Here is a 72,089-nt window from a genome sequence, read left to right as displayed (position 1 = left end):
TTGCTTTATTTTTAGGTCTCTGCCAATGTTTTCATAATTTGACATTTTCATCATTAAGAAATTTCTTTTTTCTTTCTGTTATTATTCCCTGTCCTGAGTCTACTTTGACTGGTTTTTATATAGCCACTCCAGCTATCCCTACACTTCATGTTTTCATGCTACATTTTTTTCCATTCTTTTTTTCACCTATCTGTGTCTTTACATAATACAAACTAACCCTAGAACTAACCCTAGAATAAATACTACTCTAATCTGCCCTAATATATCTTAACAGCAAGCCTCAAAAAAAAAAAAAAAAAAAAAAAAAAAAAAAAAAAAAAAAAAAAAAATCAAGCTAATCCCCAAGTAGCCTGTCAAAATAAAATTCAAATATTTTTTAGAGGAAGACAACAACCAGGAAGTCAAGCACTTAAAATGCCAACTAAAAATTACTAGACATGCTAAGCATCAAGAAATGTGATCTCTAATTGGGAGAAAAGTCAGTCAATAAAAATAGACCCAGGAAATGATGGTAATAATAAAATTAATGTATAAGGACAAGTTCAGGTAGTGATGCTGCCTGTATAGGCTGTGCTAGCCTGATCAGCCACATTGTTTTATTCTTATCTCAGTATGGACTCTTCCCAAAAGTATTCATATGGATTATATAAATGCCCCATCTGGCTGTAGCAATGCCTTTCCAGAGCCCAGAGCCTCACAGAGATATGTCTTTAACATACCAATCAGTCATCACCCAGGTATTCAACCAAATAGTTATGCTGTTAGTCACAGCCCAAGAGTGAGTAAAAATAAAACATACATGGCCTTTAGGAATATTGTCTATAGTAACAACAGTGGCTTTGAATTTAGGCCATTGTGTTGCTACCCTATTATAGCCAATCTTCCAAATTTCCTTGGGTCTAGACAGCTGCTGACATCCAGTAGATAACATTAGCTTTAACTTTGGCTCAGCACTCAGGAAACCTCTCACTCTTTGCCAAAGGCTTTAATGAGCATAGTTATTATCAATAGAGATCTGTAGTTCAAAGAGATCCTAGAGTCTTTGTGCCTCCCAGATTAGGGCTGCTGAAACAGCCAGTTGCACTGCCTCTATCTCTGCTCGCTGCTGAGATCCCCAGCTAAAAATTTAGCATATTTTCTCGTCACTTTATATATTGGTATCAATAAAATGCCTAAATGAGGTGTGCTATAGATTGAATGTTTACATCCCCCCAAAATTTATATGTTTAAATTGAATCCCCTGTGATGGTATTTGGAGATTGGGCCTTTGGGAGATAATTAAGTCATGAGGGAAGATTCCCTCATGAGTGGGATTAATGTCCTTATAAAAGACGCCAGAGAAGTCCCTTGCCCCTTTTACCATATGAGGACACAGCAAGAAGACAGTCATCTATGAACCAGGAAGAGCCCTCACCAGACATTGTATCTGCAAGTGTCTTATTTTGGGACTTCCCAGCCCCCAGAACTGTGAGAAATAAATGTTTATTGTTTACAAGCCACCCAGTCTATGGTATTCTGTTATAGCAGTCTTAATAAACTAAGACAAGATGATGCTGTCTCCAATATTCAAATAATCAAATGGATTGCTGAGCTCCCTTTTTGGTAGTGAGGGCCAGAAGGTAACTCTTCCTTTACTGTCCCAGTGGCCAGGCTTTGAGCCTCATGCCACATTGTTTCCAAGAAATTGGCTGTTCCCTGAATCTTATCAAAATTAACAAGACATCCTGGATTGTCGTGTGAGTTAAGGTATACTCTAAATAAGTCATTGTCACTTATTTTTTTATTGGGGTATGTAGGGGTGTATTAGGGTTTACTAGAGGGATGGAACTCATAGGATATATGTATATATGAAAGAGAGTTTATTAAGGAGAATTGACTCGCAGTCACAAAGTGAAGGCCCACAACAGGCTGTCTGCAAGTTGAGGAGCAAGGAAGCCAGTGGTGGATCAGTTCCAGTCCCCAAGCCTCAAAAATAGAGAGGCTGATAGTGCAACTTTCAGCCTGTGGCCGAAGGCCGAAGAACGCCTGGCAAACCTCTGGTGTAAGTCCAAGAGCCCAAAAGCTGAAGAACTTGAAGTCTGATGTTCAAGGGCAGGAAGCATCTTGCATGGGAGAAAGACGAAGGCTGGAAGACTCAGCAAGTCTAGTCCTTCCAAGTTCTTCAGCCTGCTTTATCCTAGCCATGCTGGAAGCTGATTAGATGGTGCCCACCCAGACTGAGGGTAGGTCTGCCTCTCCGAGTCCCCTGACTCAAATGTTAATCTCCTTTGGCAGCACCCTCACAGACACACCCAGGAACAATACTTTGCATTGTTCAATCCAATCAAGTTGACAATTAATATTAACCATCCCAGGTGGAGAGACTCTAAGATAGTCTCCAATAATCACCATCTCCTGGTATTCCTAACCTTTTATGATCCTGCCCTTGGTTAGAACTTGCTTCTAACCAGTAGAATACCTCACATTCAGAAGTTGTCAATTCATCATTAGATTATATACGAGTGTGATTTCTATCTTGCTAGCAACCTCTCTCCCTTGCTGGCTTCAAGAAGCAAGCAGCTCTGTGGAGAGGCCCACATGGCAAGGAACTGAGGATGGGACCTTCAGCAAAAACTAGCAAGGAACTGAGGTCCTCAGTTCAAGAATCCCTGAGGAACAAAACCCTACCAACAATCATGTAAGCTTAGAAGCAGACCCTTCCCCAGACTTTTACTGAAGGCACCAGCCTTGGTGGACGCCTTGATTGCAGTCTCATGAGAGACCCACCTAAGCCATGCCAGATTCCTGACACAGGAAAACCGTGAGGTAGTCAATGTGCTATTCTAAGCTTTTAAGTTTGTAGTAATTTGTTACTCAGAAGTAGATAACTAATATAGGGCCTCTCTCTGCATAATTACACCATGCGGTGGAACTAAACTCCCTGAGGGAGAGAAATTTGTTTCATGTTTCCGTCCACCTATTGGTGGGTATGAGAATTCTCATACTCCTGTTGCAGTACCATAAATATGCACTGAAGCCCCAACCAGGTAAATGCTACTGATCTTAATCTCTTTGTGCATAAAGGATTTAAAAAAAAAGGCATTTGCAATGTCCAAGATGACATTCCAGGTGCCAACAGTTTTGATACACAATGTCTGAAATAGCAGGAATATAACAACTGAATTCAATAGTAATAATTTACCATAATGGAAACCTCTAACCCCTATCAGCCTGTCTAATGGGCACACTGAACTACTGTAATAAATCGCATCTGTCAATACCACTGCTGTCTTGAAGTCCTTAATTATGGTTTTGTGTTCCTTTTCTCCTCCTGTAATCATATGGTGTTTTTGTTGCCTAACATGGATGGAATTGGAGGCTTAGTAAGTGTGTTTGTCCCACTATCACGAGCAATTCTTCTCAAATGAAATTTATGAGCACTTACAAGTATGCAAAATATCAATACCAACTGTGCATTCAGCAATAAGAGCAATAATGGCAGTGCCTATGTATGCTTCAAGCAGCCCAACACAGATGATTACAGTTACTTCCCTTACATATTTCACTCCCTTTTCAAATCCGGCCAATTGAAGCTGTGGTCCTCACCCTTCAAAAGAACCTGCTAAGATAATCATGTGAACACTAATACCCAAAAGAGCCATAAAAATTTGTATGCCAGCTGGGCACAGTGGCTCATGCCTGCAATCCCAGCACTTTGGGAAGCCGAGGCCAGTGGATCACGAGGTCAGGAGTTTGAGACCAACCTGGCCAACATGGTGAAACCCCATCTCTACTAAAAACACAAACATTAGCTGGGTATCATGGCGGGTGCCTACAATCCCAGCTACTCAGGAGGCTAAGGCAGAAGAATCATTTGAACCCAGGAGGCAAAGGTTGCAGTGAGCTGAGATCGTGCCATTGTACTAAAGCCTGGGTGACAGAGTGAGACTACATCTGAAAAAAAGAAAGAAATATTGTATGCCAAATCCCTCCATCCTATTCCATTGTATCCTCAATTGAATGCAAGGTCTTCAGTAACTTCTAGGATCAGGGACCTTGGTCCAACCCTTAGTCTATCTTCCTCTTATAGGCTGTCAAATCAGGATATGAGCAAGGGTCAGGCAGCCTCTTGACTTCTTTTCTCCAGTAGTTGGAGGTTGATCATTTTGGAAGAATCTGATTCTAAAGAAGCACTTTGTTTCAAGTGGGTGGAAAACTGCCTGCTGAAGTCCCACTCTGTCGCCCAGGCTGGAGTGCAGTGGCCAGATCTCAGCTCACTGCAAGTTCCGCCTCCCGGGTTTACGCCATTCTCCTGCCTCAGCCTCCCAAGTAACTAGGACTACAGGCACCAGCCACATCGCCCGGCTAGTTTTTTTTTTTTTTTTTTTGTATTTTTTTAGTAGAGATGGGGTTTCACCGTGTTAGCCAGGATGGTCTCAATCTCCTGACCTCATGATCCACCCGTCTCGGCCTCCCAAAGTGCTGGGATTACAGGCTTGAGCCACTGCGCCTGGCCCCTAGTTAATATCTTGACCCAATTACTCCAGTGCCAAACACATCAGTCTCTTCCTTGGGATCCATATCACCTTATCACCAGGTTCCTTTGAAGAGGGTTTGTTTTTATTCCTATCCTTCGTTTTGCCTCATTTTGCAGAAATATTGCTTTGTTTGCAGGGTGTGTCCATCTTTAGCCTGGGTAATCAATCATTCACGATTCTTGCACAGTGACTCCAGCTACCAACAACAAAGTTAATGTTCCCAACATTTAGGGGTAGATTTTGGTACAGAGGTCATTTTTGGAGTTGCCACTTTGTCCATTGTACCGTCAGTCTGGAGAAGCTATAGCTCTTGTGCTGTGATACCATATTCCGTAGTATTTTCTGGGATTTTATGGCCCTGAAAAAGTCTCCATGAGTTAGCCATAAGTACCTCAGTACAATCAGAGGGCCATGGAAACAGAGATCCAAAGCCTTTCTTTGAAGCCTGATTCCACTCCAATTGAATAGTCTATGTAATGGCTTGAGGCATGGAATCACATATGAGAAGGCCTAGTTGCTGCCTTTCACATCCAACACAACCTTCCTCACTTTCTTGTCATACAGACACACCAACCAAGTCTCTAACAGCTTCCAGCTTAGAAATGTTTCCTTCCGGTTCTGCTCAAAAACTAAACTGTTTCTTCTTTAGTTCATCTCTATTTTTTCATGTGCAGCCAAAAGAAATCCATTCGTGCTTTTTGTTTCGCCTGAAAAATCCCTTTAGCCAAACTGTGTTAAAAGTATCTCTCTGCAACTTACCAGGTATGATACTGGACAGACATTTAGCTTCCTTTAGTTGAGATTTCCTCATTTCGCTAATATTGTTCTCATTCTTAACAGGTTGTTCAGAGGAGTATAGTGGATATATGCAAAGAGCTAGGACCATAAGTGTATTAGGTGTATTTTCTATTTTCCATGTTTTCAACTTTCTACCAAGCTTTCTACCATAAGTAACATGAGTCACCTTTTCTCCTAATGACAAATTCCTTCCTGTCCTAACAGGCTCCCCCAAAAATGTCCTCGAGTCCCTTCCAGCTTCCACCTATCCCAAAGTCAAACCCTCATGTAATAGTTTTTCATTAAGCTGCACTCCACTTCCAAGAAACAATTTCGGTTTTGGTTTCTACTGCGATGTAACAAACCACAACAAAACTGTAGGCACTTAAGAAAACAATAGTTTTATTATCTCTCACACTTGTATAGTTTGAGCTCAGTAGGGAAATTCTGCTGGTTTCTCACTTGGTTGTAGTCAGGAGGGGATGAGACTAAAGTCATTCAGGGCCTTTCCTTGGACAACAGGATAGATCAACATTGACCTCCGTGTAATGTCATGTGGTCTCTCCAACAGGAAGCTAGATTTTTTACATGGTCACTCAGGTTTCCCAAAACTGCAAAACTAAAAGTTGCCAGACATATTAAAGCTTTGAGCCACTGAGGCAAATGTCACTTCCATTGCATTCTGTTGGTTAAATGGTCACAGGGCAGGCAGATTCAAGGGGAATATAAGCTATACTTTCGTAATGCAGGGCATGACAAGGAAACCCTGAACAGTCTTATTGGAGATGTACTTTAGAAGTACTTTAGAAAGTACTTGCTACCAGGCTTAGAATTGGCATATTGACTTGATGGGCAAAGATTTTGGTAGGGGTAATATGGGAGAATCGTCTGACCTCTTGCTAGAACAATGCATCTCATTAAGAATAGATTTTGCTATTGTCATTTTATGCAAACATATTTTCACTGACTCATTTCCTGGGATAACAATCTTAGATATTAACAAAAATAGACCTTTAATTCATTCTGAGGAAGGAAAAGGGGATTAAGGTTTAAAACAGATGTTTAAAACAAAAGATAAAACAACACATCTCCTATTGCTGATAAAAAGCAGTGTCAAAATAAACAGAAAAGCTAAAACCAAGCATACTGTGGCTTAAAGGAACTAAAGGAGACAGGCAGCACTGAATTTTTATAGGATCTATTTCTGACATGTATTTCACTCACCTGGATGCATCACCTTATCACACTGTTGCAGTATCAGATGCCAGAAGCATTTTCTAGATAAATGAACTCTGCCAGTGGTGTTTATATGTTTGTGGAACAATCAAGTCAATCAGCAATTCTTACCATCTGAATGCTTCTCAAGAAGCAAAACAGTTTGATGATATCTCACTAAACAAATGACATACAATTAGTTGATTGGAAGGACTATCAAACTCTGGGAAAATTCATGGATTGATTGATTCATTCAAATATTTGTGTTCACAAAACTCTGATACAGGGCAACTGCTGCTTACAATTTCCAAATAAAAGCATAATAAAAGGTAGTCTGGTAGAGTGCCTTTAAAAAGAGGTAATTCATAAGAGAGGGTGATACTTAAAATTAGAAGAACATCCACTATCTCTAATGCAGGTAGGTGATACTCTCAGTAGCACCACCAATTTGACTGCTCCTCTCTGCTTCATACTGCACAGATAAAATTCAAACCATGGGTAGATAATACAACTAGAGACTACCCATATAGTTGGCTTAAAAATGCCAAAGCTCCACTCTGCATTTTCTATAACTATGCTCTTCCTAATATGATGCCTGGATACCACCATTGCATTCACCTTCAGGTAAGCCATTAGTGGGTTCTTAGAAACATGTCAGCAGGCTTTAGTATTAAGCCATAATCAGAATTGTTCATCCAAACAACTAGCTGAGAGCTGGCTTGGAGTGAATGAGACCATAATGCAGGTACAATTTGATACAGAAGTCTAGAGAATGAAGTCATGTCACAAGAAAAACTCAGAATAAAAAGCATTACTGTGCTTACTCAATAAAGAACCATGGCTTTAAGAATGGAGTAAACAATCTCCATTCTCAATAATAGTACCTGTTACTGTTAGAAGTGTTTGAACTAGAGCAACTCCACTGTGAATAGGGGCTGGGTAACATAAGGCTGAGACCTACTGGGCTGCATTCCAAGGAGGTTAAGGCATTCTTAGTCACAGGATGAGATAGGAGGTCGGCACAGGATACAGGTCATAAAGACCTTGCTGATAAAACAGGTTGTAGTAAAGACACTGGCTAAAACCCACCAAAACCAACAGGTCAATGAGTGACCTCTGGCCATCTCACTACTACACTCCCACCAGCACCATGACAGTTTACAACTGCCATGGCAATGTCAGGAAGTTACCCTATATAATCAAAAAGGGGAAGCATGAATGATCCACCCCTTGTTTAGCATATAATCAAGAAATAACCATAAAAATGGGCAACTAGCAGCTGCTCTGTCTATGGAGTAGTCATTCTTTTATTCCTTCATTTTCCTAATAAACTTGCTTTCACTTTACTCTATGGACTTTCCCTGAATTCTTTCTTGTGCAAGATCCAAGAACCCTCTCTTGGGGTCTGGATGTGGACCCCTTTCCAGTAACATTACCTCTTATTGAACACTTACATATGCCTGTTGTCTTGCAATGACACTTTGCATAAATTCACTCTGCTCCTAAACAATTGTGCAAGATTAACATTTTTTCTCACTCTTGAAGTAAAGAAACTGAGGCCAAAGGAGATTAAATTTCTTGTCTAATATCACACAGCGGATAAAGGCTGAGTCATACTTTAACTCAGTTTTATCTGACATCAAAGTCCCTACTGGTTCTACTACATTAAGCTGGCTCCAGTAGAGGATTATAAGTCAGTGGCAAGAAAGGGAGTCCACCTAAACCAGACCCATGGGACCATGAAAGGCTTCAGGGAGACACTGATGCTGGAACCAAATCTTGGAATACTAGTATATTTAAATTTACATTTATTTATAAATTATAAGGTCTTGATAGACAGTTCAAACAAAAGATTTAAGGCAAAAAGTAAAACCTCTTCTCTGTCCTCCCCCACAGCCAGCAAGTCTAGCATCATACTTCAGAGGTAACCATTGTTAGGAATATTTTGTACCTACTTCCATTTTCTCTACATACAAGATCCTTCCAAAATCTGATTTAAATTTAAATTATGTATTAAAATCAAATGCAAAATATTTCAATTGTGTATTATACTTTAAAACTCATGGTACAGACCATTTTTTTTTTTTTAAGAAAATGCATTAACATCTTCCCACAATGGCTTCCCATCAATGGCTATATAGTGTTTCATTGCACTGAAGTTTCACAATTTAATTTTTAGGTGAACAGATTCATTCCCATTTTTTAAATCTGCAATTACAAATAATACCACAAGTAGTATCCCTGTGAACCCACACATTTTCTGTGCACCTATAAACAAAAGAACAAATTCCAGGAAAAGGAATTCAGAGTTGTCTTTAATAAATGACGACTATGGCTAACGTGTGGAGGATGGACTTGGAGTGAGTAGAATTCTGAGGCTGAAGGACAAGTTAGTAAGCATAGGAACTGTGGGTAGGACAAGGAGAGACAAAAATATCAACAGCAGAAGTGGGTTGTACACATGAAATGTGGCATCAGGATTGTGGAGAAAGGCCTGAAACAAACCTTTCACTTCCCTCTCCCTAACCACCACCACCTGTACATTACACACACACCCCTAGCCTAAGTACAATCCTCCTCTTCTAATGAGTACTCTTCATAAAATTCTATGTATTTTAACCCTTTTAGGTCTCATAATCCACCCCTTATAATGGACAACAGGGTAGAAGACTTTAGAAGCCCAGGAGAGGTCTTCAGGGAGCCTATAAAAACACAATTAGAGACAATGCCCTGTAAAGCAGTTGATTTTGCATGATCCAGATTTACACTAATGAAATAAACACATTTCTAAAATTACTATGGAAAATTATCATTATTTTTCTTATACCAGCTACATTTATAGGAGCGATGGGGGTGATTAACAGAATTTGAGTGGGGGCAGACAGAAAAAAAAAAGCCTCTTCTTATGCCACCCCCACATTCCATACACATTATCCAATATGATAAAACTTTCCCTGCATATTGATAAGTGAGATGAGAAAGACTAAGTCAAAATATTATAGTTTTTTCTTTTTTTTAAAAAAAAAAAAGCAAAACCCAACACAAAATATGAAATCTCAATAGCTCCCTCTGCTGTCCTTTTGTGTAATTTTTTGTTTTGTTTTATTTATCTTTTTGTAATTACTCAACCAGGAGCCACATTAAGCTGGGTAGTATAGAAGAGTATTTGATTAAATGCTTACCATTCTTATCTAAAAGTGGAGGCATCACTCTTGTATTATGACTAATGACCATTTTCTGGTGAAACTTTTTTTTCCTATATGGTAGGTATAGAGGTAGATTTAGAGTGATTAGATTTCTGAAAAGTTCTATATATACTTTAATAAGAAGGAAACATCATCAACCTCTAAAAACCAAACTAATTTTTAAAAATAAAACTTGTAAGTTTCACCTGTCTAGACAATCTTGGACACGTGAAAGCCGAAAAGCCAATGGCTTTGAGAAGGATCTAGAGGGTCTACAGTTGAATGCAGAAAAAGCACTAGCAAATTTAGGGAAAAAAGCAAGTTCTTCTGCATGAGGACAGCCAGGACTCCTAGAAAAAGAGGGGCAGGAGCCAAAGCTAACACAATGAAGGCTTCAACACGGACTGGGCCAGCCAGGCACAGTGGCTCACGCGCGTAATCCCAGCACTTTGGGAGGCCTAGGTGGGTAGATCCCCTGAGGTCAGGAGTTCAAGAGAAGCCTGGCCAACATGGTGAAATCCCATCTCTACTAAAAATACAAAATTGGCCTAGCGTGGTGGTGCACACCTATAATCCCAGGTACTTGGAAGGCTGTGGCAGGGAAATTGCTTAAATCTGAGAGGTGGAGGTTTGCAGAGAGCCGAGATCACGCCACTGCACTCCAGTCTGGGCAACAGGAGTGAAAGGAACTCCGTCTCAAAAAACGGAGGGGAGGGGAAGGGGGAGGAGGAGAGGGGAAGGGAGAGGAGAATGATGGGCTGGGCACAGTGGCTCATGGCTGTAATCCCAGCACTTTGGGAGGTGGGCGTTATCACTTGAGGTCATGAGTTTAAGACCAGCCTGGCTACAGGCTGAAACTCTGTCTCTACCAAAACTACAAAAATTAGCTGGGCATGGTGGTACACGCTCAGCTACTAGGGAGGCTGAGGCAGGGGAATTGCTTGAGTCTGGGAGGTGGAGGCTGCAGTGAGCTGAGACAGCGCCACTGCAGTCCAGTGTGGGTGACAGAACAAGACTCTGTCTGAAAAAAAAAAAAAAAAAAGATGTCATGCATTATGCATTTTTAATTCTCTGAACAATTCTGAGTAAGGATGTTTCTCATTTTACAAATAAGAAAAATGACAGAGGCACTTAATTGTTGGGTCAGTCAACAAGTAAATATGAGTTGAGTATTCCTTATTTGAAATTCTAAACACCAGAATGTTTCAGATACCCATTTTTGTTGGACTTTGGAAGATTTGCATTATATTTACCAGGTGAACATCCCTAATCCGAAAACCCAAAATCTGAAGGGCACAGATTTAGATGAGCTTGACATTGAAGTAGGAACTAGAAAATCAGGGCTTTTATAAAGTCCTGATTCTCTCACTCACTTGGGAAAGTTACAGCCTTCCAGGCTGTTTCTTCATCTATAAACAGGAAGATGAGATTAAATGACCCGCATAGGTCCTTTCCAGCACTCTATGATCTCAGGGTAAATCACACTGTATTCCTCCCCCTTATCTGACCCAGAAAAAAAAAAGTCTGGTTTAAATGAGAGTCAAAGGTAATTTTGGAAAGAAGAAAACAAGGAATGAAGGGGGCAGGGGGAGAGAAGGCAGCTTCACAAGAGCAGCCAAATCGAGTATTAAAGTGGAAATGGGGATATTATCAAGTAGTCAACGTTCCCTTTGGTAGGAAAAATGTAAGTCACATGGCTTTCTTTCAAGCAGTTACTAGTATCACCAGTTTCACAGACTGACTTCTGGCTCCCTAGCAAAGCTGTCATTGCAGCATCAACAGTAATGATCCATTTGTCACAACTTAAGAATGAGCTTGGAGGATGGTCAATGACTCATTCAATCAGTAGCTGTTAAGGATGCTATGTGCCAGGCAGTGTTTACAGCAATAAAGAAGACAAAGTCCCTTCCCTCATGAATCTCGGTTTATAAAGATAAAGCCATGCACAAATTAACTTTAGATAATTTCTATGAAGTAAATAGAGGATAAGAAAATAGAGGACAGAGTTATTATTTTAGACAGTGATCAAGGACATACTCACTAATAAAGTGTGATTTTAGCAGACTCGTGCAGAAGAGAAGAAACATCTGACACAAGCAGAGAGGATAGAAAAACCTTGAGGTAGAAATGCATGTGAAAGTTTGAGGGAAGACAAGGAAGCCAGTGTGGCTGGAGCACAGTGACAAGGCAGAAGATGGGGTGAGTTGACACGTGAGAGGAAGTCCGGGGTGGTTAAAAACAGAAGAGTGCTGCGTTGGACAGAGGAAACACAGTGAGGTGGAGAAGAGGAAGCAATGACGACAACTTCCTCTGCTTTTGTTACCTCTACCTTTGCTTGGAGTTTGATGAGTTAATAAATTAGTAGTACTGAAAGTAGAGCAGAGGGAAAAAAAGGAAGCTTTTTTTCCCTGGGAGAGTTGGGGTTAGGATAGACAAGGAAGATTAAGGTTAAACAAACATTTCCCTTCAGATACTAAGTATCTTCACAAAAATCCCTTAAAAATATAAATCCATACAAATTTATGACACGTTTGTAAACACAATTCAAAGCTAATTTTGATTATAAAACTACTCGTTATTTTTATAGGCAATGAATCACCAGATAAGGTAAGAAAATGGTATGAAGCAGAAGCAAAAAAATTCACTGATAACTAAAAGCTGACTCTATAGATTCCAAGTAGTAGATACATTCCTTGAGATGAGAATGTGATTTTATGTTAATAAGGTCAAGGAAAGAGGCTGGTGTGCGTCTGTAGGAGGGTGGGCAGGCCTGTACATGGCAGAGTTGCCCCAAGGCAGGGCTGCTTAAGTGATCCAACAGAACCTCTTGGGAATATCCATTCACGTAGAGGAACTCAAACTGCAAACAGTCCATCACCGACGTGTATCACCAAAGAGCAGTTCTCAAAGGACATCTGCAATGCCAAATTTATATTAATGATAATACTAAGACTTTTTCACTCGTATTCTTTCATATGTATAGTGTTTTCCAGAGGTTTCCATGACAAGAGATACCACAATTTAATGCAGAAGCACAGATGAAAATCCAGCTGCTTTCCATTAAGTGAAACAATGCTTTACAACTTTTCAGCTTTAATTTCCAATATGGGAAATATCAACCAACACAATCACATAAGCAAAAAGTTCTTTGGGTTCCTCAACAATTTGCATTTAAAGGAGTCCTGAGAATAAGAAGTTTTGCTGCCCAACCTGTTAATAAATGTAAAATTATTATGTATCATCTATCATGAAAATATTACAAATTTGACATTAATAATTTTACTATTAATTATCAGGAGCATACATTAACACCAGATACCTGGGAAAGTGGATCTGAGTATCAAAATCACTCAAGAACCACTTAGGTGGTAGATGCTCATTTGTGTCTATGGTGGGTCTGTGTGACACTCCTGAATTGCGTTTTGAAAAAAAGATAAAAAATGATGAAACTCCTGAGGTTTTCCTTGAAAACGGAAAAAACTATGACTTCTTTGTGGAGCAGTTTCCTCACCAAACTATAAGAATGAACTAAAAGTGAAAGAGTGGCTGTGGTCTCTATGTGAATAAAACTTTACATTAATTTCTTTTTCAAATGTGAGCCTTTGTTGAAAAGCTGTTCAAAATATCTTCTGTAAAATCTTTTTTATCTGCATTCCTATGAAAATCAACACTGACTGATGTGATTTATTTCTACATGTATATGCTATTGACATACTTTCTTTTTTTAATGCATGACCTTTCAAATACTGCCTGGCAAGTAACAGGAAATTAAAACAAATTCCAAGATAGGTATTTAATGGTTAACTTCCGTTTCCTCAGGCATTTTTTTTTTCCTCATTAAAAGGGAGTATTATGGAGGAAAAAAAGTTAATACAAGCTCTGAGAAACAAAACGTGCCCTTCTAAAAGAAATGATTATTTCTGAGGACTCTGTTCTGTTCCATTGGTCTATATCTCTGTTTTGGTACCAGTACCATGCTGTTTTGGTTACTGTAGCCTTGTAGTATAGTTTGAAGTCAGGTAGCGTGATGCCTCCAGCTTTGTTCTTTTGACTTAGGATTGTCTTGGAGATGCGGGCTCTTTTTTGGTTCCATATGAACTTTAAAGCAGTTTTTTCCAATTCTGTGAAGAAACTCATTGGTAGCTTGATGGGGATGGCATTGAATCTATAAATTACCTTGGGCAGTATGGCCATTTTCACGATATTGATTCTTCCTATCCATGAGCATGGTATGTTCTTCCATTTGTTTGTGTCCTCTTTGATTTCACTGAGCAGTGGTTTGTAGTTCTCCTTGAAGAGGTCCTTTACATCCCTTGTAAGTTGGATTCCTAGGTATTTGATTCTCTTTGAAGCAATTGTGAATGGAAGTTCATTCATGATTTGGCTCTGTGTTTGTCTGTTATTGGTGTATAAGAATGCTTGTGATTTTTGCACATTAATTTTGTATCCTGAGACTTTGCTGAAGTTGCTTATCAGCTTAAGGAGATTTTGGGCTGAGACAATGGGGTTTTCTAAATATACAATCATGTCATCTGCAAACAGGGACAATTTGACTTCTTCTTTTCCTAACTGAATACCCCTGATTTCTTTCTCTTGCCTAATTGCCCTAGCCAGAACTTCCAACACTATGTTGAATAGGAGTGGTGAGAGAGGGCATCCCTGTCTTGTGCCAGTTTTCAAAGGGAATGTTTCCAGTTTTTGCCCATTCAGTATGATATTGGCTGTGGGACATCTACAGCCATCTGATCTTTGACAAACCTGAGAGAAACAAGAAATGGGGAAAGGATTCCCTATTTAATAAATGGTACTGGGAAAATTGGCTAGCCATAAGTAGAAAGCTGAAACTGGATCCTTTCCTTACTCCTTATACGAAAATTAATTCAAGATGGATTAGAGACTTAAATGTTAGACCTAATACCATAAAAATCCTAGAGGAAAACCTAGGTAGTACCATTCAGGACATAGGCATGGGCAAAGACTTCATGTCTAAAACACCAAAAGCAACGGCAGCAAAAGCTAAAATTGACAAATGGGATCTAATTAAACTAAAGAGCTTCTTCACAGCAAAAGAAACTACCATCAGAGTGAACAGGCAACCTACAGAATGGGAGAAAATTTTTGCAATCTACTCATCTGACAAAGGGCTAATATCCAGAACCTACAAAGAACTCCAACAAATTTACAAGAAAAAAACAAACAACCCCATCAAAAAGTGGGCAAAGGATATGAACAGACATTTCTCAAAAGAGGACATTCATACAGCCAACAGACATATGAAAAAATGCTCATCATCACTGGCCATCAGAGAAATGCAAATCAAAACCACAATGAGATACCATCTCACACCAGTTAGAATGGCGATCATTAAAAAGTCAGGAAACAACAGGTGCTGGAGAGGATGTGGAGAAATAGGAACACTTTTACACTGTTGGTGGGATTGTAAACTAGTTCAACCATTATGGAAAACAGTATGGCGATTCCTCAAGGATCTAGAACTAGATGTACCATATGACCCAGCCATCCCATTACTGGGTATATACCCAAAGGATTATAAATTATGCTGCTATAAAGACACATGCACACGTATGTTTATTGCAGCACTATTCACAATAGCAAAGACTTGGAATCAACCCAAATGTCCATCAGTGACAGATTGGATTAAGAAAATGTGGCACATATACACCATGGAATACTATGCAGCCATAAAAAAGGATGAGTTTGCGTCCTTTGTAGGGACATGGATGCAGCTGGAAACCATCATTCTTAGCAAACTATCACAAGAACAGAAAACCAAACACCGCATGTTCTCACTCATAGGTGGGAACTGAACAACGAGATCACTTGGACTCAGGAAGGGGAACATCACACACCGGGGCCTATCATGGGGAGGGGGGAGGGGGGAGGGATTGCATTGGGAGTTATACCTGATGTAAATGACGAGTTGATGGGTGCAGCAGACTAACATGGCACAAGTATACATATGTAACAAACCTGCATGTTATGCACATGTACCCTACAACTTAAAGTATAATAATAATAAATAAATTTAAAAAAAAAAAAAAAAGAATAAAAAAAAAAAAAAAAAAGAAATGATTTACTCATGGCAATTCTCAAGACCTGACATGGTTTCAGAGGCTTTGAATTTAGACACCAAGGCTGGGTGGGGTGGTAGATAGCCTGTAATCCCTGCACCTTGGGAGGGTAAGGCAGGCGGATCAGTTGAGGTCAAGAGTTCAAGACCAGTCCATGCAACATGGTAAAACCCCATCTCTACTAAAATACAAAAAGTTAGCTCGATGTGGTGGCATGCGCCTGTAGTACCCAGCTACTCAGGAGGCTGAGGTGGGAGGATCGCTTGAGCCCAGTAGATGGAGGTTGCAGTGAGCCAACATCGCGCCACTGAACTCCAGCCTGGGTGACAAAGCCAGACCCTATCTCTAAATAAATAAATAAATAAATAAATTTAGATACCAAGACTTGGTGTTGGGTGCATTTCTTCTCTCCAACATTTCATACAGGAAATATTTCTTACAGTTTAGACAAGTATGTGTTAGCATATTATATTTTCTAAGTAGAATGAATAATTCTTTCTCTTTATTAATTTACAAAGATATCATAACAGCTTATTATTGCATACGTTCACATGCAGCCACATGCAGAAGATGGTCAACTTGTTTAACGCAGAAGAAAAACGTTTTGGGACTTTAAGTGATACAAACCTGCCTTAAACATTTTAGTTTAAAACACATACTTTAATTCAATTATGTGATATAGGTCCAAGACTTTTTCTTTAAATAAGTCTATTATTTCAATTCCTTAATACTTTTCTTCTATGAAGCATACCTGTATCCACTAAGTGTTTTCAGTGGAATGAGAAGTGAAAAAACACTTGCAAATTAAAAACCTCCACGTTTCATGATTGTCCCATGGCTTTTAAGTTTTCATCCACCTAATCAGACAACTCACCTTTACCAGGTATTTCCAAAGCAGTCAACTTAGTTTTCTTAGAAACAACTCTTTTTCAGTTGCATTTTATCAACTTACATATTTAAATTTCATAATAAAACCAGTACAACTGGAATCAACAAGTTCAGAAAGAAGCACAAACGACTCTAGGAAGGCATATAAACACGAGCAAACTAGAAAATAGTTATGAGATACAAGTACCAATTGTACTCTCACCACTGGCTGCTTTCCAGGGGACACCAAGTCACTTAATCCAGCAAAGTAGTAATAACAAACAATGTATTTGTTGGGGATAGTAGCTTTAATATTAGCATGCAACACAGCATTATGTTGGAGCTTTCGTATTTCATGTGTAAACTTAAGATATAATCTTCCTTTCGAATATTTACTAGAATAGAATTGCCATCTAAGTTTGTGTATACCAAATACCTCTTCCTTTTAAAGTTGCATGACTTCACTGAGGAAATATGGAAGTAACACATCTGCATTAGTGTTTCCATTCTGTAATGATACCAAACAGATATAATGAAGTGCTTACATCTTACTTATATATTTAAATGACACTAAATATCAAGGGGCATTTGTAATAAGCAGATCAAAATACATCTAATTTTTGTCTTTGGCTTAATTTTATTCTATTGTTTACACATTTTCTTACCATTATTCCCCCATGTTTGCTTTCCTTTTAACCTAATTCGCCTTTGGTTCTGCCATCTGCTCTAGCAGGATAAGCTCTATATTGTTACATTTTACTTGGAAAAGGCATGGCTGTCACTGAAAACACTGGAAACCAAAGTAGCAAAAACAAAAGATAAGCTATAATTTAACAAAGCTTTATTCACAGTGGCTGTTCTCAGGATCTCAATGATGTAACTCTATAAATTGAAAGTAATCAACTTTGACTACAACCTCTAAGCTGCTAGAAGCAGTAAAGGCTATCCTAAAACATCTTCAATGGCAATCAATAAATTCTAAATTCTCCCAAAGAAACAAAAGAAGATAGTTAACAACTAACTTTTGAGGGCTTGAAATGGGCCCAGGGATTGTACTGCACACTTGATAATTACCTCATTTAACCTTTCTGAAATAGGTTCTGTTATCCTTCTTTTATATTTTTTAATTGACCAGAAAATTGAGGCTTCGAGTTAGTTAAGAAGTGAACCTATGATTCCAGGACAGATCAATCAGTCTCTGAAGTCCAAGGTCTTGGCCATTATATTACACAGCAGGCTCAAAAGTATTTCAAAAGAATTACATCAAAAAGCAGATGCCAAGGTATTTGGAATGTTTTTTCAAGGGAATGCACCATTCTAACCATAATATATTATGGTTTATCTCCCTCAGCTAAATCTGAATGACTGTTTCTAACTACACCATAAGATCAAGATATTTTGCTTTTTTTTTTTTTTTTTTTTTTTTGAGACGGAGTCTCACTCTGTCACCCAGGCTGGAGTGCAATGGCCGGATCTCGGCTCACTGCAAGCTCCCCCTCCCGGGTTCACGCCAGTCTCCTGCCTCAGCCTCCCGAGTAGCTGAGACTACAGGCGCCCGCCACCTCGCCCGGCTAGTTTTTGTATTTTTTTTTTTTTAAGTAGAGACGGGGTTTCACCGTGTTAGCCAGGATGGTCTCGATCTCCTGACCTCGTGATCCGCCCGTCTCAACCTCCCAAAGTGCTGGGATTACAGGCGTGAGCCAGCCACTGCGCCCGGCCGATATTTTGCTTTTATCTAAATATTCCCTATGACTACTTCAATCCCTTTATTACACACAAAATTAGAATTCAAGAAATACGTATAAGTCTTCATTACAATTCCTCCAATATCCAACTGTCCTGTTGAAAATGAGGGGAAAATGGGGAGTGTGCTAAAAACATATAGGCAAAAAAAAAAAAAAAAAAATGTATTGACACACAAGCCTGCTGAGCCCGGGTCACAGACCAGTAGTGTTATATGTAGCCTGCTGGTTTTGACAACACAAAACAATTCTGTAATTTTCCTATCTGAACAAATACCTTAGATAGAGAGTCCAGCAATAATCAGTGCATCATCCAGAGTCACCATGATCCTATCCACATAAACTATCAATCCCAAGAGGTAATGCAGACAATGTCAGAAAAGCATTCCTTGGTACCAGGAGTGGGGCATTAGGATTATTCGCTGCTGCCACTATTTCCTCCTGCTACAAAAAACAAACAGGCCTTCTCTTTCTCTTTTGCTTTAAGCGTAGTATTAAAAGCATGTAAGTCAATAAGCTCCTTGGAATGGATAAAAAATAGGGTAAACTGTTACCCTCCGTTTACAAATGGTATGAAGGACAAATGGTATGAAGACAGATTCCTGTCTTCCCCATTAAAAATATCAGGATAAGGCCAGGCACGGTGGCTCACACTTGTAATCCCAGTACTTTGGGAGGCTGAGGCGGGTGGACCTCCTGAGGTCGGGAGTTCAAGACCAGCCTGACCAACATGGAGAAACCCTGTCTTTACTAAAAATACAGAAAAATTTGCTGGGCATGGTGGTGCATGCCTGTAATCCCAGCTACTCCAGAGGCTGATGCAGGAGAATCGCTTGAACCCGAGAGGCAGAGGTTGCGGTGAGCCAAGATCAGGCCATTGCACTCCAGCCTGGGCAACAAGAGTAAAACTCCATCTCAAAATAAAAAAAAAAAAAAAAAAAACAGGATAAGAGACCATAATTTCCTACTCAAATGTGGGCTGTGACTTCCTTCCAAAGACTTTGTACAGTACAGAAAGTGTGGGGGGGGGGGGGGGGGGGGGGGGGAAGGGAGGGAGAGTAATGTTATAAAGTGGAGAAACCTAACAAACTCTACTTCAGCCAGGTGATCAAGGTCCAACATCAACAGTCATAAAAAGCTGGTGCTATGTATCCTTGATTGGACACGATAGAAATGGCACTTTACTAATGTTGTGTTTCCTCCCCAAAGCCAGTCTAAACATAAGAAAACCACCAGCCAAATTCCAAAGGAGCAGCATTCTGCAAATCTGATGTTCTGGTGCAGATAGGAGTTTTAAAACATTATCTGAGTATGCCTCAATACGATCAAGGTCATCAAAAACAGTAAGAAGAAACCAAAACCGTCACAGCCAATAGGAACCCAAGGACACATGACAACTAAAGGTAATGTGGTATCTTTGATAAGATCCTGAACCAGAAAATGGGTATTATGTAAAAATTCGGGAATTCTGCAAAATTCACTAACATTTTAGTTAGTGACAGTGTATACTGGTTCATTCGGTTCATTCATTTGTAAGATGTTAATCAAGTGCAGGGTGCTGGGAACTTTCTGTATGGTCTTTGCAATTTTTCTGTAAAGCGGTACTAAAAATTAAGGTCTATTTTAAAAATACAAATATAATATGAAATGGTAGAATGTAAAAAACAACTAGGATTTTTTAGGGACACACATTATCTTGCTTCTCTTTACTAATGCTTAGAAAAGATGGACCTTTTGTACCACTGGACCATAATTCACGGAAAGTAGTAGTCATATTTGATCAGTTCCAAACATTTATTTTCTGGGCTATTACGTATACTTTGAATAAAGGATGATTATTAAAAATCATACTGGCCAGGTACAGTGGTTCATGGCTACAATCGCAGCACTTTCAAAGGTTGAGGCAGGAGTTCAAAACCAGCCTGGGCAGAAAAGGGAGACTCTCTTACCCAGAAAAAAAAAGCATGTTTGGAAACCAACATGTTATATATGAATATATATAATATCACTTTCAAAAAACCCATTCACCATTGCTAGAATAAAGCACAGCTTACAAAGCTACCTATTTAAATCATAAATTATAAAATATTAGAACTACAAGGAACTTGAGATGCCTTCTACTCCAACCTTCTGATTTTATTAATATGGACACTTACAATAAAAGAAATATTTGATCAGTGTCAAGCCTACTAGTTGGAAATAACTAGGTCTGGTCTTACAACTCTCAATACTGAAATCTTCCCCTAGACAGTAATCTCATTCTGGTTATAGATTGGTCTCTTAGATTGGTCTCTTAGAATTATCTAACACTGTTTTAAGTAACATTCTAATATCTAAATCTTTAAGTGTGTTCTATGAAGGAAAAAGTATGGTGGCAGAAGAAGTGGGGAATCTTCCAGCATTATTAACCCTGCATTCATAACCTTCCTTAAACAGTAAGCTTTACAAAAACAATTTTTCATTTACATTTAGTCCTAGCGTTATACAGGTAACTAAAATTATAAAGGTGATAAATTCTGAATTTGGTGCACTATTTACAAATAAATCACATTTAAACTGCCACTACTTATGGGTTATATATACATATATATACACACATATACACACACACACACATATATATACAGAGAGAGAGACAGTTCTTTTTCTCACTATTGCACCAAGAGAAATGAAAGAATACATCAAGATTATGCAATGGCAAGTACTGTGATTAGAAAGATAGCAACTTTGGTCAGTTAACTTCTGACTGCAAGAATATGTTGGTTCATAGACTAGAATGACTAAATCCAATATCACCAAGCAAGATAAAGCCAAGCTAAATTAGGCCCTAACTATGATTGACTGTCCTCAATTTTAATATGCTGATGAGACATACACCCTTGCTCTCTCTAGATGACCAGTAATAAAAAGGAGGATTCTGATGCTGCTGCAGTGTAGGCACCTGGAGCGACTCTTTAAGCTTGTGCCTGGGTCACAGACCAGTAGTGTTATATGTAGCCTGCTGGTTTTGACAACACAAAACAATTCTGTAATTTTCCTATCTGAACAAATACCTTAGAGAGCCTAGCAATAATCAGTGCATCATCTGGAGACACCATGATCTTATCGACATAAACTATCAATCCCAAGAGGTAATGCAGACAATGTCAGAAAAGCATTCCTTGGTACCAAGAGTGGGGCGTTAGGATTATTCGCTGCTGCCACTATTTCCTCCTGCTACAAAAAACAAACACGCCTTCTCTTTCTCTTTTGCTCTAAGCGTAGTATTAATCTGTTTAATTCCTCTACTTCATTTAAATAGTCAACTAGAAGGAGTGATATAATCTATTTGTACGTGAAAAATGTATCAGGAAATCCGTAAGAGTAGGCAAAAATGTTACATTTTCTGGCAAGTAATACATACTCATGAAGATAAAATGGAAAGAACACAGATATGAGTGAACAATTTTTATTGAAACCCTCAAAGATTAAAGAGGACCAAATGGTGAGTTTGGGTACCATAACAGAAAATCTCACCTAACTGTACCATCATTCACAGGAATGAACAAACCCAAACACGACAAAATTCAAATTCTCATGTAATTGCTACAAGTGAATGTAAATGAACTAATCATTTTATCATAACCTTCCTTTAATCATACGAAAAAGGGAATTTACATGGCATAACAAAAGATATGCAAAACTTAATGAAAACACAATTCTCTTAAATTTCTTAAACTTATTTTTAAAGGATGCAGAATGCACTTGAAATGATTAAATAACTTAAGCTGATTCTTTTTTTATTGCAAACTGTTTTAACATCAGCTTAACCCCCATGCATGGTATTCAAAAAGAACACAGCTTTCGAATTAGAAAGATCACTTAAATTAAAAAGAGAAATTAAGAACTAAAATTAGGAAAAGGCTGGATTTCTTTTGAAAGGAATCTTCAAGTACCAATATGTATAGAGAAATACTAATTTTGGTTACAGTTTCCTCCTTACTGTTAAATATACAAACTATAATACCTTTCAAAATAAAATACCCACATAAGATAACTTTAATAAGAAATATTCAAGCCAGAACTTGGAAAAACATTAAGCAAGAAATTTACTGGGCTGATAATGTCTTAATTTGTGATCATTCAAACATTTGATGATGTGTCTCCTTTTGTAGACCCCAGGCTCTCTCCCTTTTGGTCCCCACAGTTAAGAGACATTCAGCTGGTTGTACTTGAGACAACCTGTAATAATTTCATTTAGAGGAAAAATATTTTGCAATATAATGACAGACCAAGAAGGAAGAGAAGGTGGGTGCTCTGGAGAAAACTTATATGAGAAAAACACAAAATTATCACTTGAAAATAAAAAGTTTTTTTTTTTCCAAAGGAATGCTGCACCCATTTCACTTAAGATTAGAAATCCAGGTTAAAGGCACTGGGATGTACTCCTCACCATGAATAGACTCTCAATTACACTTATTCACATGTCTGAGTCTATTGCAATCAGCCTGCTTGCTGAGTGCTTCCATGACACTCTTACATAAAAACCTAATGTAAATTAAACATGTTTGAAACCGTTTATAATGTAACTAGTTTTATAAAAATATCCAGAGTTGCTAATAAAGCACCAAGAAAAAGAGAACCTCAGGGGGAGGACTCAGATCCTTCCTACAAGGTCACCCTTTTATAATATTCTCTAATAGGACCTCCAGAATGACAACAGTCATCTTTGACATGTCCTACCTATGTAATCTTAGGGATGTAGAACATTGCTGTGGTGACTATACCCAAATGCCACTTTTCATTATAAATAGTTAAGAGACATGTTACAAGATTTCATGGCTTACTCTTAAAAAGGTAAAATAGGTGCAATTTTCCTTTAAGAAAGTCTTTATTTTATAACATACCATTAATATTTTGATGTTCCCTTCAGTAAACACTGATATAACTACACTGGGACTACCAAAGAACTGTGTAGTAGCTATGGTTATCTACAAATACTGTTTTCACTTGAATACAGTATTTGCACATTTTAAAAAAACATTGTACGAAACAAAATTATATAAATGAAAGCCTCAAAGAAATATCCATCACTAGGTTTTTGAGCTGAAGTGACCAAAGACCATAGTAAATGCAAACATTTCTAAACATGATGTAAACATAAATGAAGTAATGCAAAAACATCAAGGTATTCAAATCTACTGTATTGCTATTTTCACCCTTAATGTATCTTTCTACATAGCTTTCTCCTTTTGGAACGGTAATACATGGGGCAGTACATTATTTTCATAACCTTATGCCATCAAATCAATTAATACAGATGCTTGACACATTTAATTATACAAAATCAATTTGCTTCAAGATACAAAATTAATGTTGATATGTAATTAATGAAAAAAATAAGATGTTAAAAAGATAACTATAAGAATATCCAGATATATGCTGTATTCCCACTGATATAGGTCTGATCAATAAAACATCAACACATTCACTTAGATACTGATTTAATCCATGGATCAAGGCCATATTTTCAAAGTATTTTAAGGATGCCAGGACACTGCAAAAGCTGGAGAAAAGAGCTGAGGAACAATATATGCTTGCTAAACAAGAACTATGTTTATTTAGCTAGTGAATACCTAGAGTAATAAATTTTTACTTCATGATAGCAATCAGGCTCGCAAACACCCAGAAATAGGAATTAAGGGTTTTAAATGTAGTTATAAAGGTCATAAAAAGTCTGATTAGACTGAGGTACATTTACTCAAAATTTTGAGATTCATTAAGTGGTAGCAAACAAAATAATTCCTCAGACAAATGCACATTTTTCAGTATACATATTAATGGGGGGAGGAGGGAAGAAGAATGTGCATTAACTGGTGAAATCCACCAAGCTGCATATCAATATTCTGTTACACCAAACAGTTTGAAGACAAGGGAAATGTTCTAATATAATTTCAGATTATGTTTCATTTGGCTAAAATAGAGCTTAAGGTTGCTTTGCCATATTAAAAGTTTACTACAATAATTTTTCACATAAACATTTAGACTTGAACTCCAGGACTAAATATGGCATGATTATTTTGCTTTTAATCTGTCAAATAGCTAAAAATCGACAATTTAAAAACTACAACAAAGAAAAAGTTGAAGCAGTGTGACTCTTACATCATTGAACCACTTCTAATGGTTAACTGTTAGTATTTAACAAATTCAAAGAGTTAATGAATCCTTGCATTCATTCAGTCTTCTGTGCCTTAGCTAGGATGCATAATTACAAAAGACAGCAGATACTGGTAAAAGCTTCAGGACAGAAAGTGCTTGACGAAGTTACAGTTCTCAAGTGTGTTTGGTGAGAGTATAAGGGCAGATGCGCTGATGAAAACCATTACGAGAAGAGTCAACTTTGTGTTAAAGTGTTCAAAGATGTCACCTTAAGCAGAAAAAAAGCTTTAATAACGTCTTCTTTTAGGCATTTCCAGAGTCTACATCGTTAGTGTTGTAAATTTAACAGGACATCTTCATATGGTTATTGTTTGTTTCTATTTCTCTCCTGAAAAAAAAAAAACGCAAAAAGAATTACAATGAAAAACTCTCATTATTTAAAGATTTAAACTATATGCACATATAATGTAAATCATCTCCACATAAAGTTCAAGTACTAATTCAAGTAATTAAAAACAACTGATAATTACCTCTATATACCATAGTGAGATTATTACCACAAAACATTTTAAATAAAGAACTCCCAAACACAAAGACCACAAAACATTTTAAATAAAGAACTCCCAAACACAAAGACCTATTTCAGGAGAGTATAGATCCTCTCCACATCCCTATTGTTTGTTTATGATGAGAATATAATAACGTCTTTATAACCTTTCAATGAGTTTTTGATCTTGAGGTGTCAGACTAAAAGCTATTGGTTGAGGTAGGGGTAGGAGAAAAAGGTTAAAAGTTGCATTAAACTGCAGTACAATTGCATTCAATGAAGATTTCAGATTAATAAAAAAACTTTAAATCACAAATTTCCTCCATATCTTACACTCTCTCTTTCAGCACACTATAACTTTTCGCACTAAAAAGTAAAACGAGGCCAGGCGCGTGGCTCATGCCTATAATCCCAGCACTTTGGGAGGCCGAGACAGGTGGATCACCTGAGGTCAGGAGTTCGAGATCAGCCTGACCAACATGTCTCTACTAAAAATATAAAAATTAGCTGGGCGTGGCAGCAGATGCCTGTAATCCCAGCTACTGGGGAGCCTGAGGCAGGAAAATCGTTTGAACCCAGGAGGCGGAGGTGGCCATGAGCCGAGATCGCACCGTTGCACTCCAGGCTGGGCAACAAGAGCAAAACTCCATCTCAAAAAAAAAAAAAAAAAAAAAGATGAGTGTTAGACAAATTCAGTTGAATGCTGGCTTATAACATAATTGGGAGAAAAATTATAATTCCTATTTTAAAAAGCAAAAACTACTTGAACAAAAGTTAAACTGAGTCAAATAACGTTTATTAGTAATCAAATATTTTTAATATTTCTGATGAAAAAATGACTAATATTGTACATGCCTATCAACTGAACACATCAAGTAGTTTGTACAACCTTGTTTTAATGTGTAACTTAGTGGTTCTAAAACAAGTATCAGAGTCACCTACCTGGATGGCACGTCTGGGCCCCAGAGGTCTGACATGGAACGTGAGAATCTGAATTTCTAACAAGTTCACAGGTGATTCTGGACTGCTGGTCCAGAAACTGTACTTTGAAAACCACTGGTGTTTAACACATTATGAGACTCTCACTTTGCTTTTGCTACTCTCATTTTATTTTTGCATGAGTAAAAATAAAATGTTCTGTAACAAATACAAATCATATTTTGCAAGTGGTCAATTTAGTTTTCCATCCCCTGAAAACTGTATTGTAAATTTCAAAGAGAACCTCAGCTGTTTGTTACTAAAAGTCCTTTCTTTTTTATTTTAATACATTCCTGAAATTTGCAGAGCATTATTTCATACATAAAGCTAATAAAAGAAATGTCCTACTACATAACTATAAATGAAACTATTTCATAGACTAACGAGTATCGGTGAGATACACTGAAATGGAAGACTAAAATAACAAAAACAGACACAGCTAGCTAGATTAAGTACATTTCAAAAGAGTAAGCAAAAACAAAAATCCCACAATATCAGCAAAGGAAGAAAAGATAAAACAAGGATTTGGTACCATGAAGCTGTAGTCTAATTTTACAAAGGTCCTACAACTTTTCACAAACCAGTTGTAACATAAAGTTTAATTCACTGCTAAAGGAAACAAATAGCTTTAGATGAGAAATTTGGAAGCATACTCTAATAAGCTAGATACGAAATACATAGAGAGATTAAGTAAAAAGATATAACGGCAATCTGCTCATTCTCACCATAAAATAACTGATCAAAACTTGAGAGAAATTTCTCAACTCCATGAAGAGTCCTAGAAACTACAGGAAAAAAATGCAACTTTTCTTAAGGATAAGTTAGACAAAGAGTAGTTTAATGCCAGTAAGATGATCAGTTATAACAATGAGGACCACATGTTATGCTGTTTCAGTTTGAATTGTAATCAACTATGTACTTTACATGAATCACTAAAATATACAGATTACATATCTATCTATCTATCTATATATAAAATGCATAACTCCCAACTCAATGGACAAGGGGAGAACAAAGAAAATACCCCAAAAGGACAGAAAAGGAAGAATGAGTTTCAAAAAAATCTAGATTAGAAAGCACAAGAGGGTAGAAATAAACATTTGTATCATTTAAACTAGGAGTCACAATAAATGTAGGCCCATCAATGAAACCACCAGATACCAGCTAAGAAAACTTTAAAATCCCATTATACATAATTTTTAAGAAATAAACCTAACACACAAGGAAAGAGAAGTTAAGACTAATAGAGACATACAATAACACAAAGCAAATGAATACTCATACAACTATACTAATAACAGACAGTGGACTTAAATTCAAAACCACTGTTGGAGACACAATGGTCACCACATGCTACATAACAGTTTTTGAAAAGCTGTAACAATACTAAACTAGAACTACAATTTTAAATATATTAGTAAGTTGTCAAGTACAAAGAGAAGCTGACAAATTTCTAAGAGAGCAGGAGAACTTAACACATTTACACATTAGTAAAAATATAGATTGAGTATACAGAATACAGAAAACGGAGACAAATAATTACAAGGTACATATTTTACCAAGGTATACAATGAACTACTATCCAGTGAATCTTAATGTCAAAGAATTAGTATCATACAGATCACATTTTCTGACATCAATTTTGGAAATAAAACAGATAACAAGGAAAAAAAAATCATGTTTGGTATTTCTAAAACACAGTTCTAACAGTCTCCAAAACACCATAATGGAAATTAGAAAAGAGAAACAAAATTAAAAGCTGACGTTCTAGAGGAGGGGAAAAAAAAAACAACAGAAAAGTCTCTGAAATTACTGATTTTTTAAAAATGAAGTCTAGATATGAACACTTAGTATTATTAGTAAATGAAAATGTTAATCATGCTAATATGCCAATAAATCTGAATGTTAAAGACAAAAAAATAACAACTTTAAAAAGGTGGAGTTACTAAGAAGTGCTTGGATTCAGTATATATTTGAAAGTAACGTCAACAGGACTTACTGATGGATTAGATCAGGGGTTAGAAAGAAGTATCAAGTATGAGCCCAGAACTTTTGGCCTAAGCAACTGAAAGGAGAGTGGTATCATACCATCTCCTCTACTAAGATGAATAAAGTTTGGAGCAGGCAAAAGAACAGGAGTTATGGCCGGGCACGGGGGCTCACACCTGTAATCCCAGCACTTTGGGAGGCTGGTGGCAGGCGGATCACCTGAGGTCAGGAGTTCGAGACCAGTCTGAACAATCCCATCTGTAGTGAAAAAACAAAATTAGCTGGCTGTGGTGGCACATGTCTGTAATCCCAGCTACTCAGGAGGCTGAGGTAGGAGAATCACTTGAACCCGGGAGGCGGAGGTTGCGGTGAGTCAAGATCGCGCCACTGTACTGCAGCCTGGCCAAAAAGAGTGAAACTCCGTCTCAAAAAAAAAACAAACAAACAAACAGGAGTTACAGTAAATTTAGGCTGCTTATGAGACAACTAAATAAAGATGTCAAATAGGCAACTGGATACATGAGTAGCAGACAGGAGAAAAAGGTCTAGGTGGAATACAAATTTGAAAGTCCACAGAGCATGGTAAAAATCCATCAACTGAACTCAAGTCCTCCCAAAGTTTATGATCCATTTTTTAAAAACCTCTGCTTTAAGACCAAAAAAACCCCACATTTATATTAGCAAGATGGACTGTGTCTGATAGTGTTACTATTAAAATATTTTAACACAATATCTATGGGCATACTATCAGCTACAGACCACTAGAAGCGTGAGACTAAGAAACGATGAGCGGCCAGGTGCAGTGGCTCAGGCCTGTAATACCACACATTGAGAGGCTGAGGCTGGTGGATCACCTGAGGTCAAGAGTTCAAGACCCGCCTGGCCAACATGGGGAAACCCTTTTACTAAAAATACATAATCAGCCAGGCGTGGTGGCATACACCTGTAATCCCAGCTACTCAGGAGGCTGAAGCAGGTGAATTGCTTGAACCCACAAGGTGAAGGCTGCAGTGAGCCAAGATTGCACCACTGCACTCCAGTCAGGGAAACAGAGCCAGACTCCGTCTCAAAAAAAAAGAAAGAAAAAGAAAAAGAAAGAAATAAATTATGAGCTATCAGTGATATCATTAACTTTTGATGTTATTATAAAATGAGGTATTACATAGTTAACATCATAATTACATGTACTGGTATGTTGTTGGAAAGTAACTTGGGGATAAAGGAAACCTGAATTACACAAAAACAGCCACGATCCCATATACTCGGAGAAGGACTAAGCCCCTAGTTACACTTTAGAAAAAGACACTGTGGACAGATTCTGAAATTTAAGGGCTGAATCTCTTGAGGAAACACTAAGCAGTACCGGGCTTCTTCCCCACCGTGAACTAAGCAAATACACTGGAGACCAGCATAGGATCCTAGAGCAAAGACTGGAATTTGTCACATGGAAATGAGCCCGGAAGGAAGTTTACTGCGAACTCCTGTCTTTTTCACAGAGGTTAACAAAGGAGCTAAGACTTCCCTAGACTTCAAACCAGGAAACAGCCTGAAAACCAAGACTTTCTTCAATGTCCTAACAGGAGCCTACCGCATGCCCTTAACAAGACAAGACAGATAAATGACTTATTCTCCTTGTAATCTTCTGTAGGTTTATCACCATTAGCAATATTTCAGTAACCAGAACTGAGTCTAAATGAGCCACAAGGGAAAAAGTAACTGTGTATCTAAAAGGCCATAGCATTCAAAAGGAAAAGAAGAATAAACACTGAGAACATAAAAAACAATAAAACAGAACTGCTGAAGAAGGGCAGTGAATATCTGAAAAAGAGAAAAAGCAATCATATTACTTGATATGAAATGCAACGAACAAGCTAGGAGCAGTGGCTCACGCCTGTAATCCCAACACTTTGGGAGGCCGAGGTGGGCAGATCGCCTGAGGTCAGGAGTTTGAGACCATCCTGACCAACATGGAGAAACGTCATCTCTACTAAATAACACAAAATTAGCTGGGCATGGTGGCACATGCCTGTAATCCCAGTTACTGGGGAGGCTGAGGCAGGAGAATCGCTTGACCCTGGCCAGGAGGTGGAGGTTGCGCTGAGCCAAGATCACGCCATTGCACTCCAGCCTGGACAACAAGAGCAAAACTCCATCTCAAAAAAAAGCAACAAACATAAAAACAATTTTGTAGCTTAGAATCTTGATTTTCGAATTGAAAAATTCAGTAGATTAATTAAGGGAGAAATGGTCACTGCTTCATTTGTGGAGTAGAATATTAAATCCAAGAAATATCTCACATCACAGAGCAAGAATAAAGAAATGGAAAGCACAAAAAAAAAAAAAAAAAGAGAAGACAGATCCAAGACAAAAATGAATATTCCAGAAGTAGAAAAAAGAACAAACAGAAGGGTGATAAACAACAAAAAATGTCACAAAGTCTTTGATATTCCTCTTTGCGGTGGGTGGGGCCTGATTTCCTCAAGTGTAGACTGCACAGTGCATGACTTGCCTCTAGGGTACACAAAGGAGAAAACAGAACATTTTATGGTGGAGAAACCTAGCAGACACCACTTTAACCAATCGAAGTTAAGATCGCTAGTAATAAGATATATGATGAGATGAAGAGGATACATCACTTCTGTGGTATACTTCTTAAAAATCCATAAGCCCTAGTCTAATCATGAGAAAATATCAGCCAAACAGAAATTGAGGGATATCTTACAAAATACCTGACAAGTACTCCTTAAAAATGTAATGGTAAACAAAGCAAGATGGAGAAACTATAACAGCTTAGAGGAGAGTAAAGAGACAACTAAATGTAATCAATGTTAGTGTCCAGACTAGATCTTGAAAAAGAAAACGACATCAGTGAGAAAACTGGGAAAATGTGGAAAATCTCTGTAATTTAGTTAATATTGTACCAATGTTCATCTCTTAGTTTAAATAACTGTACTATGATTCTGTGTTAATATTAGGGAAAATGAATAAAGAATATACAGAAATTCCCTGTAATCTCTGAAACATTTCTGTAAATCTAAAATTATTTTGAAATAAAGTTTTAAAAAATCACTAAATTTAGTAAACTACAACTTGCATACAACTACCAAATAACAAATACCCTATTGCAGAAATATGTGTGTGTGTATATATATATTCTATAAGGTATTACTATTTTAATGGTTGCCCTGCTTATCCTTATTGTTTATGAGGATAAAAGTGTTACTGAAATTTCACCCAAAAGTTAAAGCCAGGGAATATATCAGACTGCATTTTTTTTTTTTTTGAGACGGAGTTTCGCTCGTCACCCAGGCTGGAGTGCGGTGGCACAATCTCGGCTCACTACAACTTCCGCCTCCCAGGTTCAAGCAATTCTCGTGTCTCAAGCCTCTCGAGTAGCTGGGATTACAGGCTTCTGCCACCACGCCCAGTTAATTTTTGTATTTTTAGTAGAGACAGGTTTTCACCATGTTGGCCAGGCTGGTCTAGAACTCCTGACCTCAGGTGATCCATGTGCCTTGGCCTTCCAAAGTGATAGGATTACAGGCGTGAGCCACCGTGCCCAGCAGACTGCATTTTAAAATTAAGAATAAAAATCACAGTGTGCGTGTTTCAAGAAAAGACGACGTTCATAAACGAACAATGAAATTAAAACATCTAATAGATTCAATTATTTAGGAAAATTAATGACTTACCAGGAATGAAATCTGCATAGGTGGCTGATAGGTTTAAAAAAATTCATGCTAAAGAGTAGAACAAGGGCCAGCTGCGGTGGCTCATGCCTGTAATCTCAGCACTTTGGGAAGCTGAGGCGGGTGGATCACCTGAGGTCAGGGGTTTGAGACCAGCCTGACAAACATGTCAAAACCCTGTCTCTATAAAAATACAAAATATCAGCTGGGTGTGGTGGCGGGCACCTGTAAACCCAGCTACTCGGGAGGCTGGGGCAGGAGAATCACTTGTACCCAGGAGGTGGAGGTTGCAGTGAGCCAAGACTACGCTATTGCACTCCAGCCTAGGCAACAAGAGCGAGCCCCCCCAAAAAAAAAAAAAAAAAAAAAAAAAAAGAGTAGAACAAGGGCAGTAGCAGATGGATAAAACCCCAGCTGCTCAAAGCCTGCACATATGTCCACCTTTAAAGTGCTATAATACTTAGATATGCTTCTAGCATGCACTGTCCCAAGAACAGGATGGATCCTCTGGCATTAAAAAAGCAAAGGACAAAATTGTAAAGGAAACAAACCAATTCCGCACTCTAAAACTAATTTCAAAACTATACAATTATCAGGGGAAAGGAAAATGATTATGTTTTGGGGATGGAGATGTTCTGTTTTGGAAATCAACTCTTCAGATTTCTTCAACTTACATTTACATTTTAATGAGGCTCTAGCATTGCAAAATTCTCCAGAGAGGAAATAAACATTTGGCTTCCTAAGTAGACTGAGTTCTACAAAGGGTTATTTATCTTTGGTGGTTTAGAGTACCGTTTATTATTTATCTGTTGAATGAGGGAACACAGTTAAGAAAGGAACTTGCAGGATCTAAATACATGACGACACAGGTTGATTAGAACACAAGATGTGTGCTGGAAGAAATATCAGGAAAAAAGATCTGGTAACGGAGGCTCTTAAAGCCAAGCAAAGGAATGCATATGCAATTTTATTTGGGATGCCAAACTTTGGGCTCTTTTTGATAAAATAAAAATAATTATTATATTCTAGACCGTCTTTCACATGCAGAATTGTTCACTAATAGTTTAAGTATATCAAGCGTGTCAAATGCAGACAATACCAGAGCTGAATCATCTTTCAATAAATTCAGAATTTTCAGCCAAAAACAGTGAAGTCAATTTCACTCAGAAATTAGAGTGCAATGTAAAGTTTGGTGAGGATTCTCTACAATGAAAATGATTAACTCAACATCTGGTAAATTACATTTATTAACTAGAAACCAACTGTAAGTACAATTTTATGCATACAATGTTACTTATGCTGTTAACGAAATGAAGAAATAGTAGTAAAATAAAGGTTTTACTGGCATTCACATAATTTCCTATGTAATGGAAAACATAATATAAACCTTTATTTTTTATTCTAAATATAGAGACAGGGTCTATGATGGCCAGTGTGGTCTCAAACTCCTGGCCTCAAGCAAACCCCCTGCCTCACTTTCCCAAAATCCTGCGATCACAGGCATGAGCCACCACACCTGGCTGTAAATCTCTACATAAATACATGCAATGGCTTAGATATTTCTCTCATTTTTTGCAATCCTTGTTTGATTGAAGACTTAGATATTTCTAGAGTGACACTTCAACATACCTAATTTGTATGTAACTTCCTTGCTTAAAAATTTTAAAAATGACTCCTCAATACTATCAGACTTTAGCTCCTTGAAGACAGAAATTTTCTTAACGAGCTCTATCCCTTAAAATGTCTAGCATGTTCAAAAATGCCTGCTGAATAAAATGTCTTCAACTTGTGATTTATCTTTCCAACTTAATCCCTTTTTCTGTACTGCCTCCCCTCCCTAAGTTTCAACTATTTTAGATTACTTCAACATATCACAATACCCTAGGCTCTGAAAGCCTGTCTTGACTTTATTATGAAATCCTACATATTATCATTCAAGGCCCATCCTAAAAATTCACCTTGACACCCTGAAACTCCCAATCAAAATTGTATTTGCTAGGAATAAAGATAACATGTTTTAAATTGAATAAGGCTTTAATCTAATTTTTTGGTTTACAAATAAAAATTTGAAGACCTGATAATCATAACAAACACTGCCAGACCACCACAAATTCAAATCAGGTAGCACGATTTGATGTAACCATATGGTCCACCCATTAAAAGGTTCAAAAGAGTTGTGGCAGGCAGTACCACAATGGTCTCTGCATCCAGGTATTCGCACCCTTATAAATCCCCTCCCCCGAGTGTGGCCTGGACCCAATGAATGAATTGCTTCTAATCAACAGATTTCAGCAGGGGTTCAATCCCCAGTATCTCAAATTAAAGAATAAGGAAAAAAAAAAAAAGAAAGAAAAGAAAAATGAAAGAAATTTAAAAATTAAGTTTTAAAAGAAATTTAAAAATTTTAAAAATTTGAAAAAATTCAGCAGAGGCCACAGGGTGTCACTTCGGTAATTAAGTTACAAAAGACTGTGACTTCCGTCCTGGTAGCTACTGTCTCCTCAGCTTACTCTACTGCCCTCTCAGCTTGCTCGCTTTGATGAAGCAAGCCTCCTATGGGAAAGTCCCATGTGGCAAGGAACAGAGTATAGGCAGGCTCTGGCATACAGCCAACAGGAACTGAGGATCTTAGTCCAACAACCCTTGAGAAACTGAATTCTGCCAACAACCACATGAGTTTGGACGCATATCTTTCATCAGCAGAGTATTCACAATGAGACCTCAAGCCCAGCCTTGACTGCAGCCTTGTGAGAGGCCCTAAGGCTGAGGGCTCAGACAAGCTGTGCCCAGATTTCTGACATGCAAAAACTGTATGTTTTAAGCCAACGACTTTTGGAGAAATTTATTAGGCAGTCACAAGTAACTGAGACAGCAATTCACAACAGACCAAACACTATCCCTACTCATTTAATACAACAAAGGCCAAAGTACAGAGAATGGAGCTGTGATATCTCTCCCTAACTTCAACAGTATTCATGTACGAGTAGGGTAAAATACCCAACAGATTTTTATAAATTAAAAAAAATGTTTAAGCCATTCCAAGAAACAGGTAAAGTCAGTTAAGCACCTCAAACGACGCTTATGGAAGAATAACTCTTATCTTCAGTAAATACAGCTTTCTATTCATGAAAAAATATTTTCTTTCCTTGGACACACATACTTTAAGAAACTGCATGTCACATTTAAAATAAACTATTAAACTGGAATAATTTAATGATTTAAATTATTTGTGGAAACATAAGATATTTCATATCCACCTAAGGTTAAATATATGTGCTATTCAGGTTATGTAACTGCTGAAGAAAAAGATAAATGAAACACAGCTGACCCTTTAACAAACACTGGTTTGAACTGCAGGAGTCCATTTATAATGATTTCAACTAAAGAGATAAAAAACGCAGTATTCAAGGGATGTAAAACATGCCTATATGGAGGGAGAGGCAACTGCAGAGCTTGAGTATGTGCAGATTTTGGTATTCACAAGGGTCCTGGAGTAATCCCCTGTATATACCAAGAAATGACTATAAATGAAATTCTGTCCAATTTAATTACCTCACAATTACAGTATGGAGGAAGTATCTCCCAAAGATCTATGATTAACTTGATACAGTTATCAGCATTGAAACATAACCACTATTAATAATCTGAGAAAAAAATAAAAACAAATCAATATAATGTTAACTGAAGCACCCCCTTTCCAATTCTAACTCATAAAAAATATTTACCAAGTTCAGAATAGAGTAACACTGAAGTAAAAACTCAATCATCTTGACTATTCAAAATACCATTCAATGTTTTTATCAAGTAATTATTTAATTAAATATGTAACATTATTTAATTAAATATGTTACATAAAAGTTTATTGTCTCAAAAGTGTTACATCCTGGGCCCAACTTCACTTTCTAGGAAAACATTCTTCAAATTTTACGATGATCAAAGGAAAAGTAGATTTTACATATTAAATTTGTTTCTGTTAATTACAATCAACCTTTTCAGCAACAGAGAACTATAACCATAGAAAAATTTACCAAAGGGTAATAGGATAGATTTCAACCCACATCATTAAAAACCGCCAGGGAAATGTTTGCTGTTGTCACAGGTATAACTATTTTTGAAGTAATTTCTTCTATGTTAACACAAAGTTGAGTACTCTAAGATAGACCTAACATCATTTCAAAGTTATTCCAAATATGAAAAAAATTGTATCAGGCACTAAAACTTAAATCTTCAGAAATGCCCAACTTGGCCAGGCATGGTGGCTCAAGTCTGTAATCCCAGCACTTTGGAAGGCCGAGGTGGGCGGATGACCTGACGATCAGGAGTTCGAGACCAGCCTGGCCAACATGGTGAAATCCCATCTCTACTAAAAATACAAAAATTAGCCGGGCATGGTGGCGCACACCTGTAGTCCTGGCTACTCGGGAGGCTGAGGCATGAGAATCGCTTGAATCCCAAAGATGGAGACTGCAGTGAGCCCAGACTGTGCCACTGTACTCCAGCCTGGGTGACAGAGCAAGACTCTGTATCCAAAAAAAAAAAAAAAAAGAAAAAAGAAAAAGAAGGCCGGGCGCAGTGGCTCACGCCTGTAATCCCAGCGCTTTCGGAGGCTGAGGCGGGTGGATCACAAGGTCAGGAGATCGAGACCATCCTGGCTAACAGGGTGAAACCCCGTCTCTACTAAAAATGCAAAAAATTAGCTGGGCGTGGTGGCGGGCGCCTGTAGTCCCCGAGGCAGGAGAATGGCATGAACCCGGGAGGCGGAGCTTGCAGTGAGCTGAGATGGCGCCACTGCACTCCAGCCTGGGCGACTGAGCGAGACTCCGTTTCAAAAAAAAAGAAAAAAGAAAAAAAAAGAAAAAGAAAAAGAAATGCCCAACTATGTAACAGCATAAAGAACTAAAATACACAGAAAATTCTAGAGATTTTACTATAATTATGCCTTGCTTATTTCTGCATAAACTGCAGGGCTCCATCTCTTTCGGGGGGATAAATAATGCCATGATTTGAAAGTTTATCTCAATGTTATAGGCAACTGAAAACTCTAATTATTCCTATGTGGAATTAAAAGAGCAACTGAACCAAAAATAGTCTCAGATTATGTTTCCTAATTAATGAAGATTTACAAGAACGAAGGAATATAGGGGGATTTAAATGACTCACATTCACTACAACAATGGAAAAATATCAAAAGAAAGAATCACCTCAATAGTCAAAAGTAGATTCTACTGCTATGCAGATTATTTGAATTTATACTGGACAAATATACTCAGGATTTTTATTAGTTAGTTTTCTTTTTCCTTCTATTATTCAGTTCCTCTGAGGGGTTGCCATTATGAATTTAAATAGCATACTAATACAAAAATTGCTTATCAATTCAGACACTATCGATTCCCACTGTACATGAGTAATTTACCATATCACAGTGAATATGGTATATCCCACTTCTATACTACAAGCCACACTATTTTTAATTATTCCAGTGGCTATGCTTATGATTTGAAACAATATGCTTAAGGTACTGTTCCTTGATATATCTTTAAAGAATTATGCTACTGTCAGAAAGATTAGAAAATAAGTGATTTACTCTTCCTTAAACTCGTCCCATTCCATCTCATAACATTCTGTTCTAAATATAATTAAATCTTTCATATTCTACTGTCCATTTCTACAAATGAAAAACACCAACAGACAGCATTTTATATAACTTCATTGATCAAGAAACACAGCGATTACACCTATAAAAAAGAAAAAATCCTACAGACATTCATACTTTGCAAATGGGAAGAGATTCTTCAAAGCATTTACACATTTAACAAATGTCTACTTCAGACCTACTGTGTGCTAAGCATTTTGCTAGGTGCTAGGGATTCAGCAGAGAGCAAAGTCAATCCTGCTCTTTCAGAGGTTATCTTCCAATATGACAAAGGCTATCTAGAAATTTTATTTCTTTTTAGCTTCCTTCAATTCTCCAAGGTCAGTGGTTCCCAACCAAGGGCCCACATTGTCAGGCGTGAAGGACGATAATGCCAATTAAGCAGGCAGGATGAGATGGCCAAAAGTTCTGATCCTCTATAAACAATGTCAACCTGTGTAACATAAAATACACATAGGGTCCCTGCTAAGAGATATTTGTTCTAGTATAACCAGGTGCTACGGGCTGTTGTTCCTTCTTGAATTCTTTTTCATTCTGCTGAAACACTTTAAGTATGGTTTTCATGAACAGCATGTGGCTAAGCTCTTTTAAGTCTACATTTCTTTTTTTAAGTCTATATTTCTTTTACTCCCTCAACCCTCTCCAACCCACCTCACTGATATAATTAAACACTCATCGTTACAGGTAAAATTCCACAAACCACTCCTCTTCATCCCTCTCAACCCAAAAATAAAGATTTTAAATTTGAGTATCCAGGGCTATAGAATTCTGATGACAGTCTGATTCTCCTTTCTTTGTAGGTAATTTGTCTTTTACTCAGGAAGCTTTTAAAATTTTGTCTTTGTCCTTTTTTATTCTTTTCTTTTTTTTTTTTTTTTTAAGATGGAGTCTTGCTCTGTAGCCCAGGATGGAGTGCAGTGGCACAATCTCGACTCACTGCAACTTCCGCCTCCTGGGTTCCGCCTCCTGGGATTCTCCTGCCGCAGCCTCCCAAGGAGCTGGGATTACAGGTGCTTGCCAGCACGCTTCACTAATTTTTATATTTTTGGTAGAGACAGGGTTTCACCATGTTGGCCAGGCTGGTCTCAAACTCCTGACCTCAAGTGATCCTCCCGCCTTGGCCTCCCAAAGTGCTGTGATTACAGGTGTTGAGCCACCACGCTCAGTCTTTAATTTTTTTTTTCTTTTTAAGAGACAGACTTCTGTCGCCCAAGCTGGAGTTCAGTGGTGCAATCATGGCTAACTGCAGCTTCAACTTCCCAGGCTCAAGTAATACTCCAAACTCAGCCTCCCAAGTAGTTGGGAATACTGGCACTTAACACCACACTTGGCTAATTTTTAAATTTTTTGTAGGGCCAGGTGTGGTGATTCATGCCTGTAATCCCAGAACTTTGAGAGGCCAAGGTGCGTAGAGCGCTTGAGTCTGTAAGTTCTAAACCAACCTGGGCAACAGGGCAAAACTCTGTCTCTACTAAACAAAGGAAAAATTAGATGGGCGTGGTGGCGCATGCCTGTAGTCACAGGTACTTGGGAGCCTGAGGTAAAAGAATCACTTGAGCCTGGGAAGTCAAGGCTGTAGTGAACTTATGATCACACCACTGCACTCCAGCCTGGGTGATGGGAGTGAGACCTTGACACACACACACACACACACACACACTCTCTCTCTCTCTCTTGTAAATAGAGAGTCTCACTATGTTGCCCAGGGTAGTCTTGAACTCCTAGGCTCATGTGTTACTCCTGCTTTGGCCTCCCCAAAGTGCTGGGATTACAGCCCATTCCATTTGAAAACATTTATCTGTTTTCTTTAATCATTCCTCCTTTTGATTATTGTTTCCTGTATTCTTTTAACACTCTTTTAGAGTAATACAGGAGAACCTCTCTTTCCATCACATCTTTCCCATTCTGTATTTTCATCTCTATTGCTGCGCATTTGAAATTTTTCTCTAATCTGAAGTTTCAGATCATCAACTGGATCTAAAACATGACATTTTATTAATCTGGTTACTCAGATTTCTAAAATTCTGATAATTATGTTTCTAATTTCCAATAAAACTTTCTGGTTTTCTGTTCTTTTTACACAGGAATCCTTCCTAACAATACAAATTACAATTTTGTTTTGTATTTTTAATAATCTTTCACTGCCAGAATTACTACTACTTTTAATGGGGTATTGGTAACTCATTAAGCTTGATTTTACTCAAATATATTAAAATTATGTTTTTAAATGTAATACAAATACTAACTAGCACAGATTTCTCCTGTAATTTGATGTTTCACCAATACCTTTCACTCTGAAATAGAGGGCCTGACATTCCAAGTTTTATATAAGCAGACAGGATATGACAGGTTGGCTCCTCCACAGGAAGAGCCTTGTTGGCTGCCAAGGCAAGCCAAGGAACTCCTGTTGCCAAAATAATCAGTCAATAAAAAATATCTAGCAATGACAAGAGATGAAATTAGATTTTTAAAGTCCTTATTTGTTGTCATAATCATGCTCAAGAATTTAAAGAAAAACATGAACATAGGTAGGAAATGATAGAAAGATACAGTAACTATAGACCTCAATGTAAATTTTAGTTAAAATCTCTCCAAACTTGGGGAAGGCAGGTTAGTATAACCCTTCTAAACTTATTATTCAAAATTGTTGTAACCAAGTTAGATCCTTTACCTGATCCTAGACTGGATTCTCTACTAGAAGAAAGCAATAAGCAATTTCATGGATCATCTGAGAATATTACGGTTATGCAAGATAATACCCTTATTCTTTCCTATAGAAAAAAACACTATAGTTTTTTGGGGGAAAGTTGCCTCAAGTGGTTCAAAAAGAACCATAAAGCAGATGGGGAAGCATGTTAATAATAAGTGAATCTGGATAAAAGGTATGAATGTTTCACATACTCTTATTCCCCCCAAAATTTATTTTTTTTATTTTTATTGTTTTTTGAGATGGAGTTTCACTCTTGTTGAACAAGCTGGAGTGCAATGGCACGAACTCTCCTCACTGCAACCTCCGCCTACTGGGTTCAAGCAATTCTCCTGCCTCAGCCTCCCGAGCAGATGGGATTACAGGCATGCGCCACCACGCCCGGCTAACTTTTTGTATTTTTAGTAGAAAAGGGGTTTCACCATGTTAGCCAGGCTGCTATCGAACATCTGACCTCAGGTGATCCACCCGCATCGGCCTCCCAAAATGCTGGGATTACAGGCATGAGCCACCATGTCCAGCCTCCCCCAAAAAGCTTATTTACAACCAAAAAGATGAAGCAAAAGTATAATTACCAATACTTTTGCATGTAACTACAGTTTAACTATTCTATTATCTTGGCACCAATATATTTGGCCATTTTCCTAATGATGGACATTTGAATTGCTGCCTTTAAAAAAAAAAAAAAAAAAAAAACTATTGATTGCTCCTAACATTCTTATACATGAAAGTTTCTATTAGGTATGCAACCCAGAAAATAACTGCTGAATTATAAGGTAGATGTATGTTCAACTTTATAGGAAAATACAAAACTGCTTCTTGAAGTGACTTTATCAATTTAGATTCCCATTTGCAACTGTGTAAGAGGTCTTGTTATCTACAATCTTTCCAATACTTGATATTGTCAAACTTCTTAATTTTGCCAAATGAATGGATATAAAACATTCTCACTGTAGTCCTGATTCGTATTCCCTCATTTTTAGTAAGCCTTTATATTCTTATTAGCAACATGTTTTTTCTCTCATTAAGTGCCTATTCACATTTTTGACTGTTTTTCTATTGGGTTATCTTTTCTTAAATTAATACACAGAATTTCTATATAAATTCTTTAAAATATATATTCATTTATTTTAGAGATGGGTTCTCATTGTGCTACTTAGGCTGGTCTCAAACTCCTGGGCCGAAGCAATCCTCCTGCCTCAGCCTCTTGAGTAGCTATGAATATAGGCATGCACCACTACACTAGCTTATATACTCTTGACACAAATCTTTAGTCAGTCATGTTCAAATTTCTTTTAGTCTTTTAAAAAACATGGCTTCTTCTTTTTTCTTCTTTTTTGGATGGAGTCTAGTTTATCACCCAGGCTGGAGTGCACTGGTGCAATCTTGGCTCATTGCAATCTCTAACTCCACGGTTCAACCAATTCTCCTGCCTCAGCCTCACAAGTAGCTGGGACTACAGGTACGCACCACCATGCCTGTGCCTGGCTAATTTTTGTATTTTTAGTAGAGACAGAGTTTCACCATGTTGGCCAGGCTGGTATCAAACTCCTGACCTCAAGCAATCTGCACACCTGGGCCTCCCAAAGTGTTGGGATTACAGACATGAGCCACGATGAGCAGCCAGGCCTCTTAAACTTTCTTTAAAGCATCTTTAGATGGACAGATTTTAATCTAATCAAATGTAGCAGTCTTTTGCAATTAGTGCTGCCTGTGTCTTGTTTATGAAACCCAACCTTTACCCAAGGCTTCCAAGATACCCACTTGGGGATACGGTACATCCACATACCAGAAGCTTTGAGAAATTCCAGCTAAATACATGAGAGATAAGACCATATTAAAACCAGACACTAATAATGGCTTACAACTACTTTTATTTAAAAAAAAAAAAAAAAAAAAGGCATAAGTAGTAAAGAAAATCCTAGCAAAATACCACTGATTTGTTCTTTTCAATGAAGTGAAGAAGGACTTAGAATAGACAGCAGTACATCCTTCCTTCAGCACTAAAATGACAAAAGTATTTGAAAGCGGTTATGCTGGGAAGTCCAAATGCAAGCACAAGCATATCAAAGAGAAAATCTACAAATGAAAATACAAATTCTGCCTACACAAAGCTAAAAGTACCAGGAAGAAAACTGGACAAAAACACATGGTACCCTATATGCTAACCAGCTAACAAGCAAGGAAAACTGGTTCCTAACACAGTGATTTCAAACTTAAGGGACAGTCAAATACCTAGCACAACCCATTATACTGGCTTTCCCTTTTAAATCTCCACAGACTGGTGAATCACTTAACTGGTAAAATCAATTTACAGCATGATTCTCCCATCTCCACATTTGTAAAGGGAAAGGTATATGCAACTAGCACCCAGCAATGAAAGAAACGGGGTGGGGAAGGTAAAAGTACCCATTTTGAGGCAAGTAACTGAACTCAATGATCCTCTTACTGGTTCAATGACTAAACACAAAAAGCCCAAAGGATAGTCCTGAAGCCTCCCCCCAACCACAAAGGAGATAACAAAATTATGAGTCCAGATGAGTGGCTGCCAGGGCTTAGGCCTTGGGAAAGGATGGAAAAACAAAAGGCTAGTATACAAGGGAGGATTTGGGGGATGATGAAACTGTTCTGTATCCTAACTGATAATGTGGTTACACAAATCTACATATGTTACAATTCACAGAGCTGTACACCTCCCAAAAATGAATTTCACTGTACGAATGAATTTTATGAATAAAATACACATATTTTAAGTATACACAAATTCTTATAGGAGCCTTATTTACATTACCCCCAAAAGGAAAACACCCCAAATATCCTTCAAAGAATGAATGGAATAGACACAATGGTCCATCTAGGTAACAGAAAACTACCTAGTAATAAAAAAGAAAAAAAAACTGAGTTATACAACGACATAGATAAATTGCAAAGATACCATGCTGAGTGAAAGATAAATGTCTTAAAAGATCATATAGTACATAATTTCAATTATGACAATATGGAAAATGTCTTATAGGGACCAACAACCAATCAGTGGTTCAGTAATGAGAGGGAGAGAGAGGGCTTGACTCTAAACTGGCAGGTCAAGGAAATTTACAATTTTAATATATTTAATTTTTTTTTAGAAGAAAAAGATACAAAATTTCTAAAAAACAGTAAGGACAGAAAGCAGGCGTAAGTTTTAAACAGTCCTTTGTGCTCAATAAAATCAAGATGAATTCTAGGATCAAGGGATTCCATTAAGAAAACAGAGTTAAGAGGGGGAGCTGAATGTGACAATAGAAGCAAACAATTACTATCAGTGAAGAATGCAAAACCTCACAAATCACAGAAACAGCACAAATCAAATACACATGAAAAATAAGTGAGCAGGAAAATTCAAATCCTCCAAAAGAAGAGAAAAAGAATAAAGAACCAACAGAACTCAAGGACAAAGATTCAACAAATTTGTTGACATTAATAGAAAAAAGTGGCCTGCAGACAAAGGATTACAGAAAACAATATTCATGTACACGTTTTCACAGTTACATTCACAATGTAAAAATAAAGAAAAATCTTTTGTGCACACACCAAAAAAACAGCTATTTACAAACAAAAAATGTAGGCTAGCCTCAGAATTTTCCATAATATAAAACCATTTAACTATAAATCAAAGCCTATACATAGTACCTTAAGTGAAAAGGCTGTTGACTAGAAAGAATTCTATACCTAGCTAAATGGTTGTTTACATATTCTGATCAAAGACATTTTATGGATCTAAAGGCTTACTAATAAATAAGTTAAATAAGATTCAAAATAGAGCCGTCAAAGGTGTGCTAGGCATTAAAAACGGTGGCAGCAATGTGACAGAAAGAAAAACTTCTGCTGAATTAAATTGAAAGGAGATTAATTGAGCAATGAATGTGATTCACGAATCACAAAGCCAGCCAGAGTAGGCTCTGACACTCAAGTGCAGCCCTGTGGTGGAAGATTTATAGACAGAAAAAGGAAAAGTGATGTACAGAAAACGGAAGTAAGATCAACAGCTCGACTGGTTACAGGTTGGCATCTGCCTTATTTGAACAGTTGGCTACATTTTATTCAGCCAAAATTTGGCGATTGGCACAAGAGTAGGCTACGGTCTGTTTATACCTCCACTTGTTATAGTTCGCCATGTACAGAAAAACCTTTAGGCTAGACTTAAAATATGTAAGGAGGCAGCTTTAAGACAAACTTTATTTAACAAAATAATGAAACAATATAAGGGTAAAGTTAAAGTTAAAATCACTGTTGTGTACACAGCTACAATATACATCATAATATAGCTACAACATATACCTGTCATTAAAAATTTCCTGAAACAACTACACAATATTAACATACCAAATATATTATAACAAAACTAGGATTAAACTTTCAAGTTGGGTAGGAAAAAAAAAAGACAGAAGGGTGATTATCTCCTCAGTGGTGGGCAAAAGAAAAGTTATTTCCTTGCCATGTATCCTTTGTCCTAAGTAATCTCATCCCACTTCCATACTATCAACTGTTTAAGAACAGAAGGTCCCCATATCTGTGACTCCGACATCTAACTGCCTAATCAGAGATTTTGCTGCCTATATTTCTCAAAGGTACCTTAAAATCAGCACAATCTAAAAAGGAAGTCTCAACTTGCATCCCACCTTTCATACCTCAAATCATTTCTCCTGATGCGCTATTTGTAATGGCAGTTACAGTATGACCACTTTACTTAACTGCTAAACTGAAACTCAGTAACTACTTTTGATCCCATTTTTCTCATTTCCCACATTTAAGTGGGAGAAAACACAATTATATTCAGCAACCCATCTAAAAGGTTCAGCAGAGCCTTAAAGTCATTTGTATTAATTACTCCAAAGCAAAGTTTCTAACAATCCAACACAGCAATCAATAACTAGCACCAGAATCACCTGGAGTAGTTTATACTTAAAAAGTACACTACAAGTTCCTTTAACAAATATACCAAGGGATAGGTCTCAAGAATCTACTATTTCAATAAACACCCCAATTAATACTTATGTGACCTAAGGTTTGGAAACTACTGCTCTGGGGTTATTATTCCAACATCTTCCCTCCGAGAAATGTTCAAACACTTCCCTCTGCTGCACACAACCATGAAGACAAGATATTCAGCTTCACACACAGAAACAAATCACTGACATTTTACATAGAGTTAAATTAAGTTACCTCTTTATCTTAATTTCTACATAGGAACAGGCATTCTGTAAGAACATGCTTTCCATAGTAACAAGCATTATTTACTAGAGGAGCTTCTAACTTAACCCCTACTAAGTTTCAAAAGAAATTTAAATGTATCCCCTATAGAAAAGCCCATCCATTTTCTCTTTCCACCTAAAAACAGAACTCCAATTTTATGTTACAGTTTGGAAGAGAAAACATTCCCTAGTTCAACTTACTCTTGTGGCCCTGTGATCAAAGTCTGGCCAATATTTGGGGGGCTAATCCCCATATGGGCCACTTAGTAAGATATTTTTAAAAAATAAAAATAAAAAAATTCTGGCCAATATAAGGATAAACAGCATGTTTTATTTCAGGAATGTCTCCCTCAATCTTACAGAGGGTACATAACAGAATTAGGAATCAAATTCTGCAAAGCCTGTATTTTGTACAAGTGCTTTAAGTATAAAAATTACAAAAATACTTCAAGAGTTTTAAGTTTTAAAAACATATTTTGCCAGGCACGGTGGCTCATGCCTGTAATCCCAGCACTTTGGAAGGCCGAGGTGCACGGATCACGAGGTCAGCAGTTCAAGACCAGCCTGGCCAACATCGTGAAACCTGTCTTACCAAAAATACAAAAATTAGCCAGGTGTGCTGGCGGGCGCCTGTAATCCCAGCTACTCGGGAGGCTGAGGCAAGAGAATCGCTTGAACCCAGGAGGTGGAGGTTGCAGTGAGCCAAGACCACGCCATTGCACTCCAGCCTGGGTGACAGAGAAAGATTCCATCTCAAAAAAAATAAAAACAAAACAAAACAAAACAAAAATATATATATATACATGCAATTTCTTATAAACACAAAATTAGAGTAAAACATTTATTTAAAAGTTGTTTCAGCCGGGTGCAGCGGCTCAGGACTGTAATCCCAACATTTTGGGAGGCAGAGGGGTGGGGACAGATCCCTTGAGCTCAGGACATCAGCCTGGGCAACAGGGGGAAACCCTCTACCTACAAAAAAACACAAAAATTAGCCTGGCGTGGTGGCATGTGACCGCAATCCCAGCTACTCGGGAAGCTGAGGTAGCAGGATCGCTGGAGCCCAGGAGATCAAGGCTGCAGTGAGCCATGTTCACGCGAGTACACTCCTGCCGGGACAAGAGAGACCCTATCTGAAAAAAATTAAGTAATATATAAAATGTAAATAAATAAATAACTAAAACGTGTTTTAAGTGCCAGGTTCAGTGGCACAGGTCTGTAGTCCCAGCTACTTGGGAGTCTAAGGCAGGACGGTTGCTCGGGGCCGGGAATTTGAGGCTATATTCCATGATTGCACCTGTGAATAGCCACTGCACTCCAGCCTGGGCAACATGGCAAGATGACATCTCCAAAAAAAAATTCTTTGTTTCAAACTCTAAATACATTTTCTCCTATCTTAGTATGATTAATATTATTAGTAATTAGAGCCCCTGGTTAGTTTACAAAGTCTGTTTAGTTACAAATGCCAAAATTTATTCAGCTTTGATGATAAACACTGCAGCCCAATGGCCTTTATCATCTAGGGAGTATGAAAAATGTGCAAGAGGCTAACTCAGCGTGAGTTACCCTGGGAAAGGAAAGAAACGGCTCATATAGGACACACACAATACCTTCAAGGGTGTTTGTAGAGTTGTTTCTTAAGTAGTTGGTTTCCTTCACAGAAAATTCTCAAACTCAGAATACTAACAGGCATTCAAGAATACCTATCCATGCACCCCACCAGCAATACAAAGACCCCAAACAAAAAATTACTATATTCTTACCCTACGCATGGCTTCCTCCTCTTCTTGACGCTTTTCATAATGTGCAAAGTCATCAAAGATTGAGGTGGTATGCTTGAAAGTAGCAATTATTTTAAGCACTTGCTTCGCTTTTTCTAGGGGTACCTCTTGAGTGTCCCTTGAATTGGTAACCGGTTTGTTGTCATTATTTTCTAAGCGAATATGCCGTAACTGGTTATTGGGAACATCTTTGACAAAGATCCATTTAACTTCAAATTTGCCCTTCCACTTATCCTGAGACCAGACACCAGCATACGCATTATAGTCCACAACAGACTTCATTTCAGCCACTCCACAAAAATGTCCACTGCCATTCACACTGAAGAGTAAATAGAGTGGGCCTTTCCCATTCAGGGAACGGTAAGCTGCATCCAAACGCTTATTACCATGCTCAGTACTACACCAGATAGAGTATTTAATGGAACGATGTATGTCATCCTCAGAGTAGCTTTTAATTATAAACACACGTCCATTCTTCAGATTCCAATCAAAGTCTTTGGGATTATAGTTGTTTATGGCCTTTAGCTTTTCCAGCACGGGATGCACTTCTACACTAGAAGGTGAAGCACTGACAGGTACAACACCTAAACCAAAGTTTTCACTGCCCGCTCCATTGTTCTGGTTGAAGCCTGCTCCCCTGTTCCGAGGAGCTACCCAGCGATTCTGCAGCTGCTGCTGTTGAGGCTGCACTTGGTGAGGCTGGGCCTGTGGCTGAGGTCCTTGTTGCTGCTGTGGTTGTGGTGGTTGAGGCTGCTGTTGAGGCAGTTGGCTTTGCACCAATGGTGGTGGTTGAATTAATGGCTGAGGCTGCTGGATTATAGTTTGAGGAGGCAGAACTGGTTGGGTTGGTGGAGCCTTTACCACTGACCCCTTTTCATCCCAAGTTCCAATATTCATGTTGTGTTTTATAGGAGGTGGTGGTACAGCAGAACCCCCAATTCCCACATTGCCCTTGGGTTTAAGTTTCGGTTGAGGTTTGGCAGGTTTTCTGGCAATGGCAGCCCAGGAGGTTGGTTTAGGTGCTGCACTGCTAACTGGGGGCACACTATTGGTTGCAATGCTAGTCATACCACTGCTGCTCAAAGCTGTACCTACAGTTTTTGTCACTGCAGCTGTCAGATCACCACCAATTTTCAGTCCAGTCATGCCTTGCTCAATACTGCTAATGCCAGGCACCTTACTCAAAGTATCATTGCCAAATCCAGCCTGTCCATCAGTAATAGCTCTCCCAAGAGAACTAGGTGGATAGCCATAACTGCTACTATAAGCAGAACTTTGTGTTGATTGTCCCTGAGATCCACTTGTCCCCCATGTAGAGAAATCAGCATTACCAGGAAAAAAGTTAAATCCATGTTGACCAAGAAATGGAGGGGTATTTCCTAATGCCCCAGGTTGACTAAATACACCATCTGGTATATAGTGATGTTCTCCATTACTCATTTGTCCATAGGTTGTCAGATATGGCATAGGCTGGTCTCCAGCCGTGGACCACGCTGCTTCCCCAAGAGAATATGGAAATCCAATGGATGGAGCATAGTAACTAGGCATGTACGGATCTGACATTGGTGGATAGCTATTACTCTGCAAAACAAAATATCACAATCAGTAGCGAAATGTCCTCTTAAAAGGGCAAAAAACGAAATCTGAAAGATTAAAATCAAGAAGTTTTAAGTAAATGAAAATAAAAGATGTACCTATTCTAGATAAACAAAACTAAAATTTCAAATCCAATTTTATCAACAGAAAAATTTGCTGATAAGTAGTCACATCTTAAAATACTTATTACAAAATAACCTATAAGGCTTTTTTCAGGGACGAGAGTGGGGGTATAATGAGTATTATTTTTGTTTGAAGAGCCAGGCCCTCTGTCACAATTTAAAAATATCTTAATTTCTACAGAAGGCTAATATGTAAACTTTGTGGACACAAAATTACGATTTACAGCCAGCTGTACTTTAACCAACTGATGTATGCAATCACTTACATGCAAGGATTAAATAAACTAGACAACTCTGCCAAATAATAGAAGAATTACAGCTCATCTATATGATGGAATCCAGTTCAGTCATTACATTTTGTACTTTCGTTAAGGAGAAAATGGAGAAATGCTCATAGTCTGAGAAGATTCAAGATTATGTCTATAGCAGGATCCAAATTTCTTTTTGTTTTGCTTTGCCTTGTTCATTTCAAAAAGAAATAAATTCCTTATCATAGTTTCTTACTGGTGGAATAACAGACATGTTTTTCTTTATACTCTCCGTTTCCCCAAATTTTACACAATAAACCTATTACAGAACAGTTTTGTTTTTTTAATTTAGAAATAGTGAGTTCATATAAATTTTTTTCCAGAATTACTGCAATTCAATCAACCTTCATTATACTCATCATTTAGTGAACTGCCAAAAATCAAGGCACCAAATTTCACTAAAGGAGAAAAAAAAAAGCTCAAATTTGTTACTAGATAATATAAAAAATAAAATAAAGTATTTTAAATACTTATTTCTTTTGAAGTAAGCTTCTTAGGCAAAAAAAAAAAAAAAAAAAAAAAAGCTCTGAAACTAGATTTTCGATCTTTGATTTAGGTGTGCTTTTATTCTATTTTATTTTTGAAACAGAGTCTCACTCTGTCACTCAGGCAGAAGCGCAGCAGCGCTATCTTGGCTCACTGTAACATCCACTTCCCGAGGCTCAAGCAATCCTCCCATTTCAGCTCCCAGAATAGTTGAGACCACAGACGTCCACCACCATGCCCAGCAATTTTTTGTATTTTTTGTAGAGATGAGGATTTCACCATGTTGCCCAGGCTGGTCTTGAACTCCTGGGCTCAAGCAATCTGCCCGTCTCAGCCACCCAAAGTGTGATTTATGTGTGATTTTAAAGCACTGCACAGAGCTTCACAATTTGTAGATTTACGCAAAGTGAAAAAAATCCACTAATATTGTCAGTACAACTGGTATTACTTTTCAAAGGTCAATACCATTTTGAAGGTTATTTAATTTATATAGACAGTCAAAGTTCTTTGGAGTAAAGTTCTTAATCCATTTCTTCTACTGTTACACTCTTGTCACTATTTCGTGGCTGCTTTTCCACTCATGAATGTGTGACAGTAACATCACAGTTCCTACCTGGAACTAATTTTAAATTATTTTTCAAAAGGCTTATCATTGAAAACTGAGATGTTTTATTACTAAGTTACTTGTTTTACTATTAAATTACCTTTGGTATACAAAGTATTTGTTATACTCTTGTAACTGTCTACTGTCTACGGAAAGCTAACTTAACATATTGTTTTTTGAAATGATTCTCTGATATGACTAAAATAACTTAAGAACCAAATATAATGTAATAGAGGTTACATTTAAATTAATAATTCTGATGAAGATTTACTGGCTATTGCCAGTTGTATTGTTATTTCTTCTTCCAACATAATCAGTCCTTCATATCAGTGGTTCTACATCTGTGGATTCAACCATTCAGATTGAAAACAGCTGTGAAAAAGAAATGAATAGTTGCATCTGCACTGAACACATACAGACTTTTTCCTGTCATTATTACCTAAACAATACAGTATAACCATTTATACTGTATTAGGTATTATAAATAACCCAGAGATGATCTAAAGTATACAGAAGGATGTGCATAGGTTACACGCAACTATTATACCATTTTATATAAGGTTCTTGAGCACATGCAGATTTTGGTATCTGTTAGGTGTTCCGGAACCAATCTCCCACAGATACCTAGAGACGACTGTATTTTTGATCCACAACTGACTGAATCTGTGAATGTAGACACTGCAGATATGGAGGGCTGACTATACTTAAAACTGGAAAATTCATGTGTTACTATTTACTAACTGAACACATTCTTCAGCTATAATGGATACTTAGTAACTCTAACTGCAAATATAGTCAAAGAATGCTCACAATATTCACATGAAAGGAATCAACAGCATGTTTAAAACTGCAATAGTAGCATCTTACAGAAATCAATATTGGAAGTATTGACTGCTATATTTAAACATATCTATAAAGAAAAGCCTGAGGGAAGTTCAAATACACCAACAATAGTTTTTGAAGAAAAAAATCTTAACAAAATTAATGACTAAACTTTGGAAGCTATGAAGATGACACACACAAATGTGTACAATTTGATCACTAAAATATCCACTAAACATGAAAAGTATTCAGTGCTTCATACTGACAAAAAGTCACTGTGATATAAAACTCTCAAAAGTTTAATAAAGATGAGAAGTTCATCTAGTATAAATGAATATACATTAACTGATTAAAAGATAAAACTGGGCTGGAAGCAGTGGTTCACACCTGTAATCCCAGCACTTTGGGAGGCCAGGGCAGGCCAGCCTGGCCAAAATGGTGAAACCCCATCTCTACCAAAATTACAAAAATTAGTTGGGCATGGGGGCACACATCTGTAATCCTAGCTACTCGGGAGGCTGAGTGAGGCAGGAGAATCGCTTGAACTCATGAGGCAGAGATTATAGTGAGCCGAGATCACAACACTGCACTTCAGCCTCGGCGACAAACGAGACTGTCTCAAAAAAGAAAAGAAGGCCAGGCGCAGTGGCTCAGGCCTGTAATCCCAGCACTTTGGGAGGCCGAGATGGGAGGATCACGAGGTCAGGAGATCGAGACCATCCTGGCTAACACGGTGAAACTCCGTCTCTACTAAAAAATACAAAAAAACTAGCCGGGCAAGGTGGCGGGTGTCTGTAGTCCCAGCTACTCAGGAGGCTGAGGCAGGAGAATGGCATAAACCCGGGAGGCGGAGCTTGCAGTGAGCCGAGATCCGGCCGCTGCACTCTCTAGCCCGGGCGACAGAGCAAGACTCCAGCCCTCCAAAAAAAAAAAAAAAAAAAGATAAAACTGTATACTGTCTTCATCCTTTTTTTAAACCGTTAAACATATCCTTTATTTATAATTTTAACTATTTATTTCAACCACTAATCAAATGCATACATTGCAAAAAACATTGATAAAAGATTCTCATGCTAAAAGAAAATCTACAGTTAAATGGAAAAGACAAATAATACAGGAAAGTGGATGAATTCCACATGGAGATGCATAGTAAAGGTGGGCTGAATATGAAGGTAACTGGTTTCCAAGTTTTAATTTTGATTGTTGGCAATGCAATCCAGATTCAGCAGTCTTCATCTGGATGTGGGAGTGGAAAAGCACACAAAGTAGGAAGTTTTTATGTTAATTCTTTATAAGAAAGCATTCAGAAAATTAAACTCAAAATTTATATTGAATATTCTTATTTCACCATGACAAATGCTGAATTCTACACAACAGTTACACATAAAGTTTTTAATTTGTCTATACCCATAGTGTAATTCAGGGGTCAGGAAACTAAGAAGCCAACAAGTAAATCAAGCCATGTTCAGTCTCTGTCACCTATTTGGGTTTTTTTCTTTTAGCAACTCTTATAAAGGCTATTAGCTTAAAGCCAGGCACGGTGGCTTGCACTTGTAATCCCAGTTACTCCGGAGCCTGGAAAAGGAGGATCAATTGAGTCCAGGAGTTCAAGACCAGCCTGCACAAGAGATTATCTCATTAAAAAAAAAAAAAAAATTAGCCAGGCATGGTGGTGCATGCCTGTAGACTTAGCTACTTGGGAGGTGAGGTGGGAGGATCGCCTGGGCCCGGAGTTCGAGGCTGCAGTGAACTATGATCACACTACCGTACTCCAGTGTGGGCTACAGAATAAGACCCTCTTTAAAAAAAAACCAAACGCCCCCCCCCCCGCCACACACACACACAAAAATTGAAGTGCTTCAAACTCCTGAAGTGACTTCTGATTTAACAACAAAAAGCAAAAAGTTAAGTGATGTTCATTCTAATTTTAATGCTTGTATTATGCTATGTACTTTCTCCTATTATAATTTTCTAAAAGTATAATTTATGCATATCTAATCATAAAAATGTCATAAGAAAAATGTCATAATAATATTCAACCTGAATATTTCACCAACCATAATTCTTCATTCTCTAATTCTATTAGATAACCTAATCCATCCATTCGCTTAATAAATAATGAATGCTATATGTGCCAGATACCATGCTGGTTACTGGAGACAAAAAAATAAAAACATGGTCTCCAATCGGGAACACTTCACAGGTATGGTGAGGAAGACTTATTTACTCTATAATGTGATAATTACTCTAACTGAAATACAAAGAAAGTAAAACAAAACACTTAAGTACAAAGAAGAGGGAGTAAATAACTGGAAAATCAGAAAAGACTTCCTGAAGGAAATGCCATAGGTGTGTGTACACGTTTGTATAAGACATACATACAAAAATTGAGATCGTGAAAGAAACATTAAGAAAATACTTATACTTGCATAAAATAACGGTAAGTTCTATTTTGCCAATCAGATGGAGAAAGTTGGCAGAAGATGAGCTAGAAAGGGAAGTGGAACCACCACTTTAAGGGCATTCATATAATAAATGTATTCACTGTTGAGAAGCTACAGTAATTATTTGACATTACAGTGACACAATCAGACTTGGATTTTAAGACTGTTGAGTGGCAGTACAGAATTATTAGTTAGAAAATCACATCAATAGGCAGAACTAATGAATACCTTAACTAAGGACAGTGATGACAACGGCAGAAAACGACAATTTAATTCTCTATATTACTTCTCTGATAAAAATAGCTAAGAACTTACTTTCCCGAACACACAAGCAGACAAACAACTTGAGTTTTCCAAATTATTCTTCAAATTTATATGCACAAATTACATGGCATATTTAACAGTGCCAATTAAAATCTAAATTTTCCAATCAATTCAGTCATAAAATTATTCTGAAGAACTATAAAGAACTAATTTTAAGAAATGAAGGACTGTGATTTACTTTCAAAATTACTATAAACTTAATACTTATTCCTTCAGAAACTGAACACTATAAAATAGAAGAAATACGCTGCCACAGAAGTAGAAAGGCCAACAACTTGTTTTAAAGTACCCTTGGGTTTGATATGAACTAGATCAAAGTATACAAAACAATTTAAATCATTAGCAAAAGACGTTAAACACCTTTCCCATTAAAATATTTATTTTTATTTATAATTTTAAAATCAGATAAATGAATTTAATTTTAAAAACACACTGTGTACAGTGTATAAGGACCTTATTAAATAGTTGTATAACTTTAAATTTGCCACTATCTTCTTGAGATCTTTCACCAATAAATCCAGTTTTCACTCATGTATTATGATAGTACTATTTAGAAGGTCCAAACATTTTATTTAATTTTCTAGCTAGGTAATTGAGAGTAACCTAAATTCTCATACAATTTACCTTGAAGATTCCAGATAATTTTCAATAAACCCAGTTTTCAATATTCTACAGTATTACTCCTCTTTAAAATGTAAATATGTATCTTGCTAGAGATAATTATTTTTAATATTAAAGAAAGACGACTGCTAAAAATCTATTTAGTACTGCAAAGGATAGGTAGAATAGGCCTTACTGGAATCAAACTTTACAACTTCTCTTCAAACAGTATACAAATGTTGATTCCAAATGTCATGAGTTAAAACAAATCTTTTAAAACATTAAAACAAATATTTTACAAATGTTTTGTCCCAAAGTAAGCCGCAATGATGTAGCTGAAAAAATTCATTTGGGTTCACTAAGGTAAATGCCTTTATATCCTTTAAAAAGTAATGGTTTCCCAAATACTTTTTAAAACTTTTTCTTTTTTTTTTTTTTACAAGTAAAGTCTTACGCACAATTCCAATATATAGAACAGATAAAATGCAAACCACAGCACTGGTTGCTACACTGGTGGGATTCAGGCACCCTCCGCTGGTTTTTCCCCTAGGAAGAGACTAAAGTGCCTCTATGAAATACCAGAAGCTCTCTTGACAAAAATTTTTCCTCCAACAGAAACCCTTCTATGTCCTTGTGACAAATAATAAAAAATTGTAAAATACCTGTTACCAAGTAAAACATGCAAGAAGATTACTTCAGGTAGCAATTTCAAAACTGTATTTTACGGTCCACTAAAATTCCTTAAAAAAGAGTCTGAAAGGCTGAGTGGGGTGTTCCATGCCTGTAATCCATCTCAGCACTTTGGGGGGCCGAGGCAAGCAGATCACTTGAGGTCAGGAGTTCAAGACCAGCCTGGCCAACACGTTGAAACCTCGCCTCTCCTAAAAATATAAAAATTAGCCAGGCGTGGTAGCATGTGTCTGTAATCCCAGCTACGTGGGAGGCTGAGGCAGGAAAATTTCTTGAACCTGGGTGACAGAGGTTGCAGTGAGCCAAGATCATGGCACTGAACTCCAGCCTGGGCCACAGAGCGAGACTCCGTTTCAAAAAAATAAAATAAACAGTTTGAACAAATCAGGATTTTTTATACTATATCTTCATCTTAAGAACCTCATTTTCAATTATAATTTATAAACTATGAAATCAAGTAGCAAAAAAAAAAAAAAAAAAAAAAAACAGTTCAACTGTTTAGCCCTCAAAATTTCTCAAACCCATCGAAACATGGAGATCTTTTTGAAGGAATATTTACTACACCTCCTAATATCAAAATTTCTCAGCAAAGCTGGAAAATACTGCCATATTGCCATAAGTGTTAACTGAGATCACTCTATGAGCCAGAATGTAATAAAATCACACTTCTTTTAAAACTTGCACTACATTTCACAACAAATGATCTACTTTCATAACCTTTAGGTGGAAAAGTAATTTTGCTGAGATCGTAAAGTTTTTTTCTTTCCCATTTATTTCTTCTCCTCCAATGTATGCTAGGAATGTTGCTCAGTAGATCAGAAGGGGTGGTCAAGGGGAAGCAACCAAGAGGTAGATGAGGTTGAGCACAACCACCACTCTCCTTGGTCCTAAAAATAATCCTGCATCCCACAAATTGGGAACTATTTTTTGTTCAAATTTTCCCTATAACTCTACTGTACAAATTGTTCAATTCTGTAGTAAGTTTTGGTTCCTTGTTCTTTCACAGTTTCAAAAATTTAGGTTAAAATTTTAGAGTACATTTTTCATTTTCTCCATATATGCAAGCAGACAAGTCAAACTTCAGTTTTCCAATTTACTCTTCAAATTTATGCACATAAACTAACTGGCATCTTTAACAGTGCCAATTAAAATCTGAATTTTCAGCTGGGCACAGTGGCTCACGCCTGTAATCCCAGCACTTTGGGAGGCTGAGGCGGGCAGATTACTTCAGGTAAGGAGTTCAAGACCAGCCTGGTCAACATGGTGAAACTCTATCTCTACTAAAAAATACAAAAACTAGCCAGACATGGTGGCATGTGCCCATAATCCCAGCTACTCAGGAGGCTGAGGCAGTAAGAATCACTTGAGCCTGGGAGGCAGACGTTGGAGTGAGCCAAGATTGGGCCACTGCACTCCAACCTGGGCAAGAGAACAAGATTGTCTCAAAAATTAAAAACAAACAAACAAAAAAACTGAATTTCCAATGAAATTAATCATAAAATTATTCCAAAGAACTACATAACTAATTTTAAGACCCGAAGCTCTTGAGCATTTTTTGCTTTTTTAATGCAAAGCAAAAAGTTTCATTCCAGAATGTTCTCTATAAAAAAAACTGGTGAATACTGAAAATGTATTTTCTTCATTTATTTCTATCAGTGGCATATTTTTAATAACAGACAGAAATGGATGCAGAAATGGCATACAGATACCTAATACCATTGTTCTTCAATGTTTAAATTGGAATTATGCTTGTACACAAATACTCAAGGCCACCAGTTACCAATTACTTGCTTTGATAAAACTGTCCATGTCTACAATACGCAAGCAACTGTTTATAAAGCAAGTATGTTTATAAACTCCTTAACTCTATCACTAACATTAACAAGGCATGTTAAAATTTTCAATAGTTATCAATGAATTCAAATTGGAATGTTTTAAAAAAAAGAAAACACTACACTTGACTCAAAATTGCAGGCAATTTCAGGCAACTAATCCCTCCTCCAAATACACAAATTTCTAGCTAATTAAGCCTTTTAATTAGCTTAAGCTATGAAGATATAGCAGTGACATTAAAAAATTAAGTTCCTTCAATACACACACACACACACACAAAACCTAACCATAATATATACAAATAATGGTCACCTTCAAATCTTTATTCTGTATTTCATAACCTAGTTTCTGGTGCCTATACTTTCTGAAGAACTCTCCTGTGCCATAAACCTGCAACTGCTACTCACTACTCACTTACTATATAGGTGCACGAGATGAATGAATCCATGTTATGGTTAATCTCATTAAATAATCTATTTGGAAAATCAATTAATATTAATAAAAGGTTAATTTCCTAAAATCTGAAACTGTCAGAAGACTTACCTGATTTGTCTGGCTACTTAAGTATGGCTCAAAATCATCATCATTTACAGCATCTTTTTGATGAATCGAACCGTTTTGTACTGAAACTAAAAAATATGTTTGTATTAGAAGCGTTGTAGCTATCTTTACGAAACTCACAGCACAATCTAATGTTTTTAATATTTTTCAAGCCAAAAAAGTAATCAGAAAAAATAATACTGAGTTATTTTTCCTTTTAAGAACCCTCTTAAGGATAAACTATTTTAGATACAAATATTTATGTGCCACAAATACTTAAAAGTCTTTTGATATATAAGCCCAAGACTACATCAAGCCATATATATACTTCCTCTTACCAAAAACTATAAGTAAATATCCCAATCTCAACACTGTAGTGAGTAAACTGTTATATAACGATGTTGGAAAGAGTTTCCTAATGCTATATTTGAATCTAAAATAACTATTTCAAGTAGTGTTGTAGGCAATAAAAAAGATTTCTGAATGTTCTCTAACTTTGTTTAAATCTCTAAATTATTTACTCTAATAAAAAAATAACTATTTTTTAATCTCATGTTACAGTAAATATCTTAAATGTCTCCAGTAAAGTTTAGGCTAAAATTAACTTGAAACAATATCACAATGAATAGACTTATAATTATGAAATGTCTAAATAAAGAGGGCTTTAATTCCAAGCCCCCTAAAACGAAGACTTTCACATGAAACGACAAACAAAATTAAGACACAAATGATAGCCATAATCACCCTTGCAACAGATGAGAAAACAAGTCAGAAAATAATTTTGTTCAAAGGTCATCTCCATAAACACTCTGAAGTTGTTATTCTCTGGATGCTGTTTCAGAGTGCTTTTGAGCAGACTCCAGAAGTAAGGTCCTGAATTTGAATCTCAAGTCCCCCACTGAGGAGATGACCTCCAGTTAGGGATTTAACCTCTCTAACCTTTGACTGTTTCTCTGTTTCAGAAGGTTATGAATAGTACCTACCTCATCTCATCTGATTATTAAATGACAGTGTTCAATAATCTTAGATATTATCACATTAAATATTACAAGATCCAAATAGGACTAAGATGACTTTAGAACCATTTAAACAGAAGTGTTACTAGGCTAATACTTGCTGGGGTGGCACTATGTAAATATACTATTCTATACTAGTGAAGATGAAAAAAGTTGATAAAGTTTCCGATGGATGTCTGCAAATTAGAAACAAAAAGAACTCAATATCTAAAGATTTATTGCTCAAAGGTACAACATCACCAAATTTTATGAAGTTAGGAGGGTGATGGGTTTAAGTTATGTGTTCCTGTGTAATATCGTAACATTTTTATTATCCCTAAATTTTCCCATGAGTATAGAGCACCTAAAATGTAATATTATGAGTTAACAGTGGCTTGCGAGCAAGGATACACAAAATCCCTTAAATCTTTGCCATCCGATGAGTAGCAAAGATCACTCAAAGATATGATGCTACTGTGTAAAGCATTCCAAGTAGACTTCTTACTACACCACATTGCCCCTCAGAGGCCACAAGAGCAACCTGAAGGTCAACTTGATCCTGGCTCCACTAACGTTAATTTAACTATGTCTGATAAGGACTGCATCAGAACTAGAGTTGAGCTAAATATGCTCCATGGAATTTAAATATGTAATAGCCACTAGAAACCAAAATAAAGAGGGTGCCTTAGGTTACTTCTAGTGCCATTATAAGGCTGGGTTACTCATTTCAGTCCAAGAGATTCTGACATACCTGTTCTCCTCTGACACCGGCTTTACTGTTCCTAAATCAAAGGTAGTTATGCCTGGTCTATTACTTCTTGAAAAAATATTCTTCACTATTACATTCATACATGTTAGTCAATATTTGCAACAGCTAACAACTTAAAAATTATGACTATCTCTCATATCCACTAGGTTCTCAAAAATCTAGTTCATACAAATACAAAAACTGCCAGGCCAGGAGCTCAAGACCAGCCTGGGCAACCTAGCAAGATCCCATCTTCACGAAAAATGTTTAGAAATTAGCCAGGTGTGGTGGCATGTGCCTACAGTCCCAGTTACTCAGGAGTCTAAGGAGGATCACTTGAGCCCAGGCATTCCAGGTTACACTGAGCTATGATTATGTCACTGCACTCCAGCCTGAGCTACAGAGCGAGATCCTGTCTCTATTTAAAAAAAGAAAAAAAAAAGTACTTACTTAAAATTTATCTGTATATTATACTGCTATTTTTACTTATTTCTTCTGTTCCATTCTTTCTCTTCTAAGGCTAAGCCTGAGAACAACCCATATACTATTACAAATACAGTCTACAGTCATTTTTAAATGATGCATAAATGTCTACAGTCTTAAAATATAGTACAAGAAGTTAATCTACTTAAAAAAAAAGTTCATTTAAAAGTACTTCACATATACTGAGAAGCTATTTGCATTAAACTAGCCCTTAAGTTTTGGAAGTGTATCTTTAAGAAAACGATCGTAAAGACTTTCGTTTTTGAATATTACTTAACGACAAACTAATGTCTTGGAGTCTGAAAACCATTAAATAGAATTGAAATCCAAGCTAGTTCCATAGTCTGTAAAAGTTCTTCAGGGGAAAAAAGAACAGATGACTTACATGATTCTTCGCCTGTTTCCTCTGCTCTATGAAACAGAGTCAAATCAAGATAGAACATGGGCCTTAGGAGCCAGGTGATTCTTTGCTCTGGTCCTGACTACATCAAGTTAGGAAAGTCAACAGATCTGTGCATCATGTTTCCCCACCTACAAAAACAGCGACAATACCATATACCCTCTATCTCCTTACAAGGACGTTGTGAGGATTGATAAAATGAAGCCTAAAATAATGACAGTAAAGTGCTTTGAAATCATTTCTTGGGAGGATGAGGAAAGAATACAACTGAATATTGCCAAAATGCAAGACATTTTCCACTACTTTCCTGAAAATTAAACCTTAGCCAAATTTAACCTAATTATTTTAAATTATAGTTGTATAAAACAATGCATATGCCTCTCTGTTGGAAGAGAGTGGAGAGGAGGAAAAAGATAAATCCTGTTCCATGAATTTGCTATTTATAAACTTAGGAAGAGGAGAAAGGAGGCAGTAAGGCCTAAAACTTTAAGTATGGCATGTGACACTTCCATCCATAGTACTCCCAAATAAAAGCACTGCACACCTTCATTCCAATAAGCAAAAATTCTACTTGTTAATAATAAAAAAAAAACACAAAGTCAGTGTTAAATTATGAACCAATAGGCAATAATTATCCTTAAATTTCTACTATCCTTTGGTACTACTCTTGCCAAGGATAATAAAGAGTTCTGATATTTAACACAGGGACAGTCTATTAATTAAAAAAGAATTCAAACTTAGAAAACAAGTAAACCTTGAATTATTACTTATTCTACAAAAACATTTTTGCCATATCAAAGACACTTATTTAGAATTCCTTTTGGCTTCTGTAATGAATTAAGTAATTAAGGATATACAGAAAATCAAAGACACTAAAATTAGGTGTCAGGCTAATGCTGTCAACTGAAGACAATTCAGAAAAGAAACAGAATCTCTGAAATTAGAGTAAGTTGACTGAAAAAGATTATGTGTTCAAAACTCTGACACCAGCTTTTCAAGGACATATTATTTTTCATAAGCTTGCTAAGTTCTGAATTCAAGATTACACATATTTAGAATACTGAGCTTGTAGTTAAAGAAAAATAACTTAATAAAAGTAAACAGAATTGTAAAATAATTTTACTAGCTGGAAACAAGCTAAGGCAGAACAGCTTTTCTCAAATACACACATAGCTACTAATATGAGGTTCACTGGTGGTGCTGCCTTTGCCTTGTAATTCTCCCTGCAGGGTCATAAAAATACAAATAACGTATATGTGTATTTGTGCACTTGTAGCATCTGCCATTTTTAAGGAACTTAAATGATTAGCAATACTTTCAGGCCAGTAACATTTTTCCCCTCCTGCCAAGGCTCCATGCAAAGGAGTCTTCCCACATCTTAAAAATAGATTAAGTGAGGAAAGTGAAAAGAAATCCAGCAAATGTAATTGCTACTAGAGCAGCGAACTATTGTAATTATAAGAATCCTCACAACATACCACAGGAATTATGACTAGAGTTATTATTTTTATTTTATAGAGGGGAGATTCTGACAAACAAGTAGAATGTTTTCAAGCTCACTTGGCAAGTCAGTAGCCAAAGGCAGTATTAGAACTCAGGACTCCAAGGAATCCCAATCCATTATTCTAACCTTATATGAAATTAATAAACTGAAAAAGGGGGAAAGAAAGAAAATTTCTTGAGAATAAAAAACTATCAAAATAAATACTTTGTGTATGTGTCTGAATACACCTAACAGAAGTGATACTGACGGATAAAAATTTTTGAAATAACCAAAAAATACTTATTTGCAAACAGTGGATATATTATACAGTTTATAGATAACTCATGTCTAATATCAAAGATGCCACCAGTGCCTACCTAAGTGAAATGACCACTCATAAATCAAATTTATTTTACTGACTTACAATGCTGTAGAGACTCTTTTAACAAACAAATACCTCATAGAACTTGTGTACTTACCTTAAAGCAGGTAACACAAAACACTTAGCATTTCAAATAGCCTTGCAAAGTGCCACCTCCCCACAGATCTAGGATAAAATAATTTATGCTAGGCAATAATGACCACAATTTCACAATCTCCAAGTCTATATAATTCCTAATGGGTAGACTAGCAAAAAAAGAAATTAAAGGTTCATTCTTTTTAAAATTCACAAATTTTTAAAAACTCATTTAAAATAAATCAATATCCAATTTTATTTCAGGTTTATGCTTACAATAACAAAAAATTTTAGAAATGAAATTTTAAAAATTAAAATGTCTAAATATTTATATACTGCAAGAAAACATCTTTAATAAAAACAAACCAATAAATGTTACCTAATATGGTGCCATGTAATTGGCATGTACAAATTCCACATTTCAAAGGAAATTAACTAATCTACATTTCCAAAACCTATTATTTTAAATTCACCAAATTTGCAATAGCAAATAAATACCCTAACAAGAATTTAAAAGGCACCAAAGACAATCTATATCTAAAAGGCTACTATAGATCTTAATTTCCAACACTGTGTTACTGAAATCAACAGAAAGCAAATTTTAGCGTAATTTCAAGCACTACAAAATGTTACATATAATTTGCTTTGATGTTATTTAATTGGCACTATCCCAAGAAAGCAGTTATTGTTCTATACTTAACTAAATGTCACATGACTAATGTAGTCAGCTGACTGCACTGTTCCATATCAATACAAAACACACTTAAAAAAAAAACACTTTTCTTTCAATGCTACTTTTACTAAAGAGGAAATTATAAAATCCTGAAAGAAAGTCACAAATTATTTTATTCTCAGCCCTTTATAGAATACCAGATTGATTCACACCTTGCAATCAGGACAACAGTGCAAGATGGCATGCCTACTTAATTCTAATCTCTCTCGTGTTGTTGCCTCCTTGCAACTGACTTCAATAGAATCTGTGATTAACAGTACAATTTTCATTAATGTGATGGAATACTATGTAGAGTTCCATTTTCCAGTGTAATCCAGACATGTCAAACAAAATGTCCACTTTAAGAATATACTTGTCTACATACATATGTAGAAATTTTTTGTGGCAGAAGTTACATAACACAGATAAACTGGAAAACCAAAGAAATACCACTAGGTTCACACCAATTCCTGCTTAACTGACAAGGAAACTGTTTCTCGTACTACTTTGGTTTCTATAAAGTGGCTTCAAAGCAACGAACTACTGAAGTTCTGGATAGAACTTGGCTACCTTAGCCATGATGAATATTTTCTCTAATCCTACATTTTTTCCCAAGAGGGAGCAAAAATAAACAAAAAACCCTCACAGAGTTTAAAAGTAACATCAAGGCAACATTGAGCAGTAAGAAAAAAAAAATCCAAACTCACCTTTATTTCCTTGCCCTTTAGGTCTCTGTGTAACAAGACGAAAGATGCGGTAAAGAGGAGAAAAAGGAAGAAGAGAGAAAGTGTGTTAATCAAAGGCATTATCAAAGACAAGTTATTTTAGACTATCCGCGTAGGAGTAAAAACCCACCATATCCTCCACAGCCACCAATTTCCCAACCACCCCCGGCCTTTAAACCTCCCACCCGCCACTCGGAATCCTTCTCCCAGAGCTCGCCCGGTCTCAGCCCCATGTCTGCCGCCCTCAGGATGTGTCCTAAGGCCCCTAAGACCGGTCCTTGCCCCCACCCACCGCGGCACCGCGCCCGCCCGCAGGCTACGGGGCCAAGACGTACGCCCCGGCCCAGGCAGCTACACCGCAGCAACTTGCGCCCGGGGCACCGTTATGGGGCCGGCAGCGGCGGTGACGGGGAGGAGCCGAAGCCCCGCGCGAGGGTGGAGCTCCGGGACTCGGGCCTTCGCCGAGCCTGGGGCCTCTGCTCCCTCACCTGATCCACGCTAGTGGCTGACATTCTTCACCGCAACCCGAGAGCCGCCGCCGCCGCCGCTGCCTGGGCCTCTCCCCGTGCACTCACAGCAGTTGGCTGTCGCCCTTGGCCGAGTGATTGTTCCAGCCGCCGCCGCTGCCGCCACTCGCTGAGAACCCAAAATGAGGGCCTCGCGCTCGGGAGTCGGAGGAAGAGGCCCGTCTTTTCCGCTTGCACGCTCCTCTTCCCCCTCTTGCTCTCCGCTTCTCGGGTCCACAATGGCGGACAGACTCCCTAGTCTCACTTCCGCTCCGAGCCTCCCTGACCTTCCGCTCTCCACTCTGACGTCCGCGCTCACCTCGCTCTTCCTCCCCCACCCTCCCGCCGCCGGTCTTGGCTCCGCCTCCGCACCGCCACGTCACCGGAGACGGGACCCGCGCTGACTGCCCGTGGGCGCATGCGTCGTGGAGGGAGGGCGTCGGGGCGTCGGCGAGCGCCAACTTTCAGCGTCTGGTCTGCGGATTCCTTCTATCCCGCCCCGATGCTGCAGGGCCCTGGCCGAGCGGCGTCAGCTGGAAGGCTGGCCAGATTTTGTCGCACTCTGGGCAGGAAGACGGCCGAGGCGGCAGCCGATGGAGACAGTAGTGCCTTGCTTAAGTCACGGCGGCCGGCGGCGCCCTCCTGGAGGCTGACTGGACGGAGGCAGGGAAGATCCCGGTGAGCGGGCCGGGCCTAACAGGAACCTCCAGCGGCCGCCCAAAGCCGCGGGCACGGGTGCTGACTCAGCCGCCCTCGGGACGGAGTTGCTGCGTCCCCACAAACCCGCCAGTGCAGCTGAAGTGGCGGGTTAGAGCTGTGGTACTCAAACATGTCCAAGCAAACGGGAGGAGCACCGGCGCGGGTTCAGTCTCTCCAAACCCGGTTCAGCCGTTATCTCTGGAGTCAGACTTCGCCGCCCAATTCATGGATTTGTGCTTTTGACTCCGCTCTGATTTTTTTGAATGAATAAAGTTGCCTGGGATACTTTAGTTGCAGAGCGTCTTTTCGACCCTAAAAAGAGGGAAATTTCCATTGAAAAAGTTTTTTTCCACATATTGGCAAACCCAAAGGATGCCAATTTGCAACATGTTGACATTTTCATTGAAATATCTACAATAAAGGCAAACATTCCTTGTCTTTCAGTGATACAGACTCCGTGGAAGGAAATAATTTAAATGACCAAATACTTTCTGTACTTCAAAACCATCAAATAAGTGATCATTTAGAAAGTATAATTGTGGAATCATAAGATTAATTTTGTAGTTTACAGTGCAACAGTATCTTAGAAGCACTGAATAACAGAAAAACTTGAGAGGCGACCTTTCTTGTGAATCACCAAGAGGCATTTTTGAGTTCTGGTCAGTTTCCCTGGCCCTCCCATTCATTGCCACAGGTCCCAACCTGAGCACCCTTGCACTTCCCAAGACTCCCCCAACCCTTTCTGCTGTTGCTCTCAATGTCTCACATCCTTCACTCCCAAACACCGTTTTAGTTTTAATGAGTTTGCTGGTACATGCTGTGAACCAGGAACTTGAGAGAGAATATACAAGAGGAGGCTTATGAAATCTTGAAAGCCTTGTCTTTGATCCTTAGTATCATGGCTTTGGAACGCAATCAATTCGAGTTTGAATTCTAGTGGAGCAAGAATTAGTGTTATAACCTTGGTAAAGGCACTGAAACTTTTTTTGTTTGTTTGTTTTTTGAGATGGAGTCTTGCTATGTCACCCAGGCTGGAGTACAGTGGCGTGATCTCGGCTCACTGCAAGCTCTGCCTCCCAGGTTCACGCTATTCTCCTGCCTCAGCCTCCCCAGCAGCCGGGACTACAGGCGCAGGCCAACACCCCAGCTAATTTTTTTGTATTTTTAGTAGAAATGGAGTTTCACCATGTTAGCCAGGATGGTCTCGATCTCCTGACCTCGTGATCCGCCCGCCTTGGCCTCCCAAAGTGCTGGAATTACAGGCGTGAGCCACTCTGCCTGGCCTGAAACTTTCTAAGCTTTGGCTTCCTCGTAAGTAAAATTAGGTCCTTTGTGTACAGTTCCTGACACAAAAGTAAGCTTTCAACAAACTGTGGCTATATACAGGTAGTGAATTGTTCCTTTGCTAAAAGATTCCCAGAAATAGTAATCGCTTACATTTATTGAGAACACATTATATGTCATGTTAATTCCCACAGCATCCTTGCAGAAGTGTCATTGCAAAAACTGACACAGTGAAACATGCCACGAATAACAGCCAGTCACTATGAGAGCCAGGTTTTGAACTCAGGCAGTTTGACTCCCAAGTTCCCACTCTAATAACTACCATATAATACTGGCTAATGACATAATATTATGAGCTTCTATTCTCTTTCATTTCTGCTCAACAAACTTCTTCCTTTATGGCTTTTCTTCCTAGCAATGAGGTCTGAACTTGCTGGTAGTGCTAACTAACCTCAAATATAAACCTACTTATTTAATATTAACAGACTTTTGAAGTACATCTGGGGACTACCTAAAAACCATCTCCAATGCCTCCAGGAGTGTATTAGTCCGTTTTCATGCTGCTGGTAAAGACATACCCAAGACTGACAAGAAAAAGAGGTTTAATTGGACTTAAAGTTCCACATGGCTGGGGAGGCCTCCGAATCATGGCAGGAGGCAAAAGGCACTTCTTACATGGGGGACAGCAGGAGAAAATGAGGAAAAAGCAAAAGCAGGAAACCCCGATAAACCCATCAGGTCTCATGAGACTATTTCACTATAATGATACTAGCACAGGAAATACCGGCCCCCATGCTTCAATTACCTCCCCCTGGGTCCTTCCCACAACACGTGGGAATTCTGGGAGATAAATTCAAGTTGAGATTTGGGTGAGGACATAGCCAAACTATATCATTCTGCCCTGGCCCCTCCAAATCTCATTTCCTCACATTTCAAAACCAATCATGCCTTCCCAACAGTACCCCAAAGTCTTAACTCATTTCAGCATTAACCCAAAAGTCTACAGTCCAAAGTCTCATCTGGGACAAGGCAAGTCCCTTTTGCCTATGAGCCTGTAAAATCAAAAGCAAGCCAGCTACTTCCTAGATACAATGGGGATACAGATAATGGGTAAATACAGCCATTCCAAATGGGAGAAATTGGCCAAAACAAAGGGGTTACAGGGCCCATGCAAAGGGCAGTCAAATTTTAAAGCTCCAAAATGATCCCCTTTGACTCTAGGTCTCACATCCAGGTCATGCTGATGCAAGAGATGGGTTCCCATGGTCTTGGGCAAGGAGAATGGAGAGGATATTTTGAAAAATGTTGCCACAGAGCCTAGATTCTAAATAAAAATGCACTCTTCTGCAGAGCTATTAGGGTATGTCAGCCTCCTGGAGCACACATCACAGTGCAAAGCTTGGAAAGGAGAGGGCAGGCTGGATTTAAGGCCTCATTTTTCCCTCAGCCAACCTTGGTGTTTGTGTGTGCCTGTGTTGTTGTTGTTGTTTGTTGTTTTGTTGTTTAATTATAGCGACATGGTCTTGCTGTGTTCCCCAGGCTGGTCTCCAACTCCTGGGCTCAAGGGATCCTCCCACCTTGGCCTCCCAAAGTGCTGAAATGACAGACAGTGCAGTTCCATTCTGCACAACTGTAACTTCTGTATGACTGCTTCTATCAGTTCAAATTAGGTTCAGCTACAAGTAGTATCAAGTTCAAAATAACAAGAGGTGAAGATAGAAATCTGTATTTCTCATATAACAGCAGTTTGGATATAGTCCAGGAGTTGGGTTGCCATTGTATCAGATATCCAGGCTTCATCTAGTCTGTTGCTCCACCATCCTGTTATAAATAAAGTTTCGTTGCCATGAAAGAAACAGCACTCGAATATAGAATTTTCTTTTTAATTCTCAGCAAGCCAAGTTACTTCCATAGAAGGGTGCACCCTTACAGATGGAATAACGGTGAGCACACACTTGGACAAGGGAAGGGAAGGGGTTCTATCCCTGACGGATGTGGCCCCTGCTGCTGTGTCGTTCCCCTATTAGCTAGGGTTAGACCACACAGGCTAAACTAATTCTGACTGGCTAATTTAAAGAGACTGACAGGGTGAGTGGTTTGGCGGGAAAAATGGTTATGACAGAGCAGGTAATCAGAATGAGTCAGGGTGGAGTAGGTAATGGGAATGAATCAGGGTGGAGCAGGTAATCCAAAAAGGTTGCTTTACGATGAAGTTAAGTTTAAAAGTAGAAGGCAAAGAATTGAACATACTGACATACTGATTCTTTGAAAAGAAATTTAGAACTCATATCTAACAATCCTCATTATGATACCTCTACCTGTGACCCATGATGGCTGCTCAACTTCCAGCCATCATAATCACATTCCCACCAACAGAAAAACAAAGTTAAGAAAGCATATTGTAGGCCAGGCGCGGTGGCTCAAGCCTGTAATCCCAGCACTTTGGGAGGCCGAGACGGGCGGATCACGAGGTCAGGAGATCGAGACCATCCTGGCTAACATGGTGAAACCCTGTCTCTACTAAAAATACAAAAAAACTAGCCGGGCGAGGTGGCGGGCGCCTGTAGTCCCAGCTACTCAGGAGGCTGAGGCAGGAGAATGGCATAAACCTGGGAGACAGAGCTTGCAGTGAGCTGAGATCCGGCCACTGTACTCCAGCCTGGGTGACAGAGCGAGACTCCGTCTCAAAAAAAAAAAAAAAACAAAAAACAAAAAACAAACAGAAAGCACATTGTTCTCCTTTAAGGACATTTTGTAGAAATTGCATTTTTCCCATCTGTATTAGTCTGTTTTTGCATCACTATAAAGGAATACCCAAGACCGAGAAATTTATAAAGAAGAGAGGTTTAGTTGACTTACTGTTCTGCAGGCTATTCAGGAAGCATGGTGCCAACAACTGCTTGGCTTCTGGTGAGGCCTCAGGAAGCTTACAATCATGGCAGAAGGCAAAGGGGGAGCTGGCTTACACATGGTGAGAATGGATGCAAGAGTGAGATGGGGGAGGTGACATACACTTTTAAACAACCAGTTCTCCTGTGAACTCACAGAAAGAACTCACTCATCACCAAGGGGATGGTGCTAAACCATTCGTAAAGGATCTGCCCCAGTGATCCAAATGCCTCTCCCCCATCAACATCAGGGATTACATTTAATTGTGAAATTTGGAGGGGACAAACATCCAAACTATATTACCATTTCTGGCTACTTCCTACTAACTAAAACATAGTTTCCTACAAGTATTTAAAGCTACGTGAAAGCTGGAAAATATATTCTGAGTGGCCATGTGTTCAGTTAAAATGAGGGCTTTTACTACTAAGGAAGAAGGGGAGAATGGTTGGAGAGATACTTAGTAGTAAACTCTGTGCCTAGTAATTTCCTGGATTTGCTTTGTTAACTAGCAGCACTTAAACTTATCTTTGAATTTTACCAGTGTTTAAGCCAAAATTTCTAAGGCTTTCTGTTATTTAAGTAACATACATAGTACATGAACGAAGTGTAGAAAATTCAACTTGAGGATTGGTTGATGCACTTTTAAAAAGAAGTATTCTTAAATATGCTTAAGGTAAAATCACTAACAGCTTAGAAAGACACTGAATAAAGTAAAAAATCAGTCAATCTTCTTTGAAACAGAAAAGCCAAAACTTTTCCATTTATTCTTATGTTTACTGCAGGGAAATTTACAGTGACAAGAAAAAGGCAGCAGAAAACATCAAATAACCTTAAGATTTGATTAAAGCAATTTCTTCAAACTGTTTCCTTGGGACTAGCAGCAACATCTAGGAACTTATTCAAATGCAGATTCTCGGGCCCAGACCTTATTTACAGAATCAGAAGCTCTAGGGTTGGGACCAAAAGTCCGTGTATCAAAAAAAAAAAAAAAAACAAAAAAACAGTCATGGTGACCCACGCCTATAATCCCAGCACTTTTGGGAGGCTGAGGCAGATGGATCGCCTGGGGTCAGAAGTTCGAGATCAGTCTCACCAACATGGTGAAACCCCATCTGTACTAAAAATACAAAAATTAGCCAGGCATGGTGGTGTGCGCCTGTAATCCCAGCTACTTGGGAGGCTGAGGTAGGAGAATCATTTGAACCCAGGAAGTGGAGGTTGCAGTGAGCCAAGATCACATCACTGCATTCCAGCCTGGGCAGCAGAGTGAGACTCTATCTCAAAAAAAAAAAAAAAAGCATCTTTGGTTGGGCTCATGCCTGCCTGTAATCCCAGCACTTTGGGAGGCCGAGGCGGGAGGATCACCTGAGGTCAGACCAGCCTGACCAACATGGAGAAACCCTGTCTCTACTAAAAATACAAAATTAGCCAGGTGTGGTGGTGCATGCCTGTAATCCCAGCTACTCGGGAGGCTGAGGCAGGAGAATTGCTTGAACGTGGGAGGTTGCGGTGAGCCGCAATGGTGCCATTTCACTCAGGCCTGGGCAACAAGAGCGAAACTACGTCTCAAAAAAAAAAAAAAGCACCTTTATTCTGAAATAATTGTAAATTTATGGAAGTATTGCAAAGAGAGTTCCCATGTGTTCTTCACTCACCTTTCCTTAATTTTCACATCTTACACAACATTGTAATTATGCCAAGATATGGGCTTTAAAAAATTGTAATTGACATGGGTACAATACTTTTAACATTGGTACAATATTATTAACTATAGACTACTTAGAGTTCCTCAGTTCTTCCATGAATATTTTTTTTTCTATTCTAGAATACCATATAACATTTCAATGTCATGTCTCTTTAATCCCCTACAATTTGTCAGTTTCCTTGTTAGGTCTTTCCTTGTTAAGTGTAGTTAGACTGGCGTGAGTAGGGCAGGAGAGGGCTCTTCCCCTACCCACTAGGAATGTCGGGTAATGGTTTGGCAATTATCACATTGCCTTTCTAAAAGTGATAAATTGGCAGCTGGTGCCAGGAAGAGGCCATTTCCTGATTGTCCACACCTATTGCACTAAAATGTTAATTGAAAGCAGGCATCAGGGAGAAGCAACTTCCCATGTATATGCATTAAGAGACAAAATGGTGGAGTATGATGTCTCCAGGCACTCCACCAGAAAAGGGAAAAAGTCTCAGATTGGCATGCATACGGGCTGGGTGCTGTGGCTCACTCCTGTAATCCCAGCACGTTGAGAGGCCAGGGCAGGTGAATCACTTGAAGTCAGGAGTTGAAGACCAACCTAATCAACATGGCGAAACCCCATCTCTACTAAAAATACAAAAATTAAGCCAGGCACGGTGGCTCACACCTGTAATCCCAGCACTTTGGGAGGCTGAGGAGGGCGGATCACCTGAGGTCGGGAGTTCGAGACCAGACTGACCAACATGGTGAAACCGCATCTCTACTAAAAATACAAAAAGTAGCCGTGCGTGGTGGCTAGCGCCTGTAGTCTCAGCTACACGGGAGGCTGAGGCAGGAGAATTGCTTGAACCTGAGAGGTGGAGGTTGCAGTGAGCCAAGATCGCGCCACTGCACTCCAGCACTCCAAAAAACAAAAACAAAAACAAAAATTAGCCAGGTGTGGTGGTTCATGCCTATAATCCCAACTACTCGGGAGGCTGAGGTAGGAGAATCACTTGAACCCGGAAGGCAGAGGTTGCAGTGAGCCAAGATCATGTCACTGCACTCCAGCTTGGGTGACAAGTGAGACTCGTCTCAAAAAAAAAAAAAAAAAAAAAAAAGTATGGGCATGCGTACAACTTCCTAAACACAGTACGCATGCTCACTTCCCAAGAGGGGGTAGGGCACTGTGCCTGCGGGTGGCCCACCCTAAGGAAAGAATCCTGGAAAGGGGTGAGCCTATAAAGTCCTAGGGTCAATGTTAAACATCTCACTTGACCTCGGTGCCCCCTTGGAACTCTTCCAAGGTTAAACATCTCACTTGACCTTGGTGCCCCCTTGGAACTCTTCCAAGTGTACCTTCCTTTCTTTCCTGTTCTAAAACCTTTTTTTTTGAGACGGAGTCTAGCTCTGTCTTCCAGGCTGGAGTGCAGTGGCGTTTGATTTCCAATCACTGCAACCTCCGCCTCCCAGGCTCAAGTGATTATCTTGCTTCAGCCTCCTGAGGAGCTGGGACTACAGGTGACTGCCACTATGCCCTGCTAATTTTTTTTTCT

The 72,089-nt window shown here is 38.2% G+C and overlaps 1 protein-coding gene and 1 long non-coding RNA gene across 13 annotated transcripts; one reads left to right on the top strand and one right to left on the bottom strand.

The window, feature by feature from the left end:
* Positions 1-21,829: 21,829 nt before the first annotated feature.
* YTHDF3 (YTH N6-methyladenosine RNA binding protein 3) lies at positions 21,830-64,312 on the bottom strand. 12 transcript variants are annotated; one of them, XM_021942377.2, is made up of 6 exons: positions 63,969-64,312; positions 63,463-63,487; positions 60,089-60,234; positions 57,481-57,566; positions 47,091-48,689; positions 21,830-24,921 (listed from the first exon to the last, which is right to left on the bottom strand). In XM_021942377.2, the coding sequence occupies exons 3-6, from the start codon at positions 60,144-60,146 to the stop codon at positions 24,898-24,900; spliced, it is 1,767 nt and encodes a 588-aa protein (XP_021798069.1). In that variant the 5' UTR covers positions 60,147-60,234; positions 63,463-63,487; positions 63,969-64,312; the 3' UTR covers positions 21,830-24,897. The 12 variants fall into 12 exon arrangements, with proteins under 12 accessions (XP_021798069.1, XP_017817543.2, XP_021798076.1 ...); XM_021942375.2 differs by lacking the exon at positions 21,830-24,921 and adding an exon at positions 30,158-30,558 and having other exon boundaries at positions 63,969-64,246; XM_021942376.2 differs by lacking the exon at positions 21,830-24,921 and adding an exon at positions 30,158-30,558 and having other exon boundaries at positions 64,056-64,246.
* Positions 64,313-64,319: 7 nt separating this feature from the next.
* On the top strand, positions 64,320-65,132 carry LOC116276358. Its single transcript, XR_004185831.1, has one exon. It is a non-coding gene; the product is annotated as an uncharacterized LOC116276358 (long non-coding RNA).
* Positions 65,133-72,089: the final 6,957 nt, after the last annotated feature.

The sequence above is a fragment of the Papio anubis genome, chromosome 8 (assembly GCF_008728515.1).
Source record: "Papio anubis isolate 15944 chromosome 8, Panubis1.0, whole genome shotgun sequence".
In the NCBI taxonomy this organism is placed as follows: Eukaryota; Metazoa; Chordata; class Mammalia; order Primates; family Cercopithecidae; genus Papio; species Papio anubis.
This window is presented reverse-complemented; position numbering and strand designations above follow the sequence as displayed.

What these genes read in the sequence shown, in the direction of transcription:
- YTHDF3 (XM_021942375.2), bottom strand. Translation starts at nt 60,146, where the DNA reads ATGTTCTATCTTGATTTGACTCTGTTTCATAGAGCAGAGGAAACAGGC. An exon ending in GGAAACAGGCGAAGAATCAT is followed by an intron (nt 57,567 to 60,088) that starts GTAAGTCATCTG and finishes CATATTTTTTAG; the next exon opens with TTTCAGTACAAAACGGTTCG. An exon ending in AGGAGGAAGCCATGCGTAGG is followed by an intron (nt 30,559 to 47,090) that starts GTAAGAATATAG and finishes TGTGTACCCTAG; the next exon opens with AGGCAAGTCATGCACTGTGC.